General features: G+C 37.5%; 3 protein-coding genes across 4 annotated transcripts in view; 2 read left to right on the top strand and 1 right to left on the bottom strand.

The window, feature by feature from the left end:
• Positions 1 to 2580: 2580 nt before the first annotated feature.
• On the top strand, positions 2581 to 31971 carry LOC140161662 (uncharacterized). Its single transcript, XM_072184961.1, has 17 exons — positions 2581 to 2725; positions 7066 to 7271; positions 10306 to 10503; positions 12653 to 12762; positions 12950 to 13051; positions 14017 to 14077; positions 15988 to 16167; positions 16798 to 16934; positions 18507 to 18583; positions 20681 to 20831; positions 22774 to 22937; positions 25623 to 26189; positions 27739 to 27942; positions 28808 to 29157; positions 29840 to 30071; positions 30926 to 31393; positions 31895 to 31971. Exons 1-16 carry the CDS (start codon positions 2710 to 2712, stop codon positions 31303 to 31305), a joined length of 3135 nt encoding a protein of 1044 aa, XP_072041062.1. The 5' UTR covers positions 2581 to 2709; the 3' UTR covers positions 31306 to 31393; positions 31895 to 31971.
• A 13534-nt stretch (positions 31972 to 45505) lies between these two features.
• Positions 45506 to 56927, bottom strand: LOC140162499 (E3 ubiquitin-protein ligase TRIM56-like). The gene is made up of 3 exons (XM_072185739.1): positions 56752 to 56927; positions 55977 to 56366; positions 45506 to 47293 (listed from the first exon to the last, which is right to left on the bottom strand). The coding sequence occupies exons 1-3, from the start codon at positions 56752 to 56754 to the stop codon at positions 45701 to 45703; spliced, it is 1986 nt and encodes a 661-aa protein (XP_072041840.1). The 5' UTR covers positions 56755 to 56927; the 3' UTR covers positions 45506 to 45700.
• Positions 56928 to 72087: 15160 nt separating this feature from the next.
• Positions 72088 to 72089, top strand: part of LOC140162119 (uncharacterized) — a 7513-nt gene continuing 7511 nt past the window's right edge. For both annotated transcript variants that reach the window (XM_072185393.1, XM_072185394.1), the window contains exon 1: positions 72088 to 72089. This exon is cut by the window's right edge and continues 109 nt beyond it. The gene's annotated coding sequence lies outside the window, so the exon portion shown is untranslated.

The raw sequence follows: 72089 nt of genomic DNA on the forward strand, positions 1-72089 counted from the left end.
AAAGAAAAAAGTGCCCCTCTGACACTAACTGAAAGAGAAAGAGAGCCCCTTTTATGGCTCAAAAACATTTTTGCGAGCTACGCGCGCACATTGTAAAGATAAGGCCCTTTCCATCCTGATATTATGGACGAAAATAGTGTCAACTAGAGCAACTGTGCCCTTTGCAAGGGCACGAGGTAAGTTAGGCGGATGACTGTTACGATCTGATCCAGCAGCAACACTGTGCTGAATGGATAGTATTAATTTTAATAAGACTGTTTCATTAATTGCCGTTTTAATATACCTTGATCGTGGAAAGCTGGCATTTTGAAAACTTGACCTTTGACCTCTGTATGACATCCTTAATGACCTTAAATGAATTTTAAAATATTTAAAACATGTAAAGAATGTCTTAAGGATCATTGCATTTAAATTTCAGCTCAATTGAAACATTTTGAAAACTTGACCTTTGACCCCCTTATTGCCCCTTAATGACCTTAAATGAATTTCAAAATATTTTCAACATGTTTAGAATGTCATAAGGATCATTGCATTTAAATTTCAGCTCAATTGAAGCATTTTGAAAAACTTGACCTTTGACCCCTTTATGACCCCTTAATGACCTTAAATGAATTTTAAAATATTTTTGAAATGTTTAGAATGTGATAAGGATCATTGCATTTAAATTTCAGCTTAATTAAAGCATTTTGAAAAAACTTGACCTTTGACCCCTTTATGACCCCTTAATGACCTTAAATAAATTTTAAAATATTTTAAACATGTTTAGAATGTCATAAAGATCATTGCATATAAATTTCAGCTCAATTGGAGTATTTTGGGTTAAAATGACCTTTTTTTTCTCCTGTGTCCCCTTGGATGACCTCTGACTTTAAACAACCTATAACTGCTGTAGCCAGCTACCCAATACTGCTTGTGACTGAGTTTGGTAGAAATCTGATCAAGGATGTGGAAGTAGTAGCAAATTGTGAGAAGAAAGAAGAAAGAAAGAAAGAACTAGAGCAACTGTGCCCTTTGCAAGGGCACGAGGTAAGTTAGGCGGATGATTGTGACGATTTGATCAAGCAATACTGTGCTGGGTGCTGGATAGTATTAATTTTAATAAGACTGTTTCATAAATTGCCGTTTTAATGTACATTCATCGTGGAAAGCTGGCATTTTGAAAACTTGACCTTTGACCTCTGTATAACCCCTAATGACCAGAAATGAATTTTGAAATATTTAAAACATGTAAAAATGTCATAAGGATCATTGCATTTAAATTTCAGCTCAATTGAAGCATTTTGAAAATTTGACCTTTGACCCCTTTGTTGCCCCTTAATGATCTTAAATGAATTTTTAAATATTTTTAACATGTTAAGAATGTCATAAGGATCATTGCATTTAAATTCCAGCTCAATTGGAGCATTTTCAAAAACTTGACCTTTGACCCCTTTATGACCCTTAATGACATTTAATGAATATTAAAATATTTTAAGCATGTTTAGAATGTCATAAGGATCATTGCATATAAATTTCAGCTCAATTGGAGTATTTTCGGTTAACATGACCTTTTTGACCCCTGTGACCCCTTGGATGACCTCCGACGTTAAACAACCCATAACTTTTGTAGCCAGCTACACAATACTGCTTGTGACTGAGTTTGGTCGAAATCCGATCAAGGATGTGGAAGTAGTAGCAAATTGTGAGAAGAAAGAAAGAAAGAAAGAAGAAAGAAGAAAGAAATGGCAAGAAAGAAATAAGTTAGGCTGCCCGCCTAACTTAAAGAAGAAAGAAATGGCAAGAAAGAAATAAGTTAGGCTGCCCGCCTAACTTAAATACCAAAATACCAATACGCACAAACAACATGGGCGTATTTTTTTGGGGGGGGCTTTGGGGCGCCAGCCCCCTGGGGTAAAAGTAGGGGCGGCCAAAATGAAGGGGCGGCGGAAGAAGAAGAGGTGGCAAACGAAGGGGCGGCAAAAAGAATTAGTAAATAAAAAAAAAGGGCGGAAAAATTTGATAAAAAATTTTGAAATGTGGTACCATACATCAAAATGTGCTGCTTTTCGGGCGGTAGCGCCTGAAACCTTTTGGCGAGCCGAAAGGGGGCAAGCAATTTTGGCAAGCCGAGAGGGGTGGCAAGTGATTTTTGGCACACATTCTTGGGGCGCCTTTTAAACAGATAAATAAAATATAAAGGAAAACCGTACGGAAACGCTTAAATATGCAAATTTTCCTGGTCGCTGCGCTCGCAACATGTATATAGACCATTTAAGATTTGCAAATTGGGATCCAAAAAATTCAAGTGTGCAAGGGGGGAGCAAAGATTTTTTGGAGAGCCGAGAGGGAGGAAAGCGATTTTTGGCAGACCGAGAGAGGGGGGCAAGCGAGTTTTGGCGAGCGAGTTTTGGCTAGCCGTTTGGAAATTTTACCCCCCCCCCGGGGGGCTCATAATTAATGAACAGCCCCCAAAAGCAATGCACGGAGTCAAGCACCATCTGTCAAGCACGGAGTGTAAATTCAGCTAGAGTCTATTACATTATTTCGGGAATTCCCTAAACGGTCAAGTTCAAAGGTCTTCATTTGCTGTACGTTCACACTCTGGTTGTTCAATGGCGGAGGTACACATAGGCCTACTATTACTATGACTGTGTGTTAAGTGTTTCACTATATTGGGAGATTTGTAATACGGTGTAAATTGTTTTTACTAGCTGGATGAAAGCGTAGAACATGGACCCATGTTATGGTAAGTCATGTGGGGCTACATTCATGTATGCCATGTATTATAGGGCAGGCGCGGATTCAGGGGGGCCTGGCGGGCCTGGCCCCCCTCCTCCCAAAAAAAAAAAAAGAGAGGAAAGGAGAGAAGAGAAGAGAAAGAGGAGAAAAGGAGAAAAAAGAAGAAAAAGGGAGAAAAGGAGAAGGAAAAGGTTAAATTGCACGTATAGTAGGCCCATGCCTAAATCGCAGTCAGGTCAGTCTATATAGGTATGTGATTATTTTGCTTGAAGGCGGGTCCTCTGCCTAAAAGCATGTGAAAATTACGGCGGGCCCACCGATATGTAGGGCCCGTCACATTTTGTCACCAAAGTCAGTAGGCCTATTAAGACGGACTCCGAGCCGACTTCAATTCAACACCATGCATGCTTTAATTGCGAATCTCAAGTCTTAGGCCTATAAAGTGTCAGTGTTACATTTAAAATTTTACAAACCTTTTTTGTTTTAAAACGCAATGATAGTGTAAAAATGGTCCACCAAATGGCTTCAATTAGGTCTTCATTTTGCAAAAGTTTCTCACTTCTGAGGGGGCATATCCCCTCAGACACCCCCTAATGCGCAACTTTATGTTTACATCTAAAGCAATATAGGGTAATTTATTTATAAAGGTTAAAACTTGTCCACGAATGGCTTCAATTGGGCCTTCATTTCGCAAATTTTCGGCCTTTTGAAACATAAAATTTTACACAATAAATAGTGCAAAATAGTCCACCAAATGGCTTCAATAGGCCTTCATTTTACAAAATTTTCTCACTTCTGAGGGGGAACATCCCCCTCAGACACCCCCTGCGTGCGCAACTTTATTGGTACATAATTATAAAGCAATAATTCACACAATAAAAGTCAAAACTTGTCCACACTAATGGCTTCAATTGGGCTGTTTTTCTCAAATTTTAGGCTTTTTCAAACCAAAATTTTACACAATAATAGTGACAAAATGGTCCACCAAATGGCTTCAAATGGGTCTACATTTTCCAAAAGTTTCTAACTTCTGAGGGGGCACATCCCCCTCAGACACCCTCACGTCGCGCAAGCAGTTTGGGATGAAGCCGCTTCATGGCCATTACTTACATTTCTTTTTCAAAAATTGGGCCCCCCTCTGACTGCTCTGGATCCGCCACTGTTATAGGGGGCTTTTTATGACCGTGCGTGATTAAGCAGAGTATTGGGGGGGGGGGTAGGACACACAGTGTCGGATTTTAAATCAGGGCCTGATTTACCTTTTGGGGGGCCCTGGGCCAGGCCAAAATGTGGAGGCCCCAAACTCACCGTGATGAAGTTAGATTTAAAATTGGGACCTATAGGAGCTTATCGGGGATAACTAATAAGACAAACAAGTAGTCCTAAAACAGTTTGGGTCACTTTCGTGTCTTCGTGTAGCAAAGGTGATTGAGTTGATCATGAACCATCTGATCGGTGTTGGTCCATACCGACTCCATTCAAGGACTTCGTCAGCTTAATTAATCATACAAATTATGATCTCTGCAATGGATGAATATAATGTAAGAAATTCCAACATCAATCCACCACCTGATTTGTATATTTTAGTATTGAAATCTTTCATTGGCTTTAGTGACCCGTCTTCATGATACAAACAAGATAACTGTTATAAAATATCTTTAAAATACAACGTGTAGAGCTGTCTTGCCGCAGTATCTAATACATTCTCTGGGCCTCAAGAAAGAACAGATGATTAATTGTGTTTTCAACTGATTGAGTGTCCCAGGTTAAAGAAGAAATAAAACAAACAAACAAACAAACAAAATTTCTAATTCCAAATGACTTCGCAAAATGACTTATGATTATTACATAATTAATGTTAGAACCTAGCCTACACAAGGCATACCTCTGGCTCATCTCAATATAGAGAACTTGGAAGTGAATAATAAGACGCCTTCCCAGCAAACACAAAACGTTTTCGACATCATTTGCAAAGGGTTATAAAAGGTTGTCAGAAAATGTTTAAATGTCGGGTTATATAAAAGGTATATAAAGGGTATAAAACGTTTTCATAACATTAAAAAACATTTGCATGATAACCTACTGCAAATATTTTATCATAATGTTATTTAAGTGTTGGCAAAATATTTGACAAAAATTGTTTTCAAAAAATAGTTTACAATAATATTTTGAAAACATTTTAAAAATATTGTTGCAGGTTTTCATACAAAACGTTTTATAACGTTTTCATGACCTTTATATAACCCGACATTTAATGTTACTAAAACGTTTTTAGCTAAACCAAAACTCAAAATATAACTTGTTTAAAGCGTTTTGTGTTAGCTGGGTTATAACTTTGTTGTGTAGATGATGTAGTATTCGTCTCAGAGAGGTTACCCTCTGCTGCTCTTCAAGAGAAGGCTGAGAATCTCAAGCTTCCACCATCATTTTACAATTACCAAGATGCTCCTCCATGTCCAGGATGTATTGGTTGCCGTGAGGATGCTGATGTTGATAATGACAAATTAGTAGCAGGTGATGTGTTAAGCTGGATGAGACTGACAAGCCAGCATTGGCAGCAGTCAAATAAGGAATAGTTTTCACCATCTAGGATGTTTCGTTACCAAGGAAACATCGCAGAATAGGTCATGGTCAATAGGCCGTATATGCCACAATGGGTCTATGTGGAGTTGAACTTTATTGTCGGATGTTACAAAGCATTCTCTAGGCAGTGCAAACTATTTCTTATTTGACTTTATCTTACATGACAAACAATTTGAGACCATTTTTGTTGAAATCGGATCAGTTTTAAAATTGACCCCGGCTTGACTTTTTTGCTCAGAACTCCTACGCGTTTATAGGGCCACTTTTTATTTTTTCGAACAACTTTAATGTGTTTAGGGAAAATCTATAAAACCTAAAATTGTTGGGGATGCAAAGGTGGTGGTGGTGCCTGCTTCCCGCAAGAATGCCAAAAATGTTGTACCTAATAAAACTCCAAAGCATTTTATTTGAGTAATGTAAAATTTGTAAATCTTCAACAACTTGAGTTGACCCATATTTTAAAATGAGGTGTTTTTTTTTGGGGGGGGTGTAGTCGTGGTGTCAATTTCGTTTCCAAGTGAAACCTGAATATTAATTAGTGTGCCACACGTTTCAATAAAGCTTACTATTTGCACTGAAACTTGTAACAAAAAAGTAGAATGCTCTTTCTGGTCTACAAGCTCTCAAAGATTTAAAGTTCAAATGGGCAAAGTAGTCGTTTATTGTCTAACCTCACTGTATCCATGATAGAACCGTGCATCAATTAGCCGGATAAGGAAATAATTCGGATAAGTACAATTCTGCATACGGGACATGTGATTATTTCGTATTGGGAAATAACCGTACAAAGATGATATTTGAGTACACGGTAGTGTTGTATAGACGAATCCATTTTCACGCATTCCTACACCTCAATGGCAGCCATAGCTGGGTCCCCCCCTTAGGTCTATCCCACCTAAAATGTGAAATGATGTGGCCTTGGCGGGGATATTAAACTGCATTCCATCACCCGTGTTACACGTAGACAAAAGAATGATGAAAGTTTACAACACAATTCAACATCGATTTGTAAGCGGATTTAATCCACCCAAGTGGGCAGTAACAACACCAGTTTGGTGCAGACGGGGCCCAGTTATGGCCGACTGAATTCTGATCATCACTTGGCTCGTTGTATTCGTCTATACACGAAAGAGTTGTCCTGACAATGGCAAAGAGTATAAACACTCTCATGGTATTGAAAAAAGGGGTTTTTGCTTTGAAGATCAATCAGCTTGATAACAGAGAGATCTGTATAAAAGAGAATGGGATAAGGGACTATAAAAGAATCTGTGCTACATCAAATGTGTGATACTTTGCTATTGTGTCACATTAATACATTGGATCTTTTGAGAAATTTGGATTGAACATTGTTACTTACAAGCATGACCTTTTAAAAAGCATTAAAAAGTTATACATGAAAATGGCGTTTAATTTGTTAGAGTTTTTTCTTAACCCTTACTGAACCAGGTCTCACTAAATCTCCCTATTAAAAGCACTGCTCGTGCATGCATTGCACGTGATGTGATGACGCAATCAGCGTAAGTCATATATACCCAGGGAATCGCTGGCCGGGCAAGCGTCACCCGTGTGGCTACAGGTCGGTGATCTTCTGCTGGCATGCGAGGGGTTCGAGGTTCGAATCCCGGGGTACCAAGTGACTTCTTCATTCATCTTCTCTCATTTTTCGTTTCTTATTTCCATTCCGATAACAAAAAAAACCATTGTGTTCAGTTAGGGTTATTATAACCTGAAACGAATGAACAAACTAAATTATTTCTTCTTCAGACACCTCAGGCCTGTTGGACAAGGATGCAATTAAACCAGGCGAGTGGAACTGTGATAGTTGCTACGTTCGTAACCCACCAGAGCAGACAGTATGTCTGGCATGTAGTACTCCAAATCTAAGTGCCAAACCAGCAGCAACCAGACCAGTATCTATCTCACTATTTAAGATTGGTACACAACAGCCTGAAGCAAATATGCAAACTAAGGTTTGTCAAATAAATATTTATACTTCGGTGAAGGACTGGATTTGTATAATAATATTTTGTAGTTTAATAGCTGCTCACACAATCTGGGGATGATTAGAGGTTAATATAGCCATTTGTTTTGAGGGGTTTATTTTTGAAACATTCAAACGTTTTGATTTTGCCAACAAAATAATTGATTGATGTAAGTCGGTAGAAGAGCACTGATTTGTCTTCATGTGTTAAGTAAGCCCGAGACCTCCAATTGCAGTTGGAAGTGTTTATATTGACCGTCTATGCAGAAACGAAGGGATAAAGGGCAGCTTACTTCATTAAATGAAATATGATATAATGTACTTTAATTAGAATTCGGTTAGATCTTATACGTCTTTTATTGTTTTTGACAATGTTGTTTAAAATGTGTATAAATGTACTACGTCACGCAACAGGATGTGAAAAGTGTGCCAACAGGTTCCATAATTCCTTATATTTACTCCTGGGTGAGAAAAATTGTCACCATTTTCACCAATTTGTTTCACGGTTACTTTCTACAAAACATAGACTCATGTGTAAGGATTTCTCACGTATGGCTCCAGTCAGGGTGGCCAGTAGTGTGGCATACCGTATATTTATTTTTGACATTGGGGTGGACTTTGGTGAGAATATGTGAAGTAGAGTGAATCAAGTGTTTTTACTCACAGAATAATTTTTCTGAACAAATGCGCATGTAATATTTACCAGTTCGACGCTAAAGTATTAAATATTGTGAAAAGTGGAATAAAGTCGCACGAAGCGCGAGAAAATTTGCAATTTAAAAGATGAGGTTAATTTTGCTTCACTAAGGAGGTTCTCATTTTCTTCGGAATGAGGGTGTCATGAATATCCCAGCTTACAATTTTTCGTTGTAATAACGTTGTCTAAAAGTTATATAAAGTCGTACAAACGTAATATATGGACGTTGTAAGTGCGTAAATCTGCGAACTCGTATTCGTGTTGTGAAAACGTTATTCTCGAACGTTAATGTAACGTCATTGACGTTAAGTTGTGAACGTCGACACAACGTCACTATGACGTTATATCAACATCCGAAAATAACGTTGTCACAAATTAACGTAATTACGACGTCCGTAGATTACGTTGTATCGGGGTTAGACCATGACATTTATACGGCGTTGTAATAACGTGCTTTATACGTCGAAACAACATCATAAATTTGCGTACTAACGACGTCAGTAGATGACGTTGTATCTGGGTCAGTTCATGACTTTTAAACCACGTTTTAACCACGTGCTTTATACGTCGAGACAACGTGATTATGACATTATATTAACATCCGGCAACAATGATGCTCAATCCCTAAAAGGGAGAGCGTATAAAAATTCAAAGTTTAGAACTTCAGGAATAGAAGTCATTACTTTGAGTTTCACGCCTAAAGGCGATCGTCAGACGACACGATGGAAACATTTTGACTGGACAACAATCTCCTTGGAATGGAAGAATTTACATTCCATGGTGTCAACATCTAAACTATTTTTCAGATACGTATTTGTGTAACGTTTTCTGAACGTAGTATTCAAACGTTGTCACCAGGTCTGGTCAAACATTGCATCAACGTCGAAACAACGTCATTACAACGTCATAATGATGTTATATCAACGTCCAAAAATCAACGTCGAATATAACGTTGTCGCTACACGAATACGAGTTCATAGATTTACGTGTTTACAACGTAAATGACAACCTAAGTCCAACGTCACGACCGTCGTGAAAACACAGTGTGTTAGCTGGGATACCAAAAATAGGGGCGTCATAAAAATTTTACACCAACAATAGCGGGGTTATAAAATTATTAAGGGCTGGTGACTCAAAATTTTCGCGCGCTACGGGTGAATTCTGTTAACTTACAATCAAATGGTGTCCCCAGTCTTTAGTTGCAAAAGTTTTGCTCGCGCTGTACGAATTCTTTATACTTACGATCAATTTTTGGTTCGCTACGCGCACTTTCTTTACGCTTAATATAAAAGTTTTTGTGCGCTCCTTGCTTTAGTTCAAACAATGAATAATATGTCTTAAGTCTTAAGTCTGTGTGGACGGAGTGGGGGATGGTTCATAAAAATAGTCAACCCGAGATAGGGGGGTCGTAATTATTTTTTAGCCCGCGAGGGGGTAATAAAGAAATTACTCCGATCACCGACTTATTCATGACCTGGTCTGAGGTGGAGCAATTTTTTGTCTGAGGTGGAGGAAAGGTTTTTTGTTGACAATTGTATGATCACAAAACTACCCACCCCCTTAATATCTAATGGTGCGTCCCTACGAAAAAGGAATAAATCTAAAACCACAAATCACTTTTATTATCCCCTGCTGATTCCCTGTTGCAGAGCTGTCAACAAGGTGTGAAAAGTGTGCCAACAAGTTCCATAGTAACATTATTGCTTAACATTTTTCTATCATTTGGTTTACCTACTTTGGTTTATTTGGGTTGGTCATTTACAATTATACTTTAACCAAAAAGATATTTTGACTAATTCTTTTGACAAAAAATGAAAGAGAAAATCGGGAGGGGAAAGGAAAAGAAAAGGGGAAAAGAGGCCGCTGCCCACCAAAATTCACTCCGATGGGCCAAAATAGTGTAAAATACCATTTCTGCGCACTACGCGATTGTCCCAATAAAGCTCTTGTTTGGAAGCTCGAAGACTTTACTTTGCAGTCACTTTACACAAAACCGGTATATGTATAATCCCACCGATAATACCAGGTCAAAATGATGCAACCGGGATATTTATTTGTCTTAGCATTCAACCAAAACCATGAAGGATATTTTAATTTGACCCCTCCTACCAAGAGAGCTGGCTACGCCCCTGCTGCATACACAATTTTTGGATAGTGGCCAACAGTATAAAGTAGGCCAGTTGGCAAGCGTTGACAGCTTGGCATACCTCTGCTAAAACAATTTAGACTTGCCAGAAGTTGATATCTACTTAAATTCTTTGTCTAAATTTGATATTGCAATAATGCTTTGAGCTAACATTAACTGTTGTTTCCAATTGACTGACAGAAATCTGATGCAGATTTGATGGCAAAATTCAAACCTAAGCAAGGAGAATGGAAATGTGATGGCTGCCTCTGTCAGAACGATGCTACCATGATGGTATGCCCAGCTTGCAGCAATCCTAAACCAGGTGCAAAGCCAGCAGTACCAGCAGCCAGGTCAGCATCTATCTCAGGATTTAAGTTTGGTACACAACAGCCCCAGGTAAATATAGAAACTAAGGTTTGTCACATTTATAATTTATTTTAACTTAAATGAAGACTACTCACCAATAGCGTAGCCGGGTGGGGGAAAGGAGACAGAGTGCCCCGCCCTGGCATAATAGCGGGTCAAAATGATGCAACCGGGATATTCATTTCGTCTTGTCCCCACCAAAACCGGGAAGAAATTGTAGATGGTTTCATTTGGAATCCGCCACACGCTTGATGTTTAACATGACTCTGCAGCAAGATGTTGCAAATGCATTGATCTTGTTTTCCATGTCCTTGGTAATTACCCATGACTCGCACCCGTACAGAAAGACAGTAACACACGTTGTCTGAAACAGCTTGATTTTTGTTTCGATTGGCAGGGACGGGCTTCTCCAAAGGCGTTCTAGTTTCCATATAACAATTGCATAATTGTATTCATTTGCTTTTTATTCTTGGAAGGTCTTGGCATATAAATTTATAACATGAAAATGCACACCACGTATGACGTTTCTACTCCGTATAGTTTTAAAGAAGTAGCTGTGAACATTTTTAGGAAAAAATTAGAAAGATCCTTCAATAGGGTGACTGTTGCTATGGAAACAAATATAATATGTGGGTTACACATTTGACAGCATAGCAGAAACGATTCTCCTGACCATTTGTCCATTTGAAACATATTCCCAACGACACGAAAATATATCTTTTAAGATGTCTCAAATTGATTTGTGTTTTTAATTTGGTTATACTTTTATGCGTAATTATGCAATTGTTATATGTTGCAGGGCCCCGTGTAAGAACAGCATTTTTGCTGATTGGGGTTTTCTGGTTACATATGATGTAATAAAATAAATAAATAAATGGAAGGCTTATACGTGCTGATTTGTAACTAAAAAATATATTATAACAATATATGAAAAGAAAGGAACAAAAAATCTGGTCGTCTTTGAAAATATAGTTTAAAAAATAACTTGTAATCATCCATTAAGAGGGGAGCGTAGCCGAGCGGTTAAGGCGTTAGACTGTGAACCCAAGGGTCCCGGGTCCGATTCTGTGTGTCCGCTTAAGCTCGGCTGTCTCTTTGTGTCCTTGAGCAAGGCACTTCACTCTTCTTGCTTAGTACTTCGGAGGGCACTTTAAGCTGTCGCTCCTGTGTACATGCATATTAATGTAGTGTGCACGTTAGAAGCTGTTAGAGAACGTCACAGGCTATTCATAAAGAGCAGGGGATCATCCCGGTATACTTCAAAAATACACTCATCTATCCTAGGTTCCCGGATCGTGCATAGGTAAAAAAACTGTGCACGTAAAGCCCGTGCGTTGATACTCAAACTGTTGAGGTACACTCTCAGAAAAAAAGGTGCAACGTAGAACCTTTTTGTGTCCTGTATGTAGAACCCTAAGCAGTAATAAGGTTCTAAAAAGAACCTTAAAGGTTCTATAAAGAACCTTCAAGGTTTAAATAGGCCTGGGGACATTCTAATTCATTCATTCAGGGACTCATTACAAAGTTAAGAAAAGTAAAACATAGTGTTAACCCTTTTTGTACTAAAAAATCATTTTCTTGGATAAAAAACTTTTTTTTCTGTTCTACTAAGAACCCTTTGAGGGTTCTTTCTTTAAGATTCTTAAGGGTTCTTCAAGCTCAAGGTTCTACAAAGAACCCTTTTCTTGGCTACAGAACCAGTTTTGGTTCTACAGAGAACCCAATTGAAACCCAATGGGGTTCTTTGTAGAACCAAAAAGGTTCTGTAGCCAAGCCAAAGGGTTCTTTGTAGAACCTTAAGCTTGAAGAACCTTTAAGAATTTTAAAGAAAGAACCTCAAAGGGTTCTTAGTAGAACAGAAAAAAGGTTTTTATCCAAGAAAATGATTTTAGTACCAAATAGGGTTAACACTGCGTTTTACTTTTATTAACTTGGTGATGAGTCCCTGAATGAATGAATTAGAATGTCCCCAGGCCTATTTAAATATTTAAGGTTCTTTATAGAACCTTTAAGGTTCTTTAGAACCTTATTACTGCTTAGGGTTCTAATACAGGACAAAAAAAAGGTTCTAAGTAGCACCTTTTTTTCTGAGAGTGTAAGCACGTATATGGAAGGAAGGAAGGAAAGAAGACGATGTAACTATGTAACCTATTTGGTCTATGTCTTTTAACCCGACTAGCAATCCTTGGCATCGAAAATGGAGGAGCATCAAGAGAAGACATTCACACAGCTTGCCTCTCTCAGGGCTGAAGTTGCCGACAAAGAAAGACAGATTGAAGACCTGAAAGAGTGAGTAGTCTCAAGATTGTCATATCTTGGAAGAACAAAATATCCATAAGATAGATATGCATGCTTAAGTCTGTGAGTTTTGGCCTGTGAAAATGATAGGCGCTTGGGCAAAAAGCCCGTAAATCTGTATACCTTATCGTCAATTATTTCTAACAATGGATGTGATCATTATCTCCTCTACATGCAGTGTTAACCAACGTCTGACTCTCCAACAAGAGAAGCTCCAACTGAAATATGACAGGTTGAAACAGGACGAAGCAGAGAAGGATAGGAAGCATAATGAATTCAGGTAGGAGCACACAACCAAAGATAATTCAACCATAGCTATTCTACTTAATGCCCACACATCTCGTGTGGAAGATTACACTCCATCTTAAAGCCAGTTTCACTATCAATCCAGCTAAAAAAATTTGGCCAATTTTTTTTCACTTGAAACCTGTTGTATCAAATCCAGCTGGATTTGGCCTCGTATAAGATTGTCATTTTTTTCTTCATTTTTTGGAATTCCTGAACCTTCTCCTTTTCCAAGTTGTGGATGAAATGGTTGAATATGGTTTGAATTCCAAAATCTTCAAGTAAGGGGGTGTGAATTTCAAATGGATTAGCCCATTCCTGGTTCCAGATGGTAAATCTGCCATTCTGAACTCCGACCTTAAAACTGTATCTTTGGTATAATTTCTGGAAAAAGTCCAACTGAGCAATTTCAATGGAAATGTAACTGATGAAATTCCATGACTTTAATGACTAGTATATATAATTGAAGACCGAATTAAAAAGAATAGTTTGCATCTGACGTCCTGTCAACCAGACCAAAAATGCCGTACTGCGCAGGTCAGCAACCAATCACACCGCGCCGTGGCCCTGACGTCAGACGTAAACTAGTCTTTTTGATTCGGTCTTCAATTATAGTCCGACGTCTTTCGAGCATTTTTCCCTTGCGACAGACGCAGCAACTGCACGTCGAGAAGGAGAACAAAACCAAACAACTTGCAGCCGAGAACGAAAACGTGCAGCCAAGAAATGAAAAAACACTACAATACTGTATACTGGTATGATGCGCTTGGTAGAAAACACACCTCGTAATGAGATGGATTTTCTTGACTACATAATAAAGCAAACATGTTTGAGGATAGGCCATTTGAACTCGTGTTCACAAAGTTTTGGGTTCGAACCCCGTCATGGCCAACGTTTTGTGTTCTTGGACAAGACACTTTATCTCGTTTGTCTCACTCTATATCTGGTTGTATTTTACAGCCAAGAACCAGACAGGAGAGAAGAAGCCAAGCAAGATTTCAAAGGAATGGAGGATACAGTGGTATGTACTAAGACCTTTGTCTCTTGAGGAATGTGATCGAACGCCATTGCATTCCATAAAGCCTTGATTCTCGATTTCCTTCAAATTTCAAATTTGCTATTCTGTACTCAAAATAATGAAATAATACTAGTAATAATTGTCGGGAAGGGTTTCTAACTTTCTGTTTCGAGCTGAAATAACAAGGTAAAGTGAAAGAAAGTAAATAGTTTCCATGTTTCCAAATGTTTTTTATCATAATACATGTACAAACCAACTAGCAACTACCCATAAGCTTCAGTGTTAAATGGTTTGATAATGACTTGGGGAAAATGTGATGAAACATCTATGGATATAGATTGTAGAATTGCCTAGTTAGCAACAGAAAATCTGCAATGTACATGACTGTACATTCTGCGAGAATGGCTCACATGTCGATCAATCCTAAATAATTAACCAGTTGCAGCAACAGAGAGGCAAATTACAGTCGCCCTCTCTAACAAAATGGTGACCCCCAGTACAATGAAAACGCCCTCTCTACACATGTGGTACCACTGTGATTCCTGTGCGGATTTCTACCCAACAAAATCGCACAAAATGGCGACCCCCAGTACAAAGAAAACGCCCTCTCTAACAAAATGGCGACCCCCAGTACAAAGAGAACGCCCTCTCTAACAAAATGGCGACCCCCCCCCCTCCCCAGGCGGCACAGAATGGCTCACATGTCGATCAATCCTAAATAATTAACCAGTTGCAGCAACAGAGAGGCAAATTACAGTTAGTGACACTGCAAATGCTGCTACTGATAGATTCAGCTGCAGCAAACACAAAACGTTTAACAGAAAACGTTTAAATGTCAGGTCATATAAAGGGTAAAAAGGTTATAAAATGGTTTAATAACATTCCAAAACGTTTTGAAACATTTGCTGCAAAACAGTCTAACATAATGTTATTTTGTGTTCACAAAATATTTTAATATCGTGTTTGCCAAAAATATTGTACAATACATTATTTTAACAATGTTGTTGTAGTGTTTTTTATAACGTTTCATGACCTTTATATAACCCGACATGTTAATATTATTAGAGTGAGACAATTGAGACAAACTATTTTAAGCTTAGGTGTAATATATTCTTATATAATTTTCATGAGCGGTCACGAAATATACTGAGCTTAGGCATAAGTCTGTTTTTCACGATTGCGATTTAAATTGATTCACAAAATATTTCTATCTTTAGCAGTCCGGTCCGACTGCCTGATCAGGAAGTACTGCCGAATCAGGCAGCATGTTGCCGAGTTAGGCAACACAGGCTTTGGTAACCCTTCCGAATTCGACAGACTAAGGACTAAATTGTCCATGGTGATTTTATAAAAGATCGGGGGAAATTTTACTTTGACACACATGAGCTACATGTAAGTTGACAATTTTTCACCGGGCGAAAACAAATTCCACCGGGAGAAAAATAATTTAAATAACAAAACAATTTCTAACGGTTTTTTAAAAATTTGATTTAAATATGCAAATTAACTTTATTTTAACTAAAATTGATGAAAAATTACTACTAATTGTACATTCATTGATAATTTTATATATTTTACCTACTTCTTTACTCTAAACCAAGAAATAACGGTATATTAAAAGATGCTCTATTTGAAATAGAGCATTGCATTGTGACTCGGCAACATACTGCCTGATTCGGCAGTACTTCCTGATCAGGCAGTCGGACCGGACTGTTTAGGTAATACTAATGAATTACTATATATCTTTGTCATGAGTGTACACATGTGGTACCACTGTGATTCCTGTGCGGATTTCTACCCAACAAAATCGCACAAAATGGCGACCCCCAGTACAAAGAAAACGCCCTCTCTAACAAAATGGCGACCCCCAGTACAAAGAAAACGCCCTCTCTATTGTACTCCTTGTCTTTCAGGCCAAAGAGTTGCAAACTCTTCACAACTTGCGCAAGTTGTTTGTGTCGGATCTACAGAATAGGGTGAAGAATGCGTTAGAAGGAGACCGTGATGATGATTCAGGTGGAAGCCAAGCACAGAAACAGAGGATCTCGTTCCTGGAGAACAATATTGAACAACTCACCAAAGTACATAAACAGGTAGGAGCAATGGCTTGGCAACTTTTTTTATCCTTGCATATTTTATGATAAACCCCACCCATTTCCTTGAATGCACAAATTTGTGTTTGCGTGCTGTTTGCTCAAACAATGTTGTGTTATCAAAGAATATCTCAAATTTCAATTTGCCTGGAAGAAAACGTTGTGTTCCCTCATGCCCTCAATATCTCAGTTCATTCCATATGCAAAATAATGCAAAGAATGGTAACATTAACTTTAAATCTAAAATTTTAAAATTAAAAATCCCCACCCAAACCTATTAAAGTTGAGACCCCTTCCCCCGTATACATGAAAAAGCTCACGTTTCTTTAAATTTAACAATACATATGTGCCCTTTGTTCGACCACAGTCTTTGGTTTGGGTGGGAATGTGTGGCTGGGACTCAGCAAAACTACCCGACTTTAAACCAAAACAGACCCGAACTTTTTCGAGAACGTTTTGAAAAGAAAAAAAAAACCGTTTCTTAAACCAAATTTTCAATTATGAGAGTTATCAATAAACCAAAATGGCTGAAAATGCAACCGAATCTGCCGCACACCCCCGTACCCTCCTATATCTACCCCCAGGAATGTGTATATTACTCAAATAAACTTTTTTATGTTGTACTTCCAGCTGACCCGAGATAATGCTGACCTTCGATGTGAGCTGCCCAAGTGGGAGAGACGTCTGCGTGCAAGCACAGAAAGAGTCAAGGCACTCGAAGCTGCTCTAAAGGAGACAAAGGAGGGCGCAATGCGGGATCGCAAGAGGTATGTATCAAGATTTGGCCCGTACATATTTCTTATCATTGTTTTACTCTGCAATGTTTTATGCATGAAAAGGCTATAGTAGTTTGTACAATCACGGCCTTTATTTTATTCCATGCATGATTCATCATTCTCAAAAGCATCAAAAGGTAAAGTGGAAATCTTTAAAACAATATAACAGTTATATTGTTTTAAAGATTTCCACTTTACCTTTTGATGCTTTTGTGACCAAACTAGGGCAAAAGCTCTACTAGCCCAGCCTTCATATTTGACTTGACCCATTTGGGGTCAAATGTCACGAATGAGTAAAATGTGATTTTTACCAAAAATGCTTCTTCTCCTACAGATTACATGGTACTTTAAAGCAAAGGGCCGCCGTTTTTCATCAAATAAAGCAGCTTCAGAGCTCAAAGTTAATACACATATTGCACCTGAGAATTATATTATTATATGTACATATGAGCCCCATATATCACATAATATGGGCCCCAGGGTCCCAAACGCTAAAACATTAGTAAATAAAGCAGCTACAGTGCCCAGCTTGGGTCTACTGATAGCACTTGAGAATTATACTTCAACATATGTACATGAGCCTCATGAGTCAAATATTATGGGCCCCAAATGTTAAAAAAGGGCCGTCCGTTTATCATCAAAATAAATAAAGCAGCTTCAGGGCTCAGAGTTTGTACACATGCAGACTGCACCTGAGAATTATATTGTTAATAACACCCATCCCACATCACCCCATACACGTAGGACTAAACAGACAGATTCACAGACAATAGCGTAATTATAATATAGATGACATAAACGTTAAGGCTGTTCCAGTTAAATTACATACATTGGCTGTTCTATTTAATTTACATACTCCCTCTGAAATGGCCACAAAATAGGCTGTTCCATTTAATTTACATACTCCCTCTGGAATAGCTTTCCCCTAAATTTCAATCGCGTATTATAATAATTATAGATGATGATAATTGGAAATACCAGTGTGAAGCGTTAAGGCTGTTCCATTTAAATTACATACCTTTGGCTGTTCTATTTAATTTACATACTCCCTCCGAAATGGCTGTTCCATTTAATTTACATACTCCCTCTGGAATTAGCTTTCCCCTAATCAAATTGCATATTGTGAATTTCAATCTATCAAATTGCATAGCTTCACTGTGAATTAGAGAGACTGACAACAGCAACCTAAGTCCTCAGCAAATAAGGACTAAGTTTGTGTACACCGATAACATGCGGGTATAGCCGTATTTGTGTACAATTTTTTATTTATTTAGGATTCCTCTCTGTTGCTTTTCCTTCCCTCTGGACCCTTTCTTTCCCCATTCCCTCTTCCTTTTCTCTTCTTTCCTTTCCCCTTCTTTCTTTTTTCCTTTCTTTTTCCCTTCTTTCCTTTCTATTTCCTTCTTTTTCCATTCTTTTCTTTTTTCTTCCCCTTTCCTTTCTCTTTTTTTCCCTTCTCGCTAAAAATTTCCCCCCAGATTTTTCCAGGGTGGGCGAGTCGCCCACCCTGCCCACCCCTAGCTACGCCACTGGTACTTAATATGTTCCATTTTGAATGTATAGGTATCAACAAGAAGTCGATAGGATCAAGGAAGCTGTAAGGCAAAGAAACATCGCCAGGAAAAACATAGCTCAAATTGGTAAGTCAACTATTATACCATACCAGCCTAATGGCATTCCATACACGCATTTCATCGAATAATGGGAATCCCCATATATCCCCTTCAAACTTTTACGACTGATGTAATGCTTTGCTTGACAGATAATCACAGATTGAAACAAATATTAGCAGAAATGCTAGAAAGCTTAAGGGATGTGAATAGATTTTGATTCTATAGTAAGAATTCCAATTGAATGAACGCAGCTTTTTACAGCTGCACTCGATCCAACCGCGATCGTATATTGCGTATTTCAAACTACAACGCGAACGCACGACCTTGGATACAATGCTATCCAATCACAAGTGCGTTGGCATGGTTGGATTCACTTCCGCGTTACTCACGCACAGTCGCACACGCTGGCGTACATCACGCAGTGTACGCAAAAATTCGTCACGCTATTGAAAGCTGCGTTCATTCAATTGGAATTCCCACTATAGGAGGGAGGGTGTCTGTAAGAGGCACAGCCATCAGAAAATGACTAACTGAGCCTCGCGTGCCAAATAAACTTACTGCAGTAATTTTGATGATAAAAAATAGCCATAGATGGGAATCGAACCCGGTATCTCTCGGTTCTGTAGCACGGGATAGTACCACTAAACTAACTACATATCTGTGATATTAATCCTTGATAATGCTTAACGGAATAAACCAATATTAATGTACCATGTCATTCAAATAGAAGTCCCACAACTAAAGTAGCAATCGATCAATCATCACGTCATTCAAATAATCAATCGAAAAATAAAATAAAATAAATACATGTGTTAGTTTTATCGAGCCCCAAAACGTCATTAAGTAGATATTATGTAAATAAATAAATAAATAAATAAATAAATAAATAAATAAATAAATAAATAAATAAATAAATAAATAAATAAATAAATAAATAAATAATACAAAAAGGAATATAAATCAGTTTCTACGCGCTGGAAAAATAAAGCAGCATAAGAAAAAAAAAGATGAAATAATAACAAGGTTTCGAACCAGCGACGATCAGCAGCATCAAAGAAATCAAGTACAACGCCTTAGACGGCTCGGCCACCCAAACATTACATCCTACTCGGTGTCAAAGAAATATATTCACCTTTGTCGTTACGCAATATTGGCACATGCCTGTGGGTAAAGAAATTACGTAATAGAAAGCACGGAAGATGCATAAAGGGTCTATACCTGAAATCATACTTACCAGATAAATATATAGAGGTCATTGACATGTAACGAAATTATTCTCTGTATACGTTAATTGTAAAGTGATTCAATCACTGTACAATCAACGTATACAAAGAAGTATATTATTAGGACGCAAGTATTAATACGGGAAGTATAAAACGTAGTCGCCACTCGTGCACTTTTTGAGATATTGATACAGTACCAAAGACTACGGCTTTTCCGAAAGCAGCCTTGAACCCTGAATTCAGAGGTAAATTTTGGGTTGTTACATGGAATTCAAAGTAATTATATCATGAAAAGACCCACCGAGAGGAATACAGTACTTATTCAGAGCTAATCTGCATTCTGTTATTTGCAAAAGCCGACGAGCAGACAGAAATTATTAAAGGAGCAGGACCAGATATCAGCGTTAATTCGACGGTAAGCTTAAAACGCATTAAAACGCCAAAATGCAGTCACAAAATTTATAATATTACTAAATCACCAAAACGAATTGTAACGTAGGTATGCAGAAAAGAGTTTTATTAACAATAACAAAGTATGTGCCAAATGATTTGTCTTTGGCATGTCGCTTTCTTGAAATATCACCAAAATATCAAATTTCGGGAAAAACGCTCCAAAATTTAAAGCAAACATGAACCTTTCTCGTCGCTTCCTCTCTCCAGTTACCGGTACTTTAAGTTTGCCCTTACCCCAGCCCTTAATGAATCTCTATTGGTATTAGAAATCTGGTATAATTTTACCTATATTCATTGAGACTTCCATTGTAGCATTCGAGCATGAAGGCATTTAAATTTTCAGAAATGGGATCGTGTCCAGAAAGACCACATTATTTGCATTATATTTCATACTTTCATGTAAGATTTTTTTTTAAATTACCTAATTTTGCACTCATTTCTTCCGCAGCTAAACCATTTCGTGCAGGACACCCACCACAAGGGGAGCATGCCATAAGAGGACGAGGTCAAATTGTCACCCCATCTGGTGGTATCAGGGGTGGTGGTGGTTCCATCATCAAACAGAGTCCAACAAGCCCAGAAAGTAACCATATCCAATCGTGAGTAAATGGGCATAACTTGTAGATTATATCACCCAGTTTATGCTAATTAATGGTGATTTAATCTAAGCCAGACACCTCCATTCGCTGTCGTAGTGCACGTTATAGTAACCATTGGTTACTGCTCCAAGCCTTGGTCTATACACCTGTTCCGAATTTTGATATGCCATAGGCTTTGTGTTGTGATCATTTCGATCAGTGGTTCGTAACAAAGAAAGCGTGATCCAGTTGGCCTAGCAACGGTCATATTATAACGTGCACTACGACAGCGAATTGTGGAATACCACATGGTCTATTCCCATGATACTTCTTCTCCTTACGTATTAAACACATCTAACTAAACATCTCAAAAAAGTAACTAACCCCCCTTAAATAATAACCATTATTCAAAAACGGGTGATTGTATTACAAATCTGTAAAATGCGTTGGAAGCAGAATTTATTTCTGCACTTTTTGAAACCTCATTTGCAGCAATTGACTAAATGTTGACGTCACAGCGTACATTTAAATCAATGTAACCCAAGATTTGAAAGTTGCAGTAAATCGAATTGATTTTGTATTCAGTGTAATGGAAGGAAACCTGTGTAATGATATCTGAATGTTTTTGTATTGTAAAAATTTGTATGTAAGTGCAACTTTCAAATCTGGACCTCACTACATTAAACTGACCGGTGTTTTATTGTTTTCTGGGCTATCGTATCAAATGAGGTGTCAAAATGCGCAGACATAAATTCTGCTTCCACGGCATTTTACAGATTTGTAATACAATAGCCCATTTTTGAATAATGGCCATTATTTAAGGGGGTTAATTACTTTTTTTGAGATGTTTATTTAGTTATTTCCCATGCAGTGACTGTAATGCGCATATAATGCAATCATGTTCACACTTTAGACATGTTAGATACAACTTTGGGATTTCAAATAATGTCATGTACGGCTTTGACCGGTCTTTATGGTAATTCATATACCACGTGCACGAATATCTCTTGCAGCTTTCTTTCATACCAAAGTAGTAAAACTGGGAAACCCCATTCAAAGAAAAGCTAATTCTGCCACACTCAAATTATTATAGCCACAAGGATTTTCCATATTATGTAATACTATGAACCTTCTAGACTATTAGTAAAATCTAAAATCTAACTATTAGTAAGTTAACAGATAAAATTAAATTACTCGGGGCACGTCACAATGTTTACATAAATATACATGTACAACACAGACATAAATCCAGGACCATTAAACGTTTTGGGAAGAGTTAGCGGAAGTGACTCCAAAATGGTGCATGATGAGAAGTAGATCAGGTTTCTTAATTGCCCGGGGGCACTTCAATTTGAAATGGATATAGATGTAGAGCTGGCACTTTCGCACTAAGGGGCATTCGGTGAGAGCAAAATTTAAAAAATATGGGGTCATTGGGTGAGAGCATGATTTTTGGCATTCGGTGAGAGCAAAATGTAAAAAATACGGGGTCATTGGAGAACATGACTTTTGTTAATGGAATCTTTGGGTGAGAGCCGAAACAGCGCCACAGAAACCTCGAAAATCAAATTTCTAGTTCTAAATGGCTTCAAACTTCTTCGTTTTTTTCAAAATAAGTGACAAAATCAGTGATAAATGAAAGTTGCTATTAAAATTGAACTTGTAAGGGTCTTTGGGTGACAGATCAAATGGAAAAATAGGGGGTCTTCGGGTGACAGAACATGTATTCGTAAAAAAATATGGGGTCTTTGGGTGACAGCAACATTGAAAAACGGGGTCTTAACAGCCCCACATACGCGTCACTTCCAAAGTTGGGGCCCTCCCCCCCCCCCGGCTTAATTGGTTCAATAATTGCACAGATATAAGTCTGCCATTAACACAGTAATGGTTACAATCATGAAGATCATTCAATTTTAAAGACATTATGCTTCTCCTTTATTTTGTTCATTTTTGTTTCTTACAGACCAGCCAGTTTAAATAACCTAAATTCCAACCTATACGACATGGAGAATGAGAGGAGGGCAAAGCGTCTGCCAGAGCTTCCATCAGGCCAGAAACTCGGTGACGGCAAATTAACGGACGCTGACATTGCAGCTATGAAAGCACGCGGCAGGCAAAACCCTAGCAGTAAGGCTAAAAATACATTTCTAATGAGTTTATTTGTGTTGTTAGGGTCATGTAACTTTAAAATAAGCTAAACCTTTTTCCGTGATGCCGAAATCACCTGAAAATCCACGTTGCAGATTCAACGCCATAGCTATATATCAACTTAAAACTTGGCAGGGTCATAGAGTATGTTGGCCTGGTGTGCTGTATAGTTTTGTATCATGTTATTTGTATATTTATGAATATATGAATGAGCTTATTTGCATATTTTGCATGGAATTCCATTAATTAAATGCTGCAGCCCAAACGCAATAACCGATTAACTTTTAACTTGGTAGGATGATAGAATAATGCTCACCTCTTGTGTTGTATCGTTTCTATCATGTTATTGGTACATTTATGAATAGTTTGCATATTATTTGTATTTAAAAACCTTTGTTATTTGCAAACCTTTGTGTGGGTCCACCTTAATAACGAACCGCGTAGTCTCATACCGTATACGGGCTGCCGGGCACACATGCCAATAGGCCCCATACATGCTGAAATTCGGGACCCATACATACTGAAATATCATGAATTTGTATGCTACATTTCAATGTAACAGTTTGCTAGAATACCATGTTTACTTTAACTTTTAGTTGAACTCAATGCAAAAGCACAATTTAACGCATGTTTTGGCCCTTCTTTTCAAAAATTGCCAAAATATCAAAATTGGAATTTTATTGCCAGTTAGTTGCAACTACTGGTACTAAAGGATTAAGATTGAGCTATGGTTTATTATTTTGCAAAAACAAGATAATATTTTGTAATTCCAAAAAATTAATACTATATTTGTCTGGAATCGGGAGTGGAGTGCATCTTTGCGTGTTTAGTATGTAGCATATAACATCCTAAGCTGTAATCCTCGCTAAAACCTCAGCCAGTAATGCTGAATGAAGGAACACAAAGCTGGTAAATCTTGGCAATAATTACAAGATATCCGTGTAACAATATAGGATCCAAATTCATGTTCAAGAATGTATTGATTTTGTCATATTTTAAAGCAGCTGTCGAAAATTTGAAGAAGGAATCTGCCAGCATCAGTATTCCAGAACGGGCAAACCCGACATCATCATTTTCCGAAATGGCGCAATCCCAGGGATCCACATTTTCATTCCATATGGACATTGGCCCCATCACCACAAAACCTCCATCTAAGCCTCAGAAATCCCGTGGATTCTTAAGATCTCCAGGACTTATCAGGTCTCCAGATGGGGCTGATGGTGAATATTACACCACTGAAGACCGGGATGATATCCACTTTTATCCTATAGTCCATCTTCCAGACAAAGTAGAGTTAAAAACAGGTGAAGAAGATGAGTCGGTTGTGTTTAGTCATCGTTGTAAGCTGTTCAGATTTGACAGGGAAACGAGTCAATGGAATGAGCGTGGGATTGGCGACATCAAATTGTTACATAACCCTACCTCAAATAGATACCGTATCCATTCAGAATCTTAAGTATAGGCTACGTTATTACACTTAAGGTTATTAATTATTTTAAACTGTTGTGATTTGGTAGTTCACAGCATCTTACGAATGGTAGTGAGCTTTGGCAAAAACTGCATCGCTCAATTCAGAAGCGAGCGTGTAGAAGAATTAAAATATCACAGATATACTTTTATAGGTGCTGCGGTTCTTGAGTTACGTTGTAAAGAGGGCTGAAACAACAACACTTTTGTAAAACGTACATAACTCATTAACAACAATAAATTAAGCAAGTTTGCAAAGTATACGATTTGTAGAATGCACTTTTTCAAAACATCAAGGTGTTAATTTTCAATAATATATTGATCTGGAGAATGAAAATCGATTTTAGGTTGCTTCAACCAACAATACCTTGTCTACCCTTAATCTTTTAATATTTTATGTTAAATGCTGACTTACACGGACATTGTTGGTTACAAAAAAATTTCTCTTACAATTGCAGCCAAACAATTCACAGATTTGACACAAGTCTTAACCATTCAGAATCTTAAGTATAGGCTACGTTATTACACTTAATCTTTTAATGTCAGTGGCTCAATAAATGTTGCCATTTTGAAGCTAAACTATTGAAATATGGTGTAAAAGTGGAATAAATTCGCGCGAAAAAATTTGCACTTCAGAAACCCACATACAACATTGGGGGATGATTGTATGGACCATCCCCCTGGCAAAATATTGGGGGGATTTATCCCCCATCCCCCCGGGATCTACGCCTATGTTTAATGTTGACTTACATGGACATTGGTTATAAAATATTACTGAAAATGTGTTTGTCAAAAAAAGAGAGTGCATAGACTGATATTAGACTTATACTAAACACCATCAAATGCATGTTTGGACGCCAAATATTAAAATTGAAATTTTATCGCCTGTTATTTGCAGCTAAAGGATCAGATTGATCTAAATTTATGACTTATCTGGAAAAATAAGATAGTACTAAGTAGTACTGTATTTGTCTGGAATCGGGAGTATATGCGTGTTTAGTGTTTAGTGTGTAGTAAATTAGACCCAGAGCTGTAATTCTCGTTGCAACGTCAACTAGCAATGCTGAAGTTATGTTTACAAATTCAAGAACACAAAGCTGATGAATCTTGGTAATGATATCAAAATCTCCAAATAACAATAATTATAGAGTAATCAAGTTCATGTTCAAGAATGTCTTTACTTTATCATATTCACAGACATATTTGAAGCAGTTGTCGAAGACTTGAAGAAGGAAGATGCCAAAAAGAGTTCCAGCATCAGTATCCCAGAAGGGCCAAATCCAACATCAATTTTCAAAATGGCGCAATCCCAGGAATCCACATCTTCATTCCGTTCTGCAGATGGGGCTGATGGTGAATATCGCATCACTGAAGACTGGGATGATATCCACTTTTATCCCATAGTCCAGCTTCCAGACAAAGTAGAGTTAAAAACAGGTGAAGAAGATGAGTCGGTTGTGTTTAGTCATCGTTGTAAGCTGTTCAGATTTGATAGCGAAACGAGTCAGTGGAATGAGCGTGGGATCGGTGACATCAAATTGTTACATAACCATACCTCAAATAGATACCGTATCGTGATGCGCCGTGACCAGATGATAAGGGTTTGTGCTAATCATTATCTGAATGAATCTATGAAGCTGACTCCAAATGATGGTTCAGATAGATCGTGGGTTTGGCATGCAATGGACGCATCAGATGGGGAGCCAGCACTTGAGAAATTGGCTGTCCGCTTCAAGACGCCAGAAACTGCTGCCAAATTTAAAGGTGCGTATAAATGATATAAAAGGTTTCGATGTTTGTACAGTGGCATGTCATTACATAAGGCTATCAGCTACATATTCTCATATTCAAGACCAATCATGGTTCTCATCAAAGCATAATTTGAGAAGAGTGTGTGTAGGCAAAGGTGAAGAGGAGGGGTGCGCCTATGGCAGCTATGCAAGGTTTGAGAATTTAGTAATTTCAGGACTGTTGTTTTCCGTTCCTGTACAAAAGCAGAGGAAAATGCTGATCTTAAGGATTTTTGTGTTTGAGTGTTTGAGGATTTTCTATTGATACCTACTTATTCCTGATTCCTAAAAAATACGGTATTAATTTTTTGGAATTAAAAATGAATATTGTCTTGTTTTTCTTAATGAAACATAGCCCAATGTAATCGTTAAGTTGAAATTAACTGGCGAAAGTCCCAAGTCAACATGTAATTTTGCACGTTTTCCTACAATCGCAGTGGCAAAATTCAAATATTTTTATTCAATGTCTTTAGACGTGATTATTACAGCATACAAAAAACACCTTAGTCCTTAGTTCCAAAAATTTGACCTTTATTAATAGTTGCTACTAAAGGATTAGAATTGAGCCAAGGAATTGAACTATGATTTTTAATGGATAATAATTATGTTTAATCCCAAAAGAGTAGTAGTATATTTGTCTGGAATCTGGAGAACATATTTGCGTCTTTAGTAGTATGTAGCAGAGAAGGCCCAGAGCTGTAATCATCGTTACAACATCATCCAGTAATGCTGAAGTTAACCATAGGTTGTTTACAAATTCAGAAATACAAAGCTTATGAATCTTGGCAATATTAGCAAAATCCCCATGTTATAATACAAGTCACCTGAAGTGTATGCAAGTTGTGACGTACCACATTATGAAAATGCTAGTGGACTCTCAAACCCAATTTGTGTATGTCCAAAGTTGTATTAAAACAAGGAGGAAAGGAGCAGCAGAATAGGGTTAACGAACTTCATTAGAGTGAGAGACAATAGCCGGTAGGGCCTTGGTTTCACAAGAACTGGCAGACGTATAGACCTAAAGACCAAGATAGAAAACAGGAATGCCGTGTCCTATCTGGATAAAGAAGTATCAGAGGAACAGATGTTGTTATCCTTATACAGCATGGCCCAACAACAAGAACATGCAGCGCAGAACTGCATGTAGATAATAAAGAAGTCATAATTTGAGTTGCATTGGAGGTTTATCAGTGTCGTATTGATGATGCCATAACAGACAACAGGTTACACGCCTGATGGCGGTATTACAATGGAGGTTACAACATTTTCAATGTAAGCTTTAGCCGCTCAACCGTGTATGCTGCATGCATGTATGTTCAATCAAACCAAAGCAAGGAAGGCCGATCTAGCGTTGACTTTGCTTGACCTACGTGTATGACTAAGCCTATATCTACAATAAAGGCCTTGTTTGCTCATATTGACATATTTGTGGTCTCAGAAGAATAGTAGGTCCACGGGGACCAATAATTTCCACCATATCCCTCATGAACAGTAAATATTTGTATACTAAATCATATTCACAGACATCTTTGAAGCAGCTGTTGAAGACTTGAAGACAGGAGCTGCCAACAAGATCTCTACAGGTGTCACAGAGTCATCTAAGAGTGACATCGTTGGAAGTGAAGATGCCACCACTCCTGAGAAATCTGATATCCACTCATTGGAAATCTTATCTAGGTCCGATCGTAAGGAAACCGCTGCTCCTGCTGTTAATAAGAAAGAAACTGGTAAGGAATTTGTAAACATGTACGTCTGGAATATTGGTATTATCTGTTTATCTGTTTAACCTTTTGAAACATTTTTTTTTTCATTTTTGTGCGTGTGTAATATGTGACCCGCTCTGACAAAACCAGGAACAAGTCGCATTTTCGACATTTTATGATTTGAATAAAAATGTACGCACTAGATAATCAACTTTAAAATGATACCAGAATTATATAAATAGTATCAATACTTCTCCAGATATGGATAATTTTGTAAATGATACCTTGATATTTTTGCCAAATTGCTCTTCTGAGTAATGGACCAATTAGTTTCCAACATTACACAGGAATGAATAGGGATTATCATAGTTCAACTGTTATTTATTGATTAAATAAACCTCTTTTGAATAAGTACTTTCAAGGACTAGAAAGTCCACTTAGTCCCACAGTCCAAAACCATGAAATTAGGAATTCCAAAATTTCATTTTTTAAATGGGAATGTCATCTTTAAAGGCTAGAACTCAAAAACATATCTGGCGACGTGTTCCGGTTTTTGTAGGAGCTGATCACATATGTATGTGGATGATGTGTATATTGGTTGGGGTGTGGGGTGGGGGTGTAATTGCTTTGTATGTTTGTTTGCATGACTGTTAGATATGAAATAATATTGATGTGAAGTGACTGGGCTGTATAATTTCAAATATTGATCTGAATATTTTATCGTGTTATGTTTTAGATTGTTTTATCCATTTCTTTACTGGGTATATGAAATATATAAGTTGGAAGACACATTATAAATGCAAAAAGAAACAGAAAAGGAAGTTTAGATTTAGATGCACTGACTAATCAGCTTCTTTAAATACGTTTTTTCATATTTTACCTCATACAGATCCCAAACCAATGCCAAAGGTGGAATCAGCTTTCAGTGAAATTTTCAAGAATTCGCCAATTCCACCGACCTCGTCGTCAGTAATACCGGCTGTTTCTGGAAATGCTGAACACAATCCAGAAGAAGAACGCGACACCCGTATTGAGCCTTTAGTCAAACTACCAGAGAAATTAGACCTACAAACTGGGGAAGAAATTGAGAAGGTTCTTTTCTGCTCCCGTTCCAAACTGTATCGTTTCGATGAGAAAGGAAGTGCTTGGAAGGATCGTGGTGTAGGGGATGTTAAGATCTTGAGCAATGAAGAAACTGGACGGTTTAGAGTCATCATGCGACATGAGCAAGGTTTGAAGGTAATTTTAATTTTAATTATATTCTTAAAATGCCTTCGTCGATCTTGTCATAGTCATATCCATGCATCCACTCATATTTTGGATAGAGTAGTGCCATTCGAACTATAGATAATGCGTGGGTGAGTGCATATATGTTGCATGATGGCATACGGTATTATCTTAAGGTCTGTTTTGAATATTGGCAGTCAGTCACTGCTAACATCACTCAGTTTGCTTTTGGAACTTTTTGCAACTCTAAATCTGATTGATATTTAGAGAATAAAGGTATTGTTTTTAGCCGCTGGAGTGCATCTATCGTCTCATATAACACGGGCGACATCATTATTTTAAGTAAAACAATAAAAAATACCATACAAATTTTAATCAAATTAAATCCTACATTTTGCAAGGAATTACCTAGGGCTTAAAATCGATCAGTCCCGTTGTTGCTGTGCGCCTCCGATTGGTCCAAATAGCGAGTACGCATATCGCGTCGACGCACACGCGCTGTCCCGTGTGATATCGTGTCATATTACACGGGTAAAGCTGGGTAAGAACCAATAAGATTGCAGGAACATTCCCAAGTGTTTAAGAATGTGTTTTTTGGTGTTCAAACTTTAAAGTATATCTTAGCAGCTGCACACTTTCAAAACTACTTGGAATCGAACGTTATAAACATTGCTCTTACACAACTACTTTACAGGTGTGTGCTAATCATTACATCACTCCAGACATGAAGCTTGCCTCCAAATCAGGATCCAAGACCTCGTGGGGTTGGCAAGCGATGGATGCGGCAGAAGGACAGCCACAATGTGAGAAGCTGGCCATCAAGTTTAAACTGGAGGAAACAGCACTCAGGTTCAAGCAAGTTTTTGAAGAATGTCAGAGCAAATTAGAAGCTGTTGGTGAAGAGCCTGATGGGGTGGTTAAAAAAGGTACTAGAATTTCATTAGATTTAAGAGATTATGCTGGAAATAAATTTGAAGGAGTGGGAAATTTGATCAAAACATCCAGAGGTCATCCAAATTGCTCCGATTATTATGTTTTGATGGATCCAAGTTGTGATAATATTGGATCCAAAACATAATAATGATAAAATTGGATGCTTTACGCCCATAATTATTGGTCTCGCTATGAGTTTTAAAATATTTTAAAACTCATAGCTCGACCAATAAATATGGGCTCAACCGATCCAATTTTATATCAAAATCGGAAATAGCCATGAGTCTGAGGAAAACATGCTTTTCTTTTGTACCGGATCAGTCTCTGGAGGATTTTATATGGAAATGTTTTTTTTTTTTTTTTTTGGGCATGTGGAATTATTGGGTTTTTAAAAACCTGTGCAGAGCAAATTACCCATTTACAGTTGCGAATCCTCAATTCAAGCGAGGCTTCTGCATTCTCGGTGCTTTTGTTTTTAAATATCTTTTCTAGTTTTCAATTGACTAATTCAAAGTGAAACAATATATTTGCTTGTTCTAAGGTTCTTTCAGATATTTCATGTGTAGAACCACCAGTTTTGTATTATCTGTAATGTCAATGCTACAGTTACATATTACTAGGTGATGCTGACAGGTTGTCGCAAAGATAGCGCTTTACTTCCCGATTGTACCTCTGCATATCCTGGTTGAAAACACGTTCAGGAAGAGCATTCCCTATGTCAGCAGAGTACGGAGGATAACCATAGGTGCCAGAAACACTTGAATTAGAAAATCAAGGTACCATAACTGGTAATATGACCATAGATAGCTAATATAATTTCCTATCTTATTTTTATTTCCTTTAATAGGTCTCCCAGCGTATCCTTCATTGAGTGAATCAGCAGCTGCTGCTTTTGCCCAGCCTAATTTTGTTGGTTTCGAACAAATCCAACAAGGTCAGACAGTATCACCATCTTCTGGAAATACACTGCAGTCACTTCCGACATTTGTTTTTGGCAAGCCTGTGTCTCCACGTGTTTCTACTATGCAGCAAACTATTCAGCAACAGCAGCAGCAAACAGTTTCAATGTTTGCACAGCTAAAGCCTACTGTTCCAGTAACAGCCACTGCCTCTCGGATTCCATTCGCTGGGTTTTCATTCCTGATGTCGTCATCTGCTGCTGCTGCTACAACAGCAACATCAACAACTAGTAGCATAAAGCAGCCACCAGCCCCCGCGGTGTTTTGACAACCAACAAAACAACCTGTTTTTGGTCAGACAACCAAACCAGTTGTTCCTGCAAGTGGTAAATCATTTGCTAAGCCTACACCTCAAGGTATGCAAAAACAGATTGTAACACTAAACATTCTTACCTGGTCTGAATATGAGGAGAAATCAACATGTTTGTGGTGAGATCAGGCATGAAAATTTTCCTTTTTTAAAAGGAATTCATTTTTTTGGCCCAAATTTCCGCGTTGTTATTTTCTTTTTAGCCCGTTTTGAGCATTTTGCCATATTTTACGCGCTTCTTTATTTTTTTTTCAGAATATTCCTTTTTTTCTCATGCCTGTGAGATGTATTCCCGATTTCAGAAAAAATACGGCTCTAATTTTTTTGGATTAAAATAATGCCAAATGAAACATTCCTCAAACCTAATCCTTAAGTTGGAACGACCTGATGTCTCCTATCCTACTCACGGTTGTTTGATGTGATCATTTATTAAATTTTCTAACAAAATATATTATTATAATGTTCAATTCTAGATTCTAGACTAATATACACATTATATTGTTTACCTATTTTTAACATAGATTTTCATTTCTTTATAAACTCACAGGTGTAACGACTATGTTTAGTTTTGGCAAGCCATTGTCAGGTACGTCATTAACTCCAGGAATAGTTGGCACAGTTGCACATCCAAAGTCTACTGCTCCAGTCGCAGCCACTGCCTCTCAGAGTCCATTCGCTGGGTTTTCATTCACGATGTCGTCATCTGCTGCTACAACTGCAACATCAACAACTAGTAGCATAAAGCAGCCACCAGCCCCCGCATTGTTTGGACAATCAACACAGATACCTGTTTTTGGTCAGACTACCAAACCAGTTGTTCCTGCAAATGGTATATCATTTGCTAAGCCTACACCTCAAGGTATGCAAAAACAGATTGTAACACTAATCATCAGTGAGAGTAAGGAATGTATACTTATTCCTATCTGCTCTGCTAAATGAAACCTTCCTCAAACCTAATCCTTCAGTTGGAATTTACTGGCAATTAAAGTCAAATATTTATATGTTGGTATGGGGGTGGTGAAATGTGCAAAACACGCCACATAATACAAAAATACCCCGGAAAAACGCCGTACTAACAATGACTGTCACAGAATACAAAAAACACCATACAATAATTACAAACACATGTTTTGGCCTTTGTCTGATTCCACATGGCTGTGTGGTAAGTAAATACGAAACGAGTCCATGTGAATTCAGAGTTTAGAGTACGGTTTTAGCCTGTCTCCTATCTTACTATTGTTCCAACATCATAATGTACACAAGGAAACCGCTTCACAAATTCAAAATATGCAAATGAACCCAGCACTCACCTGCTTGCAATGTTCAACTGAAAATCCAATGTGGCCAGTTCAAATAAACTCTAAACTTCCCTAAGAACGTTGCCATTCCTCAAAAAAACCTGTAACATGAAAAACCATACAATCATAGTGTTCCATGCACAATCCTGACAAAGGCAGTAATTATGAATATCAATTGCAGAATAAATATACAAATAAAAGAAAAACGTGAATGAAAATGATGGTAGTGTGCTTTTGTTTGGGGGGGGGGGGGTAGTTTCAATTTCGTTTACAAAGCGCAATACGTTTTGGCTTATTTCTCAATTTTAAATATGTGTGAGTGAGTGTGTCATTGTTTTCATTCAAACATGTAATAGAAAGGTACTATGCTTTGAAACCTTTTCTGACCTCCATACTGGGGAATGTGAACCACTGGTGGGGATTTTAGAGATTGACCGGTTGGTTCGCTCTAGGCAGTGGTTGTGTCAGGATATATCGGGGGAATGTGGGAGTTTTGCAAAGTGAATTTCAGGGGGTACAAAATTTTGCGCAAAGTTGGCTCAAAAAGTAAAATTGTTTGTAATTTTTTGTAATTCTGGGGTTTTACGGGGTGACAACTGCGGGAAAGAGTTCTGACTGGGGCACCACCCCATGCTGGATGGTAGCATATAACATTTTTTTTGCAAAGTGCATATATTTTGCAAAGTGAATTTCAGGGGGTTCAAAATTTTGCGCAAAGTTGGCTCAAAAAGTAAAATTGTTTGTAATTGTTTGTAATTCTGGGGTTTTACGGGGGGACAACTGCGGGAAAGAGTTCTGACTGGGGCACCACCCCATGCTGGATGGTAGCATATAACAACGGGATAATACGGATAGTAGGGTAATGTAATGCTTACAAGGATTTCCAGGGGTATTGAAACGTACTGAAATGTTATTAGTCCGATAATTATAGCCCCAGCAGTTTCCCGCATTTTCCGGGAGAAGGGAGAAGGAAGTATGTACTTCAATAGTGCATAATACAGAAAAGATGGCGTTTATCCTTCGATTTGAAGATCATATAATAAAAAAAGGCCGAATGCGGGTGTAATTGAAAACGAAACCGAAAAGGAAACTTAGATTTAGATTCATCTAACCAACACAGCTTTTAAGCACTTATTTTGATATCTAACTTAATACAGATCCCAAACCATCATTGAGTAAGCCAACAGCTTCTGCTTCTGCCCAGTCTATAGTTGGTGGTTTCACTTTCAAACAAACCCAACAAGGGCAGACAGTGTCATCATCCACAGGAAACACACAATCATCTCAAAGATTTACCTTTGGGAAGCCTGTGTATCCAGGTATTTCCGCTACGCAGCGAAGTATTCAGCAACAACAGCAGCAACAAGTTGAAGAGAAACTTCAAAAGGTAGGATGAGATAACAATTACAGCATGCGTTCAAATCTGGATTTTGTCATGTACTCTTGCCATTTCTGATGATACAGACTCTTTCCCCTTTATACTCCACCAAGTTTTTATATTGCGTGAGATTTTACAAACATACCCAAAACAGTATTTGCGCTTTTGAGAAAAATACACATTTAAACAGGAATTTAGCGAGGTTTCATAACACATTTCACTCCCTAAACAGGGTTGTATCTGAAAGGTACCGCTCAACAAGGTTGTATCTGAAAGGTACCGCTATACAGGATTTTAGCGATTCCGAGAGGTACCACTATACAGTCCCAGGATTTTAAGCTTTTACGCATCATAAGCGGGCGCAGCATGCCATAAGAAGGTCACCCAAAATGGTGAAGGATTTAGTTTTCCCAAAAATTATTTCTCCTAATAATTAGGACCACCTGGCGACCACCTGCTTATGCGGTATTTTCAAAACTACCGCATAAGCAGGTGGTCGCGAAAGCGAGACTGTTTCGAAAAACGACTTAAATAAAAAGCATGGTCGTAGTAAACGTATAAAACAGAAAAGAGACGTAAATGATCCCTTACTACATGCACGGTAGTCCTAAAGATAGTTATATAGGACACGTACTACTTATAATGCTGATGTGGGCTACTGATTATGCAGATTATTTTCATGGTCCATTATTTACTTTAAAAGAATCAACTATAATCATAGTTGATAAACAATTTAACCCATGACATTTTTTATGCTAAAGCGAAAGCCCGGGACCGACATTAGGTCCAATACCATTGTCATAGTCATCGGCATTTACAATTCTACAACAATGATGGGGATGATGACGATGCATGATGATGATGATGATGATGATGATGATGATGATGATGATGATGATGATGATAATCACTTCTGAAATATCACAATGCCACTTCAGTTAACCGCATTATATTTTCCAGGCAGCGGAGATGTCTCATAAACCAGGGAAGCAGTTTGCCGATGATGACCTCATCCAGTGTGGTATCTGCCACACTGACATCGAGCATCCAAGAAGCCTCCTTTGTTTACACACGTACTGCCTAAGATGCCTAAGAGAATGGAGTAAGAACAATAAGAAAGAAGTCATCTGTCCTGTATGTCGTGAACCAACCCCACTTCCTGCAAATGGCGTAGATGGTCTGAGAAGCAATTTCCTTGTCACCAAGCTAAAGGATAGGAAAGCTCTAAGTCGTCAGTTGATGGATAAGGACGTGAAGATCGTGTGCACGTCTTGTGATGTCTCAGATGGTAATGAAGCGGTGGCAAGATGCTTGGAGTGCGATGATTTTCTGTGCAGTAACTGTAGCAAGGTATGTGATTAGTATTGTAGGTAGACAGAAAAGGTCTATCAATCTATTCGTCTCAAAAAAAAAAAACTCTAGATTTAAGAGAGTATAATACGTCGTCGTTTTTGTCTGATATCGCCCGCGCAGGTCCTTAACCATGATTTTAAACGATTGCTATCCATCAGTTTCCAACTTCAGACGGGCACAGCCAAATGCAACATAGGATTCTTTTTTTTTATAGATTCAGTTTATTATAAAAACAAAAGGCACAAAACTATACATAATACATTAATTTCAAGTGGATCCAGTTACAGAAGGAGCAGTCTTTGGAAGGAGCAGTCTTTTTCAATAAACATTCATAACTGATTTTTCAGTGCACCCGTTAAACAGGATTGTTTAAATTTTTAAACAGCGTTAGCTTATTTAGCACACAATTTAAACAGGCATGGACATTTAGCTGGTATCTGTTAAAAAGTATAGTTATGTCTTAGGAATCTTGGGAAATTATTTTTTGTACGAAGCTTGTAAAAGTATGATTAAAAGAGTGAAAAGATGAATGTCAACAACAAGCTTACTTTCAACACTGACCCGATTCCTCTTGTGTGTGTTTCAATCCCAGGGTTTTTATGTCCGGATTGTCGGTGGGTGGGGGTGGGTGCATGGGTGGTTGAGTGTACGCGAATGCAGGGAGCGGGGATGTACACAGCAAACAGTATAAACAAACTCGGGTTGTGTAAGTGCCAGGTTTAAACAACATAACAGTTGTTTAAAATATTTTTCAAGTTTAGGTATTTGTTGATGCATGATGATCTGTGGGTATTTGTTATGGAAATGGGTACTTTTGCTTCCTAATAATCCCGGGTTATAAATCAATTGCTTGTAAAAAATTTCGAACTATACCATTTCCTATTTAAGACATGGAAAGGCCTAAGTTTGCTTAGAGCACATTAATATTATAGGAACTTTGAGTGCAACTCCATGACCGTGTAAAAATTAATGCGAGAAATTAGATAACGGTAAACAATTCACAGGTAGCTCACTAAAAGGGGTTTTTTTTGTTTTTGTTTTTTTGTTTTTTGTGAAAAACAAATTTACCCGGCATGGATTTTTTAATAAAAATAGATTTTTGCACATTTTAATTTTGAAGTATCGGTAACGTAGTATTCAATAATATATTTTATTGAATCAATTTTACAAAATGTTCCAATTTCCAGCATTGTATTATTAACAACACGTGCTTTAATAGTAGCTCTTAGTGGTCCCAAATTTTAACCTTTTATTTCTGTTTATTTTTTTATAGGCACACAAGACGTTACGTTTGACAAGAAATCATAGTGTGCTATCATTGGTAGAATTGCGCTCTGGTAAGGTCAGTTTAGTTAAGACGACCATGGAGGAGCATTGCAAGGAACATACCGGACAGGTGCTTTGGTTCTACTGCAAAACCTGTGACGTACCTATATGCAGGGATTGCACCGTGGTGGAACATCCATCGTGGAAGCATGAGCTCGTTAAGCTAGACACAGCTACGTCGGGTCAGCGAGAAGAGATCCAGGGATTGGTTGTTAAATGTCAGGTTGTAAAGAAGGAGCTGGACGGGGCCATTCAGAAAGTTCAACAGATACAGGAGGAGTTTGAATCAAATTATAGCAAGGTTCGTACAGCCATTGACGACAAGAGAGACAATGTCAAGAAGATGGTGGATAAACAAGCTGATGAGCTGAAGAAAAGTGCAGCTGGAATGAAGTCTGCTAGAGACAAGTTTGTCATTGCACGTCAAGATGAGCTTCAGCTGCTGAATTCACGACTGAATACAGCTGTAGTGATGGGAATCAAACTTACTACTGACGGGTCCAATTGTGACGTAGCAACAGCCTACAGACAGCTTACCGATGCATTGAAGCAGTTGGAGAAGACAGAGATACCACATGTTGATCTAGGTGATATTGTATTTGTTGAGGAAAGTTCGGCGACGACATCATTTGCAACGCAAATTGGAAAGATTGAGGAAACACAGCGCAAGTTCGACTCGTAAACGTAACAAAGAGATGTGGAATACTCCATGGACGATGGTCAAGAAAATTGGGGATGGAAAGCTGAAGCATGCAAGAGGAGTCGCCAGCAATCAAGTTGGTGATGTTGTCGTGGCAGATTTGACCTTAAATGCTAAGAAGACAAAAGCCATGCTTTTCTGTACAAATTATTTTAATAAAACGGTTGATGAGCTAAGTTTTTACATGACTTGAAAATGTCAATCAATGTAAATACTTGGGAGCACAAATTAACCAAACTTGTTTAATAGTTTCTAAATACATTGATATGTTGTAAAGAACTAGGCAATGGCTATCTGCTAACCATATGAATACAATTTACAAAGCTCTTATTCTTCCAAGATTGACTTACTGTGATGCCGCGTGGCCCATTGTAATACCACACTGCTGAAGAGGATTGAGCGTCTCCAAAACAGGATTAGGAGGGCCATTCTTAAAGTTCCAGTCAGGACACCGTCTTATTTAATGAAGGAAAAACTTAAATGGAAGTCTCTTAGACAAGTGTCTTTTAACTTACAAATGTATTGGTTTTGTTCCAAAGTATATGTAAACATTTTAATTTCTGTGAAAACCAGTCATCGCCACAATACACGTGGTAGTGCTCATGGTAATATTGCACTTAATTCCAAACCCAGAACTGAAGCTGGTAGATGTTCATTCTTATTCAGAGGGGCTAGGGCCTGGAATTCACGTGTTACTAAAGTGAAATCTCCTCTAGCATTTAGCACAGCAACTTTCAGAACAATATACAACTCTAAATTTTATGATTTTTAATTAATTTGTTTCATGTTTTTGACTTCATTTGTTTGAGTTGTATTTTGTCCTATGCCAGGCCTATATACTATTTTGTAAAATCGATTGTCATATTGAATTGTTTGTATATTAAATAGATTATTTAGTTTGCTATTTGGTGCAATCAATATTTTCAATTATCTACAGCTATGCTGGTTCACAGGTTTTAATGTTATAAAGTTGCATTGTAATTTGTCTTATTTTGCAAGGATTGTATTTATATTGTGTATTTGAATGTAAACGGTTCCAAAAAAGTAAGTCACCTCCTCATAAAGTTGGGGATTATGGAATGAATGTGACCAGTCTGAGTCAAAATGTACAGTCTGAGTCAAAAAGTCACTTGCACGCCCCAATTTTGCGATATTTGGTCATTTCATTCTCTCTTTTAGTTGCCAATCGGAACGACTTTTGCCTACTTCTTGGCAACATGAGTAGTATATATTTCGATGCTAGATTATTTTCACGAGCCACTCCCACCTAGGCGGAAGTTTTTGGAAATAAGGGCCAAAAACATGCATTTTTAGGGTGTTTTTCGTATGCTGTGACAATCAAGCCCAAAGACTTGTACCAAGACTAATTTCAGTTTATGCATTCTAATTTTTGAAAAAGACGTGTTTCATTCTTATAACCAACCATTTATTAAAGTAACACAAAAAAGTGAAAATTGGAGCAAAATTTCGGCCTGTACTCAAGATTTTGAATGCTTAGACTTGTTACAAGTCTGTGATTTTTGTGACTTGATTGTTGGAAAACATGCCGAAAATGCATGTTTTGGCTCTTTTTTCGAGAAATTATTAAAATAGTGAACTTTTTCTTTTATCTCCAGTTAGGACTAACTAAAGGATTAGGATTTAGCTACGTTTCATTTGGCAAAACAGGATAATATTTTTTTAATCCAAAAAAATAGTTCTGTATTTTTCTGGAATGGGGAGTAGTATATGTGCTTACTATCGAGCGCTTTTGAAAACATGAAATTGTTCCAAAGTCCGAAACTGAAGTAATGGGCTTGAGACACACATTTGCAGCTTTACTTGTTCGTATTTAACTATGTGTATCGATGATGTGCTCAAAACAACCCTTTACACTTTTGGGGATGGGCTCTTCATGTTTGCTCGATATTAAGCACATTATGCTAACTATCGAGCTTTTACGGTATTATAGAAACCGTATGTCCGATTTGCTTCAAACAAAAGGCATATTGATCAGTGTAATTTGCCCTACTCAATTAATATGTTTAAAATATGCGTAGAGCATTTACTAATTAATTAATCAAAACCGTTTTCCAGGTACGGGTAATAATCACACGAGAATAGTCAAATTATACACATTCTATACATATTGCTTTTTAACAGGTGTTATAATCAAAATGTTTTATTTTTAGAGAAGATTAATTGTTCGACATGAGTTTATCTTTTCTGGGTAAGCATATCCTATGAAACAATTCTCGCGTTTCACAATACGATGCGCCGCCAGCGGTTCCTTTTGCAGTCAAATTTTCGACTCCAGAGTCAACATCCCCGTTCTAGCTGCTATTGAATTTTCACGCGAGTGTGATAATAAATAATGTTGAAAACAGCTCTACGAAGGATTCCCTGTGATCAATAGATAGAAAATGGATCTACTATAGTTGTAAATTGTTGTTTTAGTGTGCATTCGCATGTAACATCATTATAATGACATACAATGATGCATGTTCCTGTATTGTATTCGTATTACGCGGGCTTTGGATGTCGACTCATCTTCCCGTGATGCACTGCGTATTTTGGCCTCGACTCAGCGACCGCTGGAGCCGCATCGTATTGTGAAACGCGAGAATTGTCGTTGGTGTTTTTCGCTGAGAGAGTTTTCTAATACAATCGGCTTTAACCAGTTTTATAGCTTTTTGTACAGATCTAGTTATCCATTTTTGTACAGATCTTAAAAACGTAAAAAAAGGTAGTGGCTGCGTAGATTTGAAAAATGATCAATAATAAAGTCCACGAGAAATAGTTAGTGTCAAACCACATAATATTAATTTATTTGCATAGCAAAAATAAAACACGAATTTTCGGTCATAGGCCTTTGTCAAGTGTGAAGACCTTTTGCGAGGAGTCGCGCGATGAGTAGTGCGTGAAAACATAGAGTGTAAAGCGCGACGCCTAACGCAACGCAAAGGGGGAAGACACGCAAAAGGTCACAATCAAAATTACTGCAAAGAAAAATGAAGGAAAGAAAGGAAAGGAAAGAGAAAAGAAGAGAAGAGAAAAGAAAGAATAGAGTAAAGAAAAGAGAAAAGAAAAGAAGAGAAAAGAAAAAAGAAGACAAGAGAAGAGAAAGGAAAAGAAAAGAAGAAAAGAAAAGAAAAAAAAAGAAAAAAGAAGAGAAGGGAAAAGAAGAGAAAACGCAAAAGATGAAAGTAATGTGAAAAGTAAAATAAGTTAAATATGGATGTTGAAAACATTGAATTGAATGTTCATACCATGCATTGGGTTGAAGAGTACCAAGATTAAAGATGATCCGTTGTTCTTCGACCTTCCGTTTATGAGTGTTAACCTTAGATTATTAATACACAGATTGGAATTTTCCATGCCTGTGCCATCTAAGCGTACTCGAATTCAGCTGACGCCGGTACAGCGTACGGACCTGGCGACAAGTTTCTTTTGTGTACGCTCGCGCTGTTTGGGCTATTTTTGAGTTTGCTCACGCGGTACCTGCCATGCCATGTTTCCGCGGTAGGCGGTAACGGTAAGGTCCGTGATGGCCACAGAATTAAAACCAGAGAACCAGGACTCGACCGCCTCCTGCATGGAGCAAAAATTGGGGGTATTCGGTTTCCCTCGGAATGCGCTTGAGGCATTTGTTGTCTCGGTAAGCGCGACATGGATGATGGGCGCATTTGAGAGACGCACTTGATGCGACCTGCACGCGAGTACCAAGACGCTTCAGATGAGACGCAGAGTTGTTTTCGTTCGTCTCTGCGCATCGTCGGCAAGGACCCGAATACCCCCAATTTTCTCCCCATAGCTGACGGCGCGATTGTACGTGGCGGTATAGGGAGTCCCGGTTCTCCTTCTCTAATTCTGTGGTGATGGCATGACTATCACCTCTAAAATGTTGAGGGACGGGCTTGGCGGTGTCTCGTATGAGGACGTCTCGTCTATGTTCGGTGAATCTATCCTATCGGTGAACCTATCCTTTTCTTTTCCCTTCTCTTCCTGGGGTTTACTTCTCTTATCTTAGGTTTATGTTCCTTATTTAGGGTTAAGGCGCCTTATTTCGGGTTGGGACTGCTTTATCTGAGGTGTACGTCCCTTATCTGGGGTTACGGCGCCTTGTCTGGGGGTTTAGACTGCCATATCCGAGTTTACGTCTCTGATCTGGGGTTAAGGCACCTTATATTGGGTTTTTTGAAACTGAGTTTACGTCTCTTATCTGGGGTTAAGGCGCTTTATCTTGGGTTTAGATGTCTTATCTGAGGTTAACGACCCTTATCTGGGGTTAACGACCCTTATTTAGAGTTAAGGCACCTTATGTGGGGTTTAGATGCCTTATCTTAGGTTTATGTTCCTCATTTAGGGTTAAAGCGACTTTATTTGGGGTTTGGACTGCTTTACCGGCGGTCTACGTCCCTTATCTGGGGTTACGGCGCATTATCTGGGGTTTAGATGCCTTATCTGGGTTTAGACTGCGATATGCTAAGGTTAAGGCATCTTAGCCACAGGTAAGGAACGTAACCCCATGATAAGGCCGTCTAAACCACAGGTAAGGCGCCGTATCCCTAGATAAGGGATGTATTAAAACCCAAGATAAGGCAGTTTAAACCCCATATAAGGGACATGAACCCCAGAGAATGCGGAAATGACACACTTATCCTTCTGCTCTCATTCAAAAATCACATTTACGCTCTACCAAATAGGGGCCATCTTGGATTTCTGGGCAAAAATTATGTTATAACGTCAAATTAATGTCAGATTCGGATTTCTTGGGGTCGACTTACCGGAAAAAGTGTCTTTGTGCACGATTTTAGGTAATCTGGTTCAAAACTTTTTTTTTCAAGATGGCGCCGGCGGCCACCATCTTGGATTTCTGGGTAAATATGAGTTCGTAATGTCAAATTTGAAATCCTTGTGGTCGACTTCTCCAAAAAGTCTCTTTGCACACGATTTTAGGTCCTCCTGTTCAAAACTAAATTTTTCAAGATGGTGCCGGCCACCATCTTGGATTTCTGGGTGAAAATGATGCCGTAATGTCAAAATCGGAATCCTTGTACTCGACATATCCGAAAAAGTGTCTTTGTGCATGATTATAGGTGCTCTGGTTCAAAACTTAAATTTTCAAAATGATGGCGGCGGCCATTTTGGATTTTGGCCTCTAGCGAAAAATGCCGGGATTTTCGGGAGGGACATGGTGGCTATTTTTTTTTCTAAATGGTCCATAGAATCAATCGTCAAACCTAATATTAGCCAGAGAGTGGTCACCAAATGGAACTTTTCCCCCTAAGTAAATGCTAAACATGTTTAGTAATTTGATGCCTTGTGTTTAGATAATAAACATTTGATGTTTTGAAGTTTGACATTTGTGTTTAGATTTTACATGTGTTTACAAATCAAGGACAAAAAAGTGTTCAATCTCTAGACACAGTTTTTGCAGTGTGCCTTTGGTCAATTAACACTAACTGCAACTGTATTGGAATTGGAATTGAATTGGAATTGAAATGAATGCTCAGAATTGAATTGAAATTGATTAGCTCTTAATTTCGCTGCATTGGATTGGAATTGAAATGAAATGAATTTGAAATTAAAAAATTGAATTGGAATCGAATTGAATTAATTCTAAAGCAAGGTGGATTGAATTGGAATTGAATCAACACTCCAGAAATGTTCTGAAGTGAAATAACAATACTCAAAACCCCCAAAAAATTCAGGATCCCCCTCAAAATGCCCTCCCCTGTCGTAAATAACGATCGCTCCCTTAGTCCACATTCCACGCATTCCTGAGCAAGCTGTATACCATATTTACGTGACGTAATGCAACACGAGGTTCACTGTCCGCACAGTGCATTGGCGGGTCATTTGAGTAGGTCCAGCCATAGCATGGCAAACGCTGTATTTATATTATTCTGTTGAACAGAGAATTAATCTTTTAATTTGAGAGTTCTGTCAGAAAATGAACAATATTCTTACAGTTTATAACACAGCTGCGATTTAAACTCAACAAAACCAAAACAAAGCATAAATGCAAATTGTTATTAATTTTGTTGATAGCAGGAAATACAACGTGCGTGCAGAAATGCCTTATCTAAAAGGTGTTTCTCAATTTGTTATCACCTTAAAACTCCATGAAAGTCATTGCTTGAAATTATTCAAACATCCATTAAAATATTATTAAAGGTAAATTGAACTGACCGTTTTGATAATATGTGACCGTCCACGGCGAATGAGCCGTAAATTCCTCCCCCGGTCAGTTTTGTTTTATTTCGTGGTTAAAAAATAAACAGCATAAGCTTAGAATGGTATATCATTTGACTTCAAACGATATCCAGAAGCGGGGTTATGGTTTGTTAAACTTTGCTCCTTCAACAAAATTATAGCTTTTACGTTTTTACATGTGTCTCTTTTCCCACATTGCTGGCAATATATATCAAACAGTCATAATTGGCGGTCATTTCAAATCATCCCCAAGTCAACCACTTGAACAGGATTTAGCAAAAGCAAACAAAGACCAGAGCTATTAAACGTTCTATAGCCATCTAAGGTAGAAGCTTATTATCCACTTCAACAATAGGATTATTGATTAGTTTTTGACTATCAAAATGAGTCAGATGTCGGACCAGCTTAAGGGGGTACTACACCCCTCGATAAATGTGTGTCTATTTTTGCATTTTCCTCAAAAACTAATAACACAGTGGTAACAAAGGTTATGTATATTATAGGGGCAAGGAATCCAATTACTACACTGGAATTTCAGTGACCCAAGACAAGCGGTTTGTTATTTATGATCAGAAATAAGGTACCGCTAGGATGTACCTCGTTTCCCAACATATATACTGAACCGCTTGTCTTGAGTCACTGAAATTTCAGTGTAGTAATTGGATACCTTGCCCCAATAATATACATAACTTTTGTTACCAGTGTGTAATTATTTTTTGAGAAAAATGCAAAAATAGTCACACATTTACCACATGGGTGTAGTACCCCCTTAAGTTACCGATGAATACGACCTTCGTACACATTTTACACCGGTACTCAGAATACAATTTAGGGAATTTACGGCTCATTTGTGCTGCCGGGTCACATATATAGAAGTAAAAAATGTGTTTTACAACGGCCAATAATTTTTACTATCACACTCATGAGCAGTTAATATTTGTATACTATCACACGGCTAAAGTCACTGTAATCATGATATAATATACAGTATGTGTATACCACAATTGGGGATGAGGCTATCACTCGTTCATTCATTACATCTAAACGGAATATATTTTAGGCCTTTACATATGAACGCAGATAAACCTGGACATGAAGGGGTTAATTACTAAATGTGATGTGTGCATGAAATCCCTTTTGTTATACATAAGGGATGAAATCAAAGCTCGACCGGTGGTTTTTATTGTTCTAAATATTGGAATCGGACAGATCAGGCGGTCAACCGCCGGACGAGTTTTGATTTCATCCCGAACATTTTAGCATCTAGCATGGTTGTCAATCCTATAAATTCAAATTGCCTTCGAAATAAGTATGACTTTGGGTAGTGACAGCATTCGGCCTAAAAAGAGATTTGCATTGTCCTTAGAGCTCCAAAGTAAGGGTCATCGGTCGGTTTGCTTTTTTTTTCTTGCTTTTTTTTGCCACATACAATATCAAGAAATGCAAGTTCATCACAAAATACCATGGTAAACAATGTTTTTTAATATATCAGATTTGTGTAATACGCATTGCAAAAAGGCAAAACATTTTCACAACATTTTTGTGTGTTTTATACCAAAATTTGAAAATTCAAATATGAAAAAACAAAACTAAACTAAAACGCAACCCTCTTCTTACATATTTTAGAATCGTTCCAAAAGGGCAATCTTATTTTTAGGCCTAAATTTTAATTGAAAAGGTCCTTGCCATGAGGATGACACCTGTAACTAAATAAACACGTTATCTTCTAACCAAAATTCCTAAATAATAAAATTATAGATGCTTTGAATATTAGACATTTGTTTTACATAACACCCACTTTCAAAAAGCAGTTAAAGATTTTTTTTAATGATAAAGGTTTGAAAGACCTTATACTCTTAAAAGAGTATAAGGTCTTGCAAACCACTATCATGCGTAATAGCAAGTTTTTGATGCTCACATCTAATATAATATCCTATACCATAATTCGCTTCTTAGTTCTACATGTCTAATTGTAACTTTTACGTCACTTTCCAAACGTTTGGGAACCACTTGTCTTCATAAGACCTTCATTATCTTTGAAAATGTTCAACTTCAGAGTTTGTTTTTATATATTTCTTTATTAGAAGTCACTGCCATGACTTACATATCAGCCGGAGCAAAAACTTTGATGCAAGTTTTGTCCGCTACAACCAGCTTCTCATCTTCTGTAAACGCGATTCCTTGGGGGACACTGACATCAGTTGTTACGCAGCCCAGATATTTGCCAGTAGTAAGCGAGAACCGATAGATTCCTTGCGTTTTGTCACAATTACCGATGAAAATCTCTTCGTCGTCACCTTCTCCAATGGTGCAAACACCAGACGGATACCAGTATGACGTGACATCTGTGGGAGGACGCGGGGTGTGAATTATTTGGCCATTGGAATCTATAACCCGTGCCCCTGGAGAGTTATTTGCGCTTATGATGATTTTGTCGTCATCTGAAGACACTGCCATGTACTTCGGGTCAAATGGTACGTCAAGTGTTGATTTTAGTTTGCTATCGTCATAGTTGTGGATGCTCAGTTGTGATGATCTCTCTACCAAAATGCTACCACGCCCATCTGCGCAGATTCCGTCGACACATTTATCTTTTTCAAAAGTCTCATTTGGTATTTGTCGAACATAATTCCCACGTGAATCATAAATGGTCGGGTAAAGGGTGTCGTCGGCAACAATATAGTCTCCATTATACACGGTCAACCCACGAGGGAAGGAACCCAATCCTGGGTTTGAATGGAGGCTCTTTGTTGTATCAATATCCATCATCATATTCCCGTCATCTATGCCATAGACGTACACTCTTTTTGACTCATGATCTGCCACGGCTACATCCCCATCTTGATTGATGGCGACTCCTCTTGCATCCTTCATCATTCCCTCTCCAATTTTCTTGACCATCTTCCACGGTGCATTCCACATCTCTTTGTTCCGTTTACGAATCGACCACCGCTGTGTAGTAGCAACTTTCGTTTCTTCAATCTTTCCTATTTGCAGCGCAAATGTCGTCGGCGAACTTCCTTCAACAAATACAATATCTCCCAGATCAACATAAGGTATCCCTGCCTTCTCTAACTGCTTCAATGCATCGGTAAGCTGTTTGTAGGCTGCTGCTACATCACAATCGGACCCGTCAGTAGTAAGTTTGATTCCCATCTCTAGAGCTGTATTCAGACGTGAATTCAGCAGCTGAAGCTCATCTTGATGTGCGGTGACAAACTTTTCTCGAGCAGATTTCATTCCAGCAGCACTTTTCTTCAGCTCATCGGTTTGTTTATCCACAATCATCGTCAGGGCCTTCATGACTTCGTCTCTCCTGGCGTCAATAGATGTACGAACCTTGCTGTAAGTTGCTTCAAGATCTCCCTGTATCTGTTGAACTTTCTGAAAGGCCTCATCGAGCTCTTGCTTTACAACTTGACATTTAGCAACCAACCCCTGAATCTCTTCTCGCTGACCAGTCATTGCTATGTCGAGCTTAACCAGCTCATGGCTCCCTGTCGGATGTTCTACCACGGTGCAGTCCCTGCATATTGGTACGTCGCAGGTTTTACAATAGAACCAAAGCACCTGGCCGGTATGTTCCATGCAATGCTCCTCCTTGTTTATCTTGACTAAACTGACCTTACCAGAGCGTAATTCTACCAATGATAACACACTGTGGCTCCTTATCGAACGCAATGTCTTGTGTGTCTATAGAGAATAAACAGAAACATATATAATATTGAAAGTAGGAATCACGTGTTATCGAAACTGTCACAATTATAATGTAGAAAAATTATTTTTAATAACAACAAGAATTGTCTTTAAAAAAGACAAAGGACCAGGTGTACATAGTAGGCCCAAAATTTGTTCATGCAAAAGGAGCCAGTCGTTTGCATTTTCCTTCAAACAAATATCATTATCATATTCAATGAGGACAATTCACCTAGGTTTCATTTTTATTTTTTCGGAGAAGAGCAGGTAGGGTAACTACTTGATTATATTTCTACATGTTCATACTACATACCCGACTACATACTCTGAAAATTTTAGAAAATTCGCACGAGTCCGTGTTTTTTAAATCACATTTTTGTTCCTAAAATGGGGGTTATAGCGCCGTCAACGGGCACTCTCTCCATAGGGCTACATGTAAAGACCAGTTATAGACAAATGGAATGTAATGCAAGTGGTGTCGTTGCTGCTCTTCTAAATTCATTTTTAAAATGTCCGCCCCATACCAAGGTGACAAGTATATAAATAACATGTAGAAGTGGGCCTATATCGAGCCCGCCCTCATCGATTAAGGGAGATTTTCAAATATTTTTCTTATTTTTCTTATTCACTCCCTTTGTTTCTAAAATTGTTGCGATGAAAAGACATGTTAAGATATTAAGAAGTTCTTGGTTATCATTTATAAACACATTGCAAACACTTTCTTCAAGCTAGGGATAGGGTTTTGGGGACATAACAGAAATATTAGGGGCCTCCCCGTTTTTATGGTGTGCTAACAAAGCCTTTGCAGTTGCAATTTTACACACACAGAAATGAATAGTTAATTTGTAACAAATTAACAAATAATAAGGGCCTCCCTTTCCAAATTTTGAAAAAATCCGGACAATATACAAGTCATGTAATTTATTTTACTTGGCCTTATACCATGCAGATAAGGCCTTGATAAGATGCCTACTCATATCACTCTCATTCAATTATACCATCCAGATAAAGCCTTCATATGTTTACTCATTCATATGGACACATTAGCATGAACACCTGTTATAGGCCTATAATTGCCCACATTTGCCATTATTAGGGCTCCAGTTATTAATATAAGCAAGCATTATTGGGTAAATATGTATTCAAAATCTATAAAGCATGGATGTTACTGGTTTCTTAACACTAATATCATGTTCAAGAATGAGGACTAAGTTTCATCAAGATCTGTGGTTTCATCAGTAAGTCGGCTGTGTGAAATATCCAGTGTATTTGTCCTATATGCTCAGCCGTATCACTTGGTAAACAATTGAATATATGAATACAAAACCCACCCAAGTCCATACTTTGGCCAAATTGAGTTAAGCATGGGAAATTGTTGCTATACATGCTATAGTAGGTTTTAATGCTCCCGAAAGGGTCACAAGGACACTTTTTACTGCACTGGTCAGGAGTGATGTGGAGTATGCCAGCTCTCTCTGGAGTGGTACATCAAAACGTAATCTTCGATTAATTGAAGGCATCCAGAGGAGAGCAACAAACTATACTCTACATTACCCTGATTTAGACTATCGTGAGAGGTTAACTAAATTAAACCCCCTTCCTTTGTCTTTTAGACGTGAAATCCTTGATCTCACATTCTTTTTTAGATGCAAAATGGAACTTTATGACCTTAATCTTAACCATTTTGTTGTTTTTAACTCCACCTCAAGGACCGTCCCACCACCAGATCATCTGCTGACCCCCTATTGTTGATTCCCAAACGATGCAAAACCGAATCTCACAGGGCATCGTTTTCAACCGTATCGTTCCCCTGTGGAATCAACTTCCTCTCACAATTAGATCCACTGTCAACATGTCCTCTTTTAAGGGCCAGCTCTCTGAGTGGTACAAGAACAAACTAGAGGAGAGTTTTGATCCTTACAACACATGCTCTTGGGTTACATGTTGCCAGTGTTCTGGTTGTAGGCTTGTGTATGGGGTTTTTTTTCAAATTTTTGGGAGGGGTGTCCTCATTGTTTTGATCCTTGGTGGGACTGTCCTAGAGGTGCTTTGCACCTGTTAGTCCTTGCCTTTCACTGGTGCAAAATTTTATCTATACTTCCTTTTTTTTTGTATGTACTTTTGAATATTCATGTGCTATATATTTTGATGTTATATTATAATTATTGTATATACCAGTGATAAAGTGTAATAAATAAATAAATAAAATATACATAGGCCTGTTGTATGTATGAAAGAACAACTCAAATTCATCCTCTGTGTCTATTGAGCATGTGAAAAATAGCATATACAGACTTGACATTTAATATGGAATATTTTTTCGCAAAATTCCAAGACTGGTCTGGACGGAGTCTGCATAAACCGCACGGGCTAAATATTAATTGGAGTGTCGGGAGATGGTGTAAAATAATTGTTGGATAGAAAATGTGCTTTCCATAAGTTTACATTATGGTGCTCTTAATGTAGCGTATTTGCCTAAAATGGCGGATTTAGGGAGGCTGAATTTGAGCTATGTGAGAGACACAATTTCGGACTTAATGCAACATTGTGCTGTTATTATCAAATTTATAGGGGTTTGAGGTGATATTTCTTAAACTTTATCAGCAATTGGCATTCATCACAGGTGAAATACGCTTGTAATGTACCAATTTTTTGAACAGGGAGGGGCTTAAAAATAGGGCTCTTAAGAGTGGTACATACTCAGAGAGTTTGAATAGCCCCCTGGGGTCAAATGTTATAAACTTGCGGTACAAAAATAACTACGAGGATTCCTGGTTGTCCAATGAACTCACGCCGTTCCTTTGTGTACATTAAGTTTACAACATTTGACCCCAGAGGACCATTCAAACTCTCTGAGTGCGAACCAGTTTTAAGAGCCATATTTATGAAAGCTCCTCCCACTTTCAATACTGGTAGATTACAAGTGCATTTCAGGTCTGACGAACACTTATGGTTTTTAGATTCAGTAAATATCGCCTCAAACCTCAATAAATTTGATAATATCAGAATAATGTTGCCCAAAATCAGACATTTTACCCCCACAAAAATCAAATTCAATCTCCCTAAATCCGCCATTTTAGGCTTATTCACTACCTTATGAGCGCCATAATGTTAACTAATGAAAAGCACATTTTCTGTCAAACAATTATTTTACACCATCTCCCGACACACCCCGATTAATATTTAGCCCGTGCGGTTTATGCAGATCCCTTCCAGACCAGTCTTGGAAGTTTGCGAAAAAATATTCCATATTAAATGTCAAGTCTGAAAGAACCACCCAAGTCCAGGATTTGAGTCTTGTAACACATTGATTGAAATCCAGTATGTATAAAAGTCCACTTGTAACAAATTCATTGCTGGAGAGTGACTTTTGAAAAAAAAAATGGGCTTAATCAAGGAAAGTGTGTGGTTAATATTACATGGCAGTATATGCTTATCAACATAATACATACCTGTGTGCTTTATTTTGTATTATCTTACTAGTGGTAATCTCATTCCAACATTATTGTCTTTGTATATGATTCAAAAAACCACCCAAGTCCAGCATTTAAAATGAACCCCTACGAAGTTCCTGAAATGCTAATCGTCATACCTATTACAGTTTAACCCACTCATTTGCTCGTAAAACTTACCATATTGACCAGGTAAATCTAACTGAAGGAATTAAAATGATACACATGTTTTTTTTTTTCTCAAAATCACTGCCCATGGACTTGGTGGGTTTTTAATTAATGTATTCAATTGCTCACAAATCAGTAAAGACTATTATAATCATGTGATTGCTATAGAATCCAATAGTAAACATGATTAGAAAAAAAAGGCTCAAAATATCCTACACTGTACAGTCCCATTGCAAGATTAAATGGGCTAATTAGTCCTTGTTATCATGTCATGTGGGGCAGGATTAGAAAAAGGAGGGTATGGGATATTAGGAATTATTTCCAAGCCTCTTAATCACGGGGTTGGTGGGCTACAATGGGCTATTCCAGAAAATAGGTGCACACCCCCTATAGAGGAGTAACTTTTCAATTAAAGAAATATCCGGATTTCCAAGTCTGCTTTCTGAAAACGACTGGATTTCCAGTTGCCAATATTACTTGAAAAAGCTTGGAAATCCAATCAATTGAAGGAAAAATCACGGAAATGTTGGAAATGAGCTCTCAAATTGAGGATTTCTGATTTTAAACTATTTTTCTGCTGGATTTGTTTGCCTTTGGGCACTTAAAAAGTCTGGATTTCCAACAGTCACGACTGGACAAAAAGTCCGGATATCCGAACTCCTCTATAGGGGGTGTGCATCTATTTTCTGGAATAGCCCAATAGCTCTTCAAGACACAGGGTATGTAAGGGATAAACTGTGCATATGAAATGGGTTCAAATGGCATTAAAGTTAACTCCGTGAACAAAAAGCAAAGTAAAAGTAAAGTTAAGAGACGAATGATTTGTTAACAAAAGATGAACTTTGTAGTGTGCTGCTGGAGAGTTACTTATCGTTATCTAATTTTGCAAACGGTGCACAATGATTATTAAAGCTCAAAGTTCAAAGTTGGGGTAATCTACTGTGTGCGTTCAAAGCAAAGGTTGCCTTTCTTGTCATAATAGCCAAATTATTGAACTTCTTTTTGTTGACTTGTCGGTGTGTTGTCATGCCAAGATGTATAACCTTTATACCGAACAAGTCAAATACCCACACCCTACCCTCACATATACAACACCCAAACGCAAACGAGAGGAATCGGCCTGTATAATTAGCAGAGAATGTTAATGGTGTTTAAAATTTATCAACATACTCTGATTTTTTCAGTTACCACAGTTATTTTTCAGAAGTGACAGCCGGGTTAAATGAAAAGAGTTGACAAATTTTTGTACAAAATGCATTTGTGTGTGTGATTTTTTACAATTTGTTATTAAAATAGCTGATATTAATCATAAAAATCCACATGACTCAGGGATCATGACAACTTAAGCCATAGGTTTTTAACTATGACCTTTTGACAATCAAAGATACTTACCCTTTAGGTCCTCAGAAAATGATCGTTTTTGCAGTTTTGCCATTTTGGTCAAAAAAAGACTTTTTTATAGGCCTACATTGCGTTTTTTTTTTTTTTTTTTACATACTACAATTGATGTTCTTGATAGTAAATGATGCTATAATATAAGGAGATGGTCACAGAAGTCACAGATGGGTCAGTGACCCTAGCAACCACAATTTCCGTAATTGTTCTATAAATGGCCCAAACCGGGTATAAATGGCTGTTATCATGGTAACGTTCACATTATGTGGCTTCTACACATTCCCGTTCAGGCCACATGTTTTGAACTCGCCACCCAAAAATGGTGGTTTTGTTACGCTTTTCCAAATCTAGACTCGTTCAAATTGTTATATCTCTGCTTAAACAAAGGGTATTGTAGTGTGTTTGGTGTCATGTTGTAGCTAAATAAGTGCCCTAATTTCCAAAGGAGAATTGTTTATCAGGTAAGATAGTGGAGTTACAGTTGTTTGAGTTCAGAATGGCCGAGGTGGTTGTTGAGGCGGTGGCGGTTGAGGCGTTGGCGGTATGTGCAAAGCCTATGGGAAATACAGATTTTGTGTGTGCGCGTTAAATCAACTGATCATATCTTTGCATCCATATGGGCTACAGACATGGTTAAGAGCTATTTTGAAAGATTATTAATTCTGCTAATTGTTGTATGGGCGTAGCCATAGGCGTAGAGCCATACTTTAATTTTGTTTTGCAATATCTGTTCGCACGTTTAACGGGTTATCTAGCCACTGTGTAGATTGAAAGTTGCAGGGTATATAGTATGTATGCAAATGAAGAAGTAGATAGATTTTCTATAATAATATGTATCCAGGAGAGGAGATATTTAACAAAAACAAAAACACCTAAGTCCGTCAAATGCACGAATAACAATACGTGTATAGTATAGGCCTATGCACCATTGGGGAATTGCCGCAGCTGATTAGAGTCGTTCATTTCGTGCGGTACCTGATTAGAGTCGTTCATTTCGTGCGGTAAATAGCGTGCAATGGGTGTATTTTTTGTTTGCTTTTGTGTTGCTTTTTGGAAACGCTCGTTAAGTCGTTAATTTGTTTGCACAGACCTAGTCTCCTACACAGCCAATTTGTGTCGGGCGATCCGAACAAACATCGTGATAGCCACATACAGTTTGGCCCGAGGCACAGACTATCAAGTGTTTGTTTACCAGTGACCTTCAATAAAATCGATACTGTAGTACAAACATGCTATATACAGGGTGTCCCTGAAAGAACTGTATCGTCGGAAACTTAATTGTGTGGGTATTTTAACGCCACAACTAAACAAAACTAAATACTTGGTGCGGTTGAGCAATAAATCAGCTATCACATACTTTTTGAGTTTTGACAAAAAGACGAAATATTAAGATTAGAAATTTAATAAGATGGCATAATCACTGCGCATCATAATTTTACTTCATTTACTGTATAAAACATACATCTTTTGACTCATTATGACGCCAGATTTTTTTTCTGTTTTGAGAAACAAAAATCCTTCCAAACTTTACATAGAGCCAAAAATTTACAAGATTAAATTTTTTATTTTGGCATAACAATTTAGGGAATTTTGTTTTTGTTTGTTAACGTTTGTTTTAATACGCAATCATTCGGGCACACCCTTTCCAACGAATAATGAAAACTTTAATCTCAACATTTAATTTTGAGCATGGAGATAGAAAATCATAACTTCCCTCCCGTTCCTCCCCATTTTCTCCTTCTGTTTTTCTTCTCTCTTTTTTCTTTTTCCTTTTCACCTTTCCACGTGTTTTCTTCTCAGACAACCCTTGTTTACCAAAAGTAATACATTTTATTTAATTTATGACGACACAGCATTCTGTCATCCCTGTCTAGCCCCGCTCCAAAGGTCTGACCTGGTTGGTTAAACCGGCGCAGGCCAGATGTCAGAACTGCAAATCAAATGCAGCAAGGTAGAGGTTGTAATATCGTGCACATAGCTACCTATACCTTGTTGTGTATAGTGAACAGAGCACGTGTATTTTGCTCACTGGCAATTGATACAAACCGAAGGTGTCAATAAATGGGACAGTATGAATGGATCATTTTCGAAGTTTATGTTGTGATGAAGTTTGGAAGTCAACATGTGCGATGATGCCGAATATTTAGGGTCTACAGGGGTTTTAACAACATGGTGTATCGCCTAAACTTGGTCAGTTGTATTTGTAGTTGATGTTCTTACAGAGCTGAATAGATTTCGGGTTCACCCAAGGTCACCCATGGTTCATCTGAGGTCAAATTACTAAAAACTGTCATATGGGCACGAAACTTGGTGGGTATAGTCAACATTTAGAGTCAAATTATTGGAAGGTCATTTCGGTGTCATTCGAGGTCACCCAGGGGTCATCTGAGGTCAAATTACTAAAATCTGTCATAACAGCATGAAATTTGGTGAGTACAGTCAACATTAAGATTCAAATTTTTGGAAGGTCATTTTGGGGGTAATCCAAGGTCACTCAGGGGTCATCTGAGGTCAAATGACTAAAATATGTCGCATGGGCATGGAACTTGGTGGGTACAGTCAACATTGCTAGAAAACTGTCTATACATACAAAAACACACGGCTCGGGTTGTTTTGGTAAAGCAATACCAACACCTGTTGTGAACTCGACACCACGAGGGGATATCCCATATCCCAACCCGTGCTCTGGGCATCTTGTAAAACATAAACATTACACAGCTGTGCGGGTTATTACATTTCCATATTATTTCTTTAATCACCCCACACTCCCCATCCACCATCCAGGCTTCGCCCATACAGGGTTCTGAAAAGAAACTCACATTTAAACACAACCACTACCATACCATCACCCAACAACCTTACACACCAACCGCGTATGCCAAAAACCACGCAACCCGAGAACCGCTCTAGTTTTTAATCATTTTGAACTCTTAATGATTGGTTTAGTCTATAAAATGCAAACTTTTCTCTCCAAAACTACCCGTGTTCATATTAAACACTGTAGTAAGCAATGCTGTAATTTTTTTATTACTTATCCTATCATAGTCAAAGTTTACATTTTCTTGGAAATTTGATGAGGAATCTAAATATGGACTTACTTTTTCTGTATGGGTTAGGGGTAAAATGTTTCAAAATATGTTGAATTGTTAAAAAAAAATTGAAGATATTTTGGGACACCCTGTATTCCGAGATTACCAAACAGCTGTGATTCTTTTCTTACAAAGTCAGTAGGTTCCTTCTAACCTCTAACCAAATCAAAATTAAAACTGCAAGTTAGTAATAAGCAATGCATTAAGTGACCCATTTTTTATTTGGAATTGTTTTATTCCACCCTGTATAACTTCAAGGGCACCCTGTACAATGATGTATATGTGTATATTTAAATTGCTGTTGCCTTCAGCTTTCCAAAAATGTATACTTTTGCTAGTTTAGGATTAATAGGTGTGGAGATATTCTAATTTGAAACTTGATTGGTGTAAAAATTCATAATATTTGTGATGTAACGCCTTTTTACGTTACCAGGTAAATCTAACTAAAGGAATTTAAACGATACACAGGTTTTTTTATAGTTTTCTCAAAATCACTATCCATGGACTTGGGTCCAATGTATTCAATTAGATCTTACATCTTTGGTCTTAAGTCTGCCTTAAATAATACACACATACCTTGCTACACTTACTGCACAGAAAATCATCGCACTCCAAGCATCTTGCCACCGCTTCATTACCATCTGAGACATCACAAGACGTACACACAATCTTCACGTCCTTATCCATCAACTGACGACTTAGAGCTTTCCTGTCCTTCAGCTTGGTGACAAGGAAGTTGCTTCTCAGACCATCTACACCATTAGCTGGAAGAGGTGTTGGTTCACGACATACAGGACAGATGACTTCTTTCTTATTGTTCTTGCTCCATTCTCTGAGGCATCTTAGGCAGAATGTGTGTAAACAAAGGAGGCTTCTTGGATGCTCGATATCAATGTGGCAGATACCACATTGGATGAGGTCATCATCGGCAAACTGCTTCACTTGCTTACGAGACATTTCCGCTGCCTGGAAAATACGATGAGGATAATTTCCTGGTTAAGTAGTAATTGAAATTGAAGAAGTAATCAAAAATGATAAGCATCATCATCAACATGATTATTATTGTATGATATAGATGATTGACCCATCCGGGTGACCAATAGGCCTATATTCTTCAGCTTTAGCATAAAAATGTCACGGGTTAGATTGCGGCTACATTAAAAATTACATTTATGATGCATAGTAATTTTGAATTTGTGATAGCTTAATAATACAAACAGTAATAATTGCGTTACTTGCATATTAAATAGCAGTAGAATAGGCATAATCTAATAAAACTAAAGCTTAAAGTATCAGACGGTTGTAATGAAATACCTATGCATTGCAGCCTGAATATTCACTTAGCACTTACCATGTTTACTACACCTCGATCTCTCCAGATTTGTACTAATAATTATTGTCTTTTACACCGTAAAACTCACGGTAAAACTATATATACCACTCTGAATCACACCACAAGGGCTACAGACTAAATAGCCATATTTTACATGACTACATAGCCGCCATTGAACAACCACATACGTTAAAGTTCCTTGCAAGCGAGAGCCAACATTCGACCTTTGAACTTGACCGATTTGGGAATTCCCCTAAATAATGTAATAGATTACACGGCGGCGCCGGCGCGGCGCAAATATAGGCCTATCAGTGCCCCATTTTTGCTGAATCATGAAATTGTATTATATTTTATTAGCTTATATTGATTTATAATACTCAGCAGTAAAATTTGCATATTTAAAGGCCCATTCAGTGATTTGCTCATCCGGACGGTCGTAAAAATCATCAAAATTCAGATTTTGGTAGGGCCTACTTGTGTCATAGTCATAGATGTGCTATAGGCCCTAAGGCCAAGTAAAAAAATAACATGTATATCGTCCGGACTTTTTCAAAAATCGGTGAGGGAGGGCATTATTTGTTATTTAAAGCAATATTATAACATTATCATACAAAATAGATTAGCATTTCTTTGACATAAAATGTTAGTTTTTACTGTCAGATATATCCCCTTTTATTTTTGAGCCAAACAACTACGTCAAAGCAAAGAAAATTGGAATTTACTACCAGCGCACATGTCGCCAATACGTACCACTCCTTCGGTCGTGTTATGGTACGACCCTTTGTTGTGTAGATCACCGTCCCGCACTGTGTGTTATGAACATCGTGTATGCGTTCGACTAATAATTCCATCGTAATAATAAGACGCCGGTTCCGGCGCTTTATTCAAAATATCGGATTTTGACAAAACTACAGCACCTAGAGTCTTGATTTTTGCAGGGTATATTGGTTTAATAAAGTACAATATAATTGTGTAAAAAAATGAATTTTAAAAAATCAGTGAGGGCGTCCTCAACAGCAAATGTTATAATATGGCTTTAATATGTTATTTTTTACCATCCATTGACCATTTCTGTGTAAAATTCCAATTGCAAAGTGTTTGTTAACACATCGTGAAATTGGAAGACCCCTTAATAATTTTGTTATTTCCCCAAAGCCCTACCCCTGGCTTGAAGAAAGTGTTTGCAATGTGATTATAAATGATAACCAAGAACTTCTTAACATGTTATTTCCTTAAAGCAATTTTAGAAACAAAATAATGAATCAAATTAATAGGAAAAATAACAAAAATATTTGAAAATCTCCAAAAAATGGCCGAGGGCGGGGACGATATGCATGTTATTTATTTTACTTGACCTAAACATAGGCTGCTAGTGGTTCAACCGAAAGCCGGTTATTTAAGAAAAAATATGACATTTTACATGAATCTGTTAACTGACAGTATATAAATTAGCTGTATTGAATGAAGCATGTATTTGAATAGGGCTTCAACTTCATCAATATGCTGTTTTCTCTGTTGGTTTGTTTGTTCGATATTTTCCAAATTATAACCATTCAACTAATAACTTGTGAAGTATAGATAAGAGGGTGTTTTTACGTATAGGTTATATTTTGATGGTTGATATAATGTTCGATTTCAAAGTTTTTTGTTTTCATAGTATTGGAGCATTTTTAATGTAAATAAATGTATATAAAGGCCTGATTGTGAAATGCCGGCGGTAGAGAAAATTAATAAATGTGAATTCTTTGAGCGATTGACGCGATTCCTGCATTTTTACAATTGATGTAGAAATGAATAGAACAACAATGATGATTAAAACTCGACCGAGTTTTTAAATTATTTTTAATGTTTCCCTTCGCTGATTCATAAAATATGTTATCAGAATTTATTCATTTGGTTGTCCAAAAGCTACTGGCCCAGCAGGTCACCTATGCAGAAAGTTTACTGGCCCAGCGCCAGCGGTCATTTCGAGCCATGGCCGTGGGGGTGGGGGCTCGGGTGGAGGGGTGTGTGGGGGTGTGCGTGAAATGTGTAGGCCTACAGACTGCTGTAATTTATTGTGACTTCATTGCAATTCACTTAAATTTTGACTTGGTGATTTTTTAAGTTAATTGTTTGCTTTAACATTTTCTCATTGTGATACATTTTCCCCGGACATTTTCAAGAATATAAAGTACCGTAGGGGAGCCTATTCAATAAATCATTACACAATTAGGCCTATGTATATGCCTAAGCTGATTGTCACTGTCAACATTCAAGGCCTAGTGGTTGTGAATAGGCGTAATTATTAAATTTCACATACCCCCCAGGAAAAATAAAATCACATAACCCCCACCCACCCCTATTTGTCAAGTGAAAATCACATAACACACCCCCCCCACACACACACACACACACCACCACCACCACCACTAGGCCTACATTATCCGGACCTCCTCCGCTAAGTAGGCCCTGCGTAGCCGGTTAGCCCTGGATTCTACTTTATAGGCCCTACTACCGGTACTTTTTTACAATTTGTTCCTCGCAAAACCATAGGCATAAGAAATATTTTTCTATCATATAACATAAAAAGAAATCCATTTTAGGCGTCCTATCCTATCCAGTGGCGTACCGTGGCCGCCCCAACCCCGGGGGGCTGGAGAAAATTCAAAGGGTTTCAGGCGCTAGCGCCCTAAAAGCAGCACATTTTGATGTATTTTTTCTAATTTTTTATGCTTTTTTATTTACTAATTCTTTTGTCGCCCCTTCGTTTTTGCCGCCCCTGTTTTGCCGCCCCTTCTTCTTCCGCCGCCCCTTCATTTTGGCCGCCCCCTTTTTTACCCCGGGGGCTGGCGCCCCAAAGCCCCCCCCCCAAAAAAAAAAAAATACGCGCATGCTATCTTGCGTTAGGCCTAATTGTTTTGTGAGTAATGTTAATTCAATGCATTGAAATCGAATTGAATTGAAATGAATTTTGGACGATTTTCATTTCAATGCATTGGAATTGAATTGGAATCGAAATGAGTGGGCTTGGGCTTTAATTGAATTGGATTGGAATTGAAATCATCGTGAGCAATGAAGAATTGAATTGGATTGGAATTGAAATCATGTTGAGTGATGAAGAATGAAGTGGAATCGAAATGAAATTCTGCTTTGATTTCAATTCAGCATTTCAATTCACAAGCAGATGTCTGTGATTCCAGATCATTCCACCTGTAAAAAGTGCCCTTCCCCCGTTCTGAATTCTGATACACTTCCAGGTCTATTCACGCAAGAGATACATATTAAAAACTTTTGGCACTAATCATAAAGCCCCTATTTTTCTCAAGCTCCTAATTTTTATGCTCAAAAGTCAAGTAGGCCTACATTTGAACAAATTGTGAGGAAACCATTAAAGAAAATGCTTATATCTTTGACAGCTTTTTTCACACTTTTTCAAAAGTACAAGAATTTTGGGTGAAAAAATCTTAGGAGGAGCAGGAGACAAGTAGGCCTAGGGGCTATCTAATAGTATCAAAACTTGATTTTTGACATGTTTGAGGTCAGTGTGGGGACAGGGTCCCATTATCAATCATACCACACACCTGAAGTTTAGAAAATAATGTGCATGGTGGACAAGAAGTTAAAACAAATGTTAGGAAGTCAAAGAACTAAGAAGTTCCAAAGTTTCATAAAATAGGACCCAGAGGTCAAGGATCACTCGCATTGTTTGAATGTGAAAAGTGAGTTAACATAACAATAAATTAACTTCTGTTGAAATGCCTTTGTGACAAGTAGGCCTAGTGTACTTGATTTTGACTTTGTGTTGCTGACTCAAGTGTTATAAAATTGGCAGTAAAATTCAAAACATGCACTGCAAAAACAGTGTCTATATATATTAAAGGAGTATTTCGTGATCCTAGCATCCTCTATTTATGTCATTTTTCATTAGATATCCACGAAAAAAACCTATTCTCAAAATTTCAGTTGATTCCGATTTTGCGTTCGGGAGTTATGCATGATTATGCTCCATGCGTTGTAATTTCGTTCTGGTGCACCAGAACGAAATTCAAATTTCACGATATCTTTGCTAACGAATTAATCTGCAAGAAATATTTTGTACATAAACATTATGTAGCCAGAGGTTTCCAGTGATATAAAAATCTCAACTTTTTTGAGAAAATTGGGGGATGAGGCTGTGGATCACGAAATGCCCTTTTAAACATCATTCTAGACACCATCTTGTCCTCGATTTGTAAACATGTCTAAATGCTAAACAGTCATGTTTAGTAATTTGATACCTTGTGTTTAGATATTAAACACTTGATGTTTTGAAGTTTGACATTAAAAGGGCATTTCGTGATCCACAGCCTCATCCCACCACTTTTCTCAAAAAAAGTTGAGATTTTTATATCACTGGAAACCTCTGGCTACATAATGTTTATGTACAAAATATTTCTTGCAGATTAAGGGCTGGGGTATGAACGTTTGGACAGTATTTATTGTGGGACATTAGAGCACATCAGACATATCGAATTGCATTCTGAATACGAAGAATGTCATTCTGATATCAAATAATTTTGATTTTTGAAATTCGCAATTTAATACACATTTTATGGCAAATCATTAAAATTGATATTTTTGATATTTAACAGTACTTGAAGTAAACTTTATAAATCTAATGATTTATACTTAAAGTGTATGTAGGTGGGATGAAAAGCCGACGATCAATTGAAAATTTTGACCTTTCGTATTGAAGAAATTGAAAAATTAGGTCTTTTTGGGAAAAAATCCATATCTTCAATATGAAAGGTCAAAATTTTCAATTGACCGTCGGCTTTTCCTCCTGCTACATACACTTTAAGAATATGTCATTAGATTTATATCATTTACTTCGAGGACTGTATTATATCAAAAATTTGCAAAATATCAAATTTTTATAATTTGTCATAAAATTTGCATTATATTGTGATTTTCAAAAAATGAAAATTATTTGATATCAGAAAGACATGCTTCGTAGGCCTATTCAGAATGCAATTCGATAGGTATGAGGTGCTCTCATGTCCCACAAAAAATACTGTCGAAACGCAATAAACGCTCATTTTAGATCCCTTAATTCGTTTAGCAAAGATATCGTGAAATTTGAATTTCGTTCTGGTGCACCAGAACGAAATTACAACGCATTGTCTATGGAGCAGTGTAATACACATAATCATGCATAACTCGCGAACGCAAAATCGGAATCAACTGAAATTTTGGGAATAGGTTTTTTCGTGGATATCTAATGAAAAATGACATAAATAGAGGATGCTAGGATCACGAAATACTCCTTTAAGTGTTGTGTTTAGATTTTACATGTGTTTACAAATTGAGAACAAAAAAGTGTTCAATCTCTAGACACAGTTTTTGCAGTGTGCCTTTGGTCAATTAACACAAACTGCAACTGTATTGGAATTGAATTGGAATTGAAATGAATGCCCAGAATTGAATTGAAATTGATTGGCTGTTAGGGAGCGGTCGTTATTTATGGCAGGGGGGAATGGGTAAATTTAGGGGGGAACGCGAAATTTTTTGTGGTCTTGAGGGGGAACCTGAAATTTTTAGTTGAACCAGGAGGGGGGATTGTTAAATTTTAAATGGAGAAAATTGGGGAAACAAGGGGGAACGCGAAAATTTTGAGCGGACGCAACGCTCTATCGCGATTGCACGCAACGCTGACGTGATTGTCAGGCGCGAATAAACGAACAATCGGCCCTCATGAATATGCGAGAACTGGTAGCATACAATACACGGGGACTTTGACTGGTGGTACGCGCTCTGTCTTATCTTACTCCTCTGTGCATGTAAGCTTACATGCACAGAGGAGTAAGATAAGACAGATTGCCAAATATTGTGTCAATACTTAAATAACATTATGTTAAAATATTTAAACCCAGCAAACACAGAAATGTTCTTAAAATGTTTTTGCCAAAACCTTTTAATAACATTTAAATGTCGGGTTATATAAAGGTTATGAAAACGTTTTTAAAACGTTATTGAAAACATTTTGGGCAAACATTTTTCGCAAAATATTTTTTCAACCCCAAAATAACATTCTGTTTAGAATGTTTTGTATCAAGTTTTCAAGAATGTTTTTGGAATGTTATTAAAACGTTTTTATACCCTTTATATAACCCGACATTTAAACGTTTTCTGTAAAACATTTTTGTTTGCTGAGCAGTAGATTATCAAAAATGTTTTTAAGGTTATGAAAACGTTTTATACTCTTATTATACCCTTTATATAACCCGACATTTAAACGTTTTCTGACAACCTTTTATAACCTTTTGCGAATGATGTCGAAAACGTTATGTGTTTGCTGGGATTCAACCATCTACGGTTAAAACTCGATGTCAAAAATGTTGATGTCTCTGATCGACCATCTAGGCCTATAAACCCGATGTCAAAATGTCAATTTTCGAGTTTGGGTAGGTCTATAATAGAAAATGCTTTTGATGCAAGACAATTTCAAACAGGAAATTTAATCTAAATCTTTTTTATTTCTTGTTTGGATAACTTTTCCCATAATTATACCATGCGTGATACATGATTAAGACAAAAGCTTTTGGTTTTCATAAATGTTTTGAACGCTTGTCTTATTTTTATTTTTATTATTTTTTTTTTTTTTAGGCCTATAGATGTTTTACATTTATAACCTTTTTACAAACTTGAATAGATATGAATTAATTGTTTTAAAGCATTTTTCGTGTGACGTTTTGAAACGCTCTTTGTAGCATGATGTAGGCCTACTGTATGATCACGAAAGGTGGTAAATTTAGAAGCCATTTCCTTCTATAGCCTATAGCCATAAACAAAACACTTTGGCCCCAATGTATAATGTCGGGAGAAAATATATCAGATATACTTGCACTAAACAAATAAACCTGTTAATTTTTAAAATAAACTCTTGTGGTGCAATTCTGTCAACAAAATTACATAGGCTTATGAACCGGGGGCTGGGGGCTCAGCCCCCTCAATAAATTTGGTGCGGGGGCTCGAATAGGCCTACCCTTCTGTATGAATAGGCATGTTTTCATTTTCATTTATAATGACCTCCAAACTACATTGTTAAGCTACATTGTTAAGTTATCTGGTTTTGTCGCTTATTGTACAGTATATTCTTCACCGTAAATTGGTGTGTATGTGGGGGGTCCCGGTTCGCCCCTTCAGTCTCAAATGAAGCAGGCCTAAACAATGCGTTCACCCCTCCAATAAAGTCCATCCCCAGATTTGACCTCTTTACTTTGTAGGTTGAGTCCTTGATCCATGGGCCTGATCCATTATTTTAAATATGCAAGAAATGTCGACCCTCCGAATTTAAACCTTTCCAATTTGGCCAAAGTCCACAATGCCGTAAAGGTTGGGCTACACTACAGTTCAGTTCTTTTCACAGTGTTGACTTATAATTTCATGAGAAAGAAAAAGAAAATGGGAAAGATTTTAATCTTTCCCATTTTCTTTTTCTTTTTAAAAAACATGTAGCCTATAGGCCTAGGCGTTTAAAATCGCCCAATTGAATATTTAGTCGAAACAGTTTTTGATTTTTCAATGTTGTGCCGACCGATATTAGGCCGTATAAAATTAATATTTTGGTTCTCGTCCAGAGGATTTTCATGAATTGATGAGGGAGGGAGGTGTTTTTTTTTTTTTTTTTTTTTCAGTTGAATAAAATCAGCATTGTCTGTAGTTTTCGGTCTTTTCCAACAGTGCTCGAGGAAACGATGAGGCACTTTTTTTTTTTTTTTTTTTCAAATGTGAGATTCTGAGGTATAAACCCCTAGAGTACCACAAAAAGACATGGAAGTGGTCCTTGTTCTCTAATAAACTTATTTATATGTATGAAAAATTCATAAATCATTCCAAAGTCTAAAATAATTGAAAAATCTATAAAAAAAAAAAAAACTCTGACAAATCCCAGAAATTGAGGAGGGAGGGGACGAGAACCAAAACATTAATTTTATACGGCCTTATATGACTAAAAAGAAACTCATTCCAACCAACGTGTGCTATTTTAATTGGGAGTAGGCCTAGGCCTACATTAAGAGTAAATTTCCTTGGGTTATGAAAAGGGGAAATATGAAATAAAGATGGTATACCATACAAGAAAGCGGAAGTAAAAATAAAATATTAAAAAGAAACATGAATTAATATTAAAATCGGGCATGACAATTGTCAAATTTAAACCTTAATTGTGACACGATCTGGTTCATGGGGGGCAAAAGAGGCATTTTTGAAAATTGTGTTACTGTGAAAACACCAAAGGTCTAGCATATTTGGTTCTATGGAGTTTTTCATGCATATTTTCTTGATGGGCCTATGCCGTAAAATAATGATCTTTTAAATTCATGTACTCTTTTGCATGCAGTTTGAAACTTTCTTCATCTTTATTATAATGCTAGAACTCTATGAGGTATTGTTGAACTTATGCATTAAAGTCTAAAATTGAAATATTAACAAAAAATAAATGTTATTTTTAGGGCCTATGCCTACAAAGTGTTTTTATTGTGATCGTAATTTTTTTAATGGTTGATAGTAGGCCTAATACAATTAAAAATACAAATTTAGGCTAAAAATATAATAAGGACAAATCAAACAATTACAATAATAACAAAAACGGCAAACCAATGTGATGCATGTTTATAAGTAATGAGACATTAAGAATCTTTTAAAATTTACTTGAATTTCTTTGCGGTAGGCCTATCCCGCGCGGCGGGCCGCTATAAGCGGCTTCGTGCAAAAAAACCATTTTTAGAAAATGTAGGCCGATTACAAAAATGCAACACCGATAGTATGGATGTTGGTGTTATATTATTATCGTATTGAACAAACAATAAATTCAGAAAGAATTAAAACAATTTATTCTAATAACCAAAATAAAACATATGCGTTTTCCATTTTAAAAAAAAGGACAGGCCTAGGCCTACTTCGCATTGACTAGGCTCGCGCGTATCGGGCTGAAAAGCATCGCAAAGTTTAAAAACAAAAAAGGGCGGTTTTAGAAAATGTATAACAAAAGGAAACACATAGTATCAACGTCAAGTTTGCGGGATTTAGAAAAGGACATCTGTGAATATCAAACTGCAATATTTCACTTCAACACAGAAAATCTTAAAAAATTTCAAAAGTACTATAAAACATTGTGTTTTTAGAGTAATAATCACAATGGTCAGCTATGGTTGATGAAAAACTGTCGACCCCAAGCCAATTTTCACTACCGTCGTTGGTGGCGCGCTGTATTTGGAATCGCGAGAATTGGCAACATTGTAAGTACGGTACTGAACTGAGTTTAATAACGTGAATAAATGAATTGTCACCTGTATATTAAATAGTTATTGATCGGTATGAACCCATTGAACCGCAAATCAATATTCAAAGTGTTCAAAAACAGTAAGCTTACAAAATTCAAAACACTCACTGTCACTACACTGTCAAGTACAGAAACTGTAATGTACTAAAAGTTATATTCAGATTTCCTTTTACAAAATAAGCGTACTGCTAGCCGTCCAGCGCATATTATTTGCACAAGGTCCAATGCACACGCTTGACGTCGGGCACGTATACGCGATCATCGATGAAGCTGTCAAAGGAAATCTGAATAAGACTTATACATGTATAGAAAAATTATCAAATTCTCTTTGCGTGGCTGTGCGTAGTAAGCAGTTGTACGCAGATAGCCTCGCTATTATGGATGCGTATAGTAGCGTTGTATGCGCGTTTAGTTAGCATGATTAGTCGCGGAGTAACAAGCGTAGTTGAATATTCCACGCGTAATGTACACAAATTTAATATTTTTTCTATATAGTGTAGTAGAAAGGCATGAAAGGTGAACATGGTGAATCAAATTTGCCATCAAACAATAAATATTCTCTTGCAAATTGGTTATAATATGATGGAACTGGTAGGCATATTATAAATGCGGGATATTTTAAAAATATCTTCCTGACCAGCCAGAATATGGTATGGGTGGTTGAACGTGGAGGGCTGGCTTATTTATGATGACGCTATCTGCGCATGGTAGGTTCCTTAGGGTGGTGCAATAATTATGTGTACCCCGGGGGTGAATTATAGGGGAGGCAAAGATTTTTGGCAGGCCAAAAGGGGGGGGCAAGCATTTTTGGCAGGTCGAAAGGGGGGTCAAGCGATTTTGGCAGGTCGAAAGGGGGGCAAGCAATTTTGGCACAGATATTTTGGGCACCGTTTCTATATTACGCCCTAAAAGGCATAGGAAAACGTTACGAACACGTTCAAATATGGTCATTTTCACGGTAAAGGGTGTAACTTTGGATTTTTAACATTTTAATCCGTAGTGTTCTAATAAAGCCACAGAATTCCATAATTTTTGGCCACATAAGTCATCTAGTTAGCAGCTACCTTGGGTAGCATAATCAGCTTTGGGAGTTACTGCGTTCAGTTTTAGCAGGCTTAAATGTACTTAATATTGCCATTTGGAAAACTATAAAAACAGTAACATTTTTGTAAAACCCTGTGTTTTCTTCAGTTAGTTCATGGATAATTTTTCTTATCCTGAAAGTACAGTCATATGTTCAGTAAACACTGCCGCATTAGATTTAATTGTGAACGGCCCTGTATTTTTGAGAACCGGACTTCGATATTTGTCGTTTCGGAGGCTTCATTTTCCGTTAACAATTGTTAACAAACTTTGTGGGTGTAGCTTTGGTTCATAATTCTTGGTTATTTCTTCACTTCTTCTTGATTTATAACAGTTGTTATCTTAACTTGAAATGGGTAACAAAAATTAGCCGATTTGCAAGCTTTTAAAATTTTTATAAAATCTTGACTTCAAATAGCCGTTTTTCCGTTAACTTTTTGAAGCCTCCGAAACAAACTGTTCAGCAAGCTTGTGCAAATATAAATAAAAGAGCTCATCCAATCTATTTATCAAAATGTAGCAAAGTAGATCCTCAAGTCACATGTTTTTAAATCGTGGAGATATAGATCACCGTTTGAAAATGGGACCCAATACAAACTTTCCGTTAACAATTGAAGCCTCCGAAACAAATGAAGCCTCCGAAACAACAGTAAACTTAATTATCATCTATGCATATCTAAATTGGTGTGTTTCATACTGATATCTGCATTGTAATTATTACTTGATATGTGCAGAATGTCATAAATTTTAAAAAAATTGACATTATGGTTAATGTTTGAAAAATATACTGATACCTTAAAAAGCCTGTTTCGGAGGCTTCACATGCAAAAAACACCATACTTAACAAATGGGTGAAAAAATTAATGTGTGATAAATCTACAATATCTGCCGCATAGAATCATTGATTCAATACACACAAGAAAATAACAGCTTAGATGATCCCAACACTGTTGTTTTCAAAAAAATTACTTCTGCAATGTTTAACAATTGTTAACATGAAGCCTCCGAAACAAAAAAAAAAAAAAATGACTTGCTGTGATAATTTAATTTTTGTCACAACTGAAATTCAATACTTTGAAGCAAAGCATGAAAATTGGTAATTGTGATATTTTTTACCTATTTTTTTATGTCAACTTGTAGTAGTTAGCTAAATATTTTACTTTTATGATCACCTGTGTTGTTAACTGAAGCCTCCGAAACACAAATCGCTTGAATTGCCAATTCTAAAAAATAACTCCAATTTCTGTGAAACTTGGCTGGGAGGTTCCTTTCATCAAGTAGTATTTGTACATGAAGTTAGACATTCAAATTATTTTAGGAACCCAATTAAAACTTAAAAAATATGTTTAAGGTTTGGAAATTTCCATTGTAAATGACACTTGATGTTAAAATTTTCAAAACTGCAATTACAAACATAGCAAAACATGGTATAAAATTTAACTTATATCTGTTGACTTACTTTGGAATGGAATTTCACATGTATTCCAGCTTTCATGTCAAAATTTTCTGAGGTTATGTAAAATACATTTTTCTTAGATTTTAACCAAAATGTTATGCAAATGTCAAATTTTTTATTAGAAATCAAAAGGTTTAAGCCTTGAAACATTATTTTACTTGAATTTAAGTTGCTTCTATGCATGATTTCAGTAAACAGAAACATATTTAAGTGGTTTGAAATTTTGACCCTAAAAATCAAAAGTTACACCCTTTACCGTGAAAATGACCATATGCAAAATTTCCTGCTCGCTGCGCTCGCATTATATGTTATGACAATTTAAGGTTTTAAATTCAGGTTCCCCAAAATCTTGCATGTGTAAGGGGGGGCAAAGATTTTTTGGCTCGTCAAAAGGGGGGGGGCAAAGGTTTTTTTGCACGTCGAAAGGGGGGGCAAAGGCAAGCGTTTTTTGGCAGACCATTTTGAGAATTCACCCCGGGGTACACATAATTATTGCACCACCCTTACTAGCCACAGACCGTCTGCTGGAATTAGTTAGAACAGGAACCATTTGTTATAATGAACAAAATAGCTGTTGGTGGTACCTCATGTTTTCACATCGACTGTGACCTTTAGTCCCCGACATTGCCCTTAACTCACATCCTCCTGACATTATTTAGTCCACTTCAAACTTGAGTACCGTACGTACCGTTAAAACAAACAACTGATGCGCAGTTAACAGTCTTTAAACTTATGATAACTCGTAACCCCGGTCCCCGCACTCTGTACATCCGCGGGTATTCATGCTTGTCAAAAATTTCGCGAAATAAGGGGTGTTTTCAGATGAAGAAACGTGATTCGCGAAACACACAAAAAAAGGGGTGTTTTTTCAAACCATGTGTTCGCGAAATTGAAAACAATTCATCAAGCAGCCTACGCGTTTCTGCCAGAAAAGGGTGTATTAGAAATATCGTTCGCGTTTTAGAGAAAATAGGGGTATTGTCGAAGGGCAAATAATTCGCGAAATCGCTAAAAAAAGGGGTGTTTTTCCCCTAAAAACTTCACGAAATGAGATGCAAAAGGGGGTGTTTTTAAAGTTCACCGACAAGCATGAATACCCGCGGATGCACGGAGTGCGGGGACCGGGCTCGTAACCTCCCTTGTGTGACTTCATAAGTGAAATCTTATTGGGTGGATTCTGTGTTGTTGTTTTGTTTTTTGTTTTTTTGGGGGGGTTGAGGCCTTGTCAATACATAGAAGGCCATGTGTTTTGAGTTGAATGTAGTCAGTACCCAAAATTTCCAATTTGTTTCCTCTATGAAATTAAATGCATGCTTTTTGATACAAATATAATCCATACATGTATAAATAGAGAGTGCAGTCTATCTGCTGGAACAAGAAAAGTATACATTTCCTGACAGGAAATTAAACAGGGAATCCAATTTAGTGATCAGCGTTGGAAATAGCCGGTATCGCATCTCTGCATTCCTGTAGCATTACTATTCAATTTGTCTACTCTATCACAAAAAATGCTACACATGACCTTGCCCTTGATATAACATTGGCTGTCAGCACCTAAAGTTTCAGTCAATGCAGTCAAAACCCAAAGGGTTCAAAATGCTTCTCCTCCTACATGTTACACCCTACAACTAAAATCAAAGTAACTTAAATGGTAAATGCTACATAAAATATTATGGTATCAATACAAAGGTTTCATCAAAAGCTTTAAATTGATAGGTAATTTGTCTAGGTTAAGGTAGGTGACACCCTTGACTTAAAAATAATCATAATTATCACACAAAATCTTGCACAAAAGTCCTGCTCCACCCTATTGGTGTACCCAGTTTCAAACACATTGCCAGAAGTGGTGTCCTGATCCTATTAAAAAGCATTCAGTTCCAGACAAGAGGCTGCTGGCAAAGATACAGGAATTCAGTGGAAGGTTTGTGCTTGGATAGGTGACTTCCTGATTGGTAGAAAGCAGAAGGTGGCAGTAGGAGATGCAGGGTCATAGTGGACAGATATTAATTATTAATATTAGTGGTGTGCCATAGGGGTCAGTCCTTGACTAATCTTGTTAATGATCTACATCAACAATCTGCCGGAGAATGTTGCATCAGAAGTCAAGTTTGCTGATGGTTCTAAAGGTGTACAGGCATATGGTTGGTGATGAAGAGGACTTAACAACATGCAGAAAGACTTAGACGGTCTGATTACTCTGATACATGGCTGCTCAGATTCAATGCAAGTAAGTGCAAACAAATACACATGAGCAGTACAAAAAAAAAACAAGGCACTGAATATAAGCTTGGTGATGAGGTAATCCAAGATGGCACAGAAGAGAAAGATATTGGAGTGATAATTACAGAAGATGGAAAGACAAGTACATGCATGTAAGCAGTGTGCAGCGGCGGCGAATAAGGCGATGAACAGCTTAAGAGTATTAATAAAATGCACCTTCATGCACTTTGACAAGAAAAGCTTAACAATTCTGTACAATACATCCGTCCTCACCTGGATTACTCAGTCCAAGGGTGGTGTCCATACCTCAAGAAAGATATTATTATGATGGAGAAAGTCCAAAGGAGAGCCATAAAACTGATCTCTAGCATTAAACATAAGAAAGACTGTAAGAGATGAACCTGTACAGTTTGGAGCAAAGGAGATTAAGAGGAGAGTCAGAGGCCTAATTGAAACATTCAAGACCATGAAAGGACTGGACATCAACAAAGCTCTCTACCTTGAAAACCCAGCAAAGAGTTCGAGGACACGTGCAACTACATGTACAAGTTGTACAAGCCAGCACTGAAGAAGCAGTTAACTGCAGGAAGCATTTCTTCTCAGTCCGAGCGATTTCGGAGTGGATTGAGCTACCAGAAATAGTTATAGAAGCAAACACAACAAACCAGTTCAAACCAGTTCAGCTATCAGCTAGATAAGTTTTGGAACATGAAAGAAATATGGGGTCGATAAGGTTGATGCCTCGATTATTGCCATCATACCTTAAGTGTAAGTGACAGTGTCACTGCATAGAAGTTTTGGTAATACATGTAAGCTGATATTTTATTCATAAAAGTGTGCCAAGACCTGTGTGGGTTCGGAGCACTTGGCGCATTATAAATCACCTTGTTTTGTTCATTTGGACTGCTGGGAATCTTATTCGCACCAGTTAGGAATCTTAGTCTTATTCACACTGCCATACAAAGGTTTTGATCGAGTTTGTTATTGATTGTGCCATATAAACTCTAGAGCTGACCCATCCATTGTTTCTCTGGACCATCAATTCTTTGTTACCAGTGACCTTTAATGAAATTGATACATGCGCTCTGCATACTACTTACACGTCTAGACCGGCCATCGTGATACAATTTTGCTCATGATGACTTTCATTGGCCAATATAAAAATATATCCATTTGATTGGCATAAATAATCCAGTAAGCTGGCATGTTTTTCTCTAGCTGTGATCATTGGTTTGTATCATTTCAGTTCTGTTACAGTATCTAATATAATTTAACTTGTTCCTTATTACAGCA

This window comes from Amphiura filiformis, chromosome 10 (assembly GCF_039555335.1).
Source record: "Amphiura filiformis chromosome 10, Afil_fr2py, whole genome shotgun sequence".
Taxonomy (NCBI): Eukaryota; Metazoa; Echinodermata; class Ophiuroidea; order Amphilepidida; family Amphiuridae; genus Amphiura; species Amphiura filiformis.

Bases quoted from the DNA above. Each gene is read 5' to 3' on its own strand.
- LOC140161662 (XM_072184961.1), top strand. The intron at 16,168-16,797 runs GTAGGAGCAATG...TTGTACTTCCAG, and splicing joins TCACCAAAGTACATAAACAG to CTGACCCGAGATAATGCTGA. The intron at 29,158-29,839 runs GTAATTTTAATT...ACTACTTTACAG, and splicing joins GACATGAGCAAGGTTTGAAG to GTGTGTGCTAATCATTACAT.
- LOC140162499 (XM_072185739.1), bottom strand. The intron at 47,294-55,976 runs GTATGTGTGTAT...TATTCTCTATAG, and splicing joins TGTGCAGTAAGTGTAGCAAG to ACACACAAGACATTGCGTTC.